General features: G+C 40.1%; 3 protein-coding genes across 3 annotated transcripts; all 3 read right to left on the bottom strand.

Moving 5' to 3' along the window:
- Positions 1-32,890: 32,890 nt before the first annotated feature.
- Positions 32,891-54,714, bottom strand: mlxipl (MLX interacting protein like; the record flags this gene model as incomplete). The annotated part of the gene is made up of 17 exons (XM_083910566.1): positions 32,891-33,075; positions 33,181-33,310; positions 35,064-35,187; positions 37,632-37,759; positions 37,949-38,071; positions 38,199-38,314; positions 39,390-39,678; positions 40,395-40,468; positions 41,190-41,784; positions 41,869-42,020; positions 43,854-43,934; positions 46,158-46,332; positions 50,667-50,708; positions 51,244-51,333; positions 51,433-51,512; positions 51,616-51,722; positions 54,371-54,714. 17 exons carry the CDS (start codon positions 54,712-54,714, stop codon positions 32,891-32,893), a joined length of 2,835 nt encoding a protein of 944 aa, XP_083766692.1.
- Positions 54,715-55,730: 1,016 nt separating this feature from the next.
- Positions 55,731-59,683, bottom strand: c1qbp (complement component 1, q subcomponent binding protein). The gene is made up of 6 exons (XM_083903670.1): positions 59,331-59,683; positions 58,337-58,487; positions 58,164-58,254; positions 57,922-58,017; positions 57,670-57,795; positions 55,731-56,484 (listed from the first exon to the last, which is right to left on the bottom strand). The coding sequence occupies exons 1-6, from the start codon at positions 59,584-59,586 to the stop codon at positions 56,335-56,337; spliced, it is 870 nt and encodes a 289-aa protein (XP_083759796.1). The 5' UTR covers positions 59,587-59,683; the 3' UTR covers positions 55,731-56,334.
- A 1,370-nt stretch (positions 59,684-61,053) lies between these two features.
- dhx33 (DEAH (Asp-Glu-Ala-His) box polypeptide 33) lies at positions 61,054-67,248 on the bottom strand (the record flags this gene model as incomplete). Its single annotated transcript, XM_083910646.1, has 12 exons — positions 61,054-62,665; positions 63,042-63,128; positions 63,398-63,601; positions 63,782-63,909; positions 64,206-64,294; positions 64,436-64,595; positions 64,683-64,794; positions 65,056-65,241; positions 65,447-65,617; positions 65,698-65,925; positions 66,029-66,189; positions 67,038-67,248. 12 exons carry the CDS (start codon positions 67,246-67,248, stop codon positions 62,357-62,359), a joined length of 2,046 nt encoding a protein of 681 aa, XP_083766772.1. The 3' UTR covers positions 61,054-62,356.
- Between the last annotated feature and the right edge of the window lie 4,841 nt (positions 67,249-72,089).

The raw sequence follows: 72,089 nt of genomic DNA, 5'->3' as shown, positions 1-72,089 counted from the left end.
ATATAAGGTTCTTTGGCTAAGGTTCTTTGGCTAAGGTTCTACCTGGAACCCTTTTGGAGGGTTCCACCAAGAACCCTTTTAAAAACCTTTATTCAGGAAAGGGGTTTTAAATGATTCTCTGGATCAAAATGGTTCTTACTGGAACCATTAGTGTTACCAAGAACCCTTGATAAACCCTTTCTTCTGTAAAGGGTTTTCCAGAAGCAAATCCAGTTCCAGGTAGAACCTCAGCCCTTGTAGAAGGACCCTTTTGGAACCCTTACTTCTCAGAGTGTACAGAAGTTTTTTTCTTTTTCAAGTATTATTTTTCTTGAAGGTATTTCAATGCATTTAAGAATTCATTTGTTCCAAAACCCTCCCATGTTCCACAAAAACACTTCTCTGAAGACGACGATCCAGATTATGTTTCCTAAAAGATAAATGAGCTCTTGCAGTTGAGCTGTATAAAAACACAATTTAGAGGAGACATTGTTGGGTGCCGACTAGACTAAGGACACACACGGGCCTTGAAAAATCAATAGCAATGACGAATCCCCCCAAAACTATTCCTCTTTTGTTATTCACCACTTTCATCGCAGCCCACCGTGAATAGATAAGTTCATTTCTCAAAAATGCAAGGGTTGCCGTTCCTGCGGCACCTCAGGTGAATTACAATAGCAGGCTTCTGCCTGAGTGCGTCTCCAAGGAAACCCTGACATTCCATCTCAAATTAATTTGGACAGTAGCACATCTATAAATTGAGCACACAGCAGAGGGAGGTTTCATTCTCTCCTCTGGGGGAGAAGAGACACAGGGCAAAATGTCAGTTCATTTAATAGTGCTCTGCAATCTGTGCCTCCTGGAATCATCAGGCAGTTGTTTGAATGTAACAGAAATAGTCATTTATATGATTGTGGCTCTTTTTTTTTTTGATGGTGAACGTGAAGATATACTCTTCCAGTAGCGGTGGTTATCTTCTCTATTTGCAGTAGACGGCGTCTGTGTGAATAAGCGTCTGTGCATCAGCCCGACTCTTATAATAGAGACGGGGTGAAATCTGTCCATTGAAATGCGGCAGGGAGGCGACCAGCTCGTTTCTTATGGCGCGAAGGTTTCTATTTCACAGTTGGCTGCTTGTTGGACGTGTTTATCTGCGAGAACAAACAGGAGGCGTCATATCCATGCGCGTGTTCCAGTTAGATACGTCAGCTGGTGATATCTACATCCATGTCCTGACATTGAGCAGAGAGAAATAGTGTCACAGTGGTGAGGGTGTGCCGTCACTGCGCCACTGTTTTTGTGTCCTATACAATATTAATACCACAATCATCGATTTCTACTGACACCAATATCTGTCCAATATCATCTTTTATCTATTTTCAACCTCTCAGTTGTTAATATAACATTTATCCTGTAGCAACAACCAGCCAACAATGCAATTAGTAAACGGTAAAGGCTCCAATTTAATGGTTTGGATTTTTTTTTTATTATTCTTTGTTCTACACCAGTTAAAAATGCAACACATGTTATGGATAATTTATATTTTAAGGTCTCATCCTTGCATTGGAGTAAAGTAGTTCATCTTTTGAAGTGGTGCGGGGATGATAAGTCACCGTTGTCAAGAGAAATGGATGAAAAAATTACTTTTCACACCTGAGCTGAATAATAGTATTTTTATGGACTTAGTCATCTTGCTCTCTACCTATCTCTGCTGAGAGTTTCTCACACACGTACTGATATCGTTTCAATATTCTCCGAATTGCAGCCCTAATATTTTCTAGTGGGCTCCATTACATCTAATACACTGCACATTGAACTGAAGCTTGACTATTGCAGTTGCAATATTTGTTAGAAAAATCACAATTTGACACGTTGCTGATATGTTATGAATCATCTAGACCCTGTGGTTCTCAAACTGTGGCACGTGTTCCATCAGTGGTACGTGAGCTTCCTCTGCTGGTACTTGGAGGAAAATCAGAAATACTGCATTACTGTATAGGGTATGTGATCGTAGTTGAGCTGAGTGAGTAGAAAATTAAACACCTTAAACACGTTATCTTTCGCTACATCTTTATCTAATTTCACTATACCAGTGTGTGACGTATATATGTGAGGAAGAGGAGGAGGATGAGAGAGCAAATTATCATATTGGGAATAAATCCGCCTCCTGTGAACAGTCCGGAGCTGAATTTTTGCGATGATTTTTGGTCTATTTACACCGGTGTATTTTAACATTGGTGATAATGCTGTTACTTCGAGAGCTCAATATTGGCTCGGTCGGTACTTGGTATAAAAAAGTTTGAGAACCACTGATCTAGATCCTTCAATTTGCCTGCGACAGGTCAATTTCCTGCCCCAAGAGTCAACATAAAACACCCAGGTTGGCTGCACCTCTAAATTAATACTGAATGGAAAACCAACGGCTTTCCTTTTTTGCAACAAACATTCATTAAATAACATAATTACCTTTTTTTTATACTGCATTATAGTTGTATTACTTATGTAGTATATGCCTTACTTTCAACAATAAAGCCAAGTCTTTCAAGTAGCCCTTTGAGGTTTTATATACCTTTTTATTCACAATCCCTTAAGAAATAGTAAAAGTATCTCATTTACTTTCCTTTTTTCGACTCTTGTTGTGTGTTTATTATTCTGTTCCACATCATTAGGGTGGTGCAGAAGAGAAAATACAAATAAAAAGCCCTCTGAAGTACAGAAAGCCATATTCACACACTCATACTGTACACCACTCCTACAGAGTATGTACATTATGGGTATAATTATTCAGAAACGAGACCTGTGATACAAACATGAAGGGGAAAAAATGTCATATACATTCATATATCTCACATAGGTCTCCCCCCTCTCTCTCTTTAATGCTGTCATGTAGTGAAGGGGGGGTTGTTGGTGTGTAATTTCCGCTGTAGCATCCACTGAGAATGCACCGCAGATTTGCTGACAGATCAGGAACAACAGTTTGATGCTGCACCGCATGAGAGTGATAAGAAAAGGGTTTCCTTTTTTTGGCCATTTTTCCTGAGATTTCTGGACAGTATTTTTTTTACTCCTCTCCTCGTCCCTCCCACATAATCACAGACAGGTCTGATGTCTGTCACGATAAAGTCGAATTGTCTTTGTAGCCAGGGGACACGTGGTGATTAACTCCGGTTAGAGGACACAGAGCTTCCTTTGCTAAATCAAGGTCATCCTGCAAAAAGCCCTGTTTTGACAGCTCCTGGTGAAAAAGGGAAAAGCTTTAAATTGGATGTGTTTGTGCAGAACTAACTCTGCAGACCTAACGCATGAGGACACAATTTGTCTTATTATTTCCTCAATTAATCAATATGTTGTGAGGCTCATTATATGTCAGAAAATGCTGAAAAACCGTTTCTTAAATGTGTGATGATGAATTTAAGAAGCTGGAAAATGAGAACTATGTTCAATCATTAACACTGAAACTGATTCATCAGTTATGTTAAGACTTCAAACTTATCTTTTTAGTCTTGTCTTCAACTCGCTGTGTTGTGTTTTATTTGCATTTTTAGTTTATTTTAAAGCTAAAACAGGGTTTTAACCTCTTGACTATAGTCTTTTCCTATTTCATTCCACCCTGTGTTGTATTTTACCGTTTTATTTGCATCTTTTATTTCAAAGTTAAAACAGGGTTTTTACTTTTTGACTGTTTTATTGTTGCATTTGCTTTTTAAATATTATTTTCATTCTATTGTGAAGCACTTTAAGCTGCAATCCTTGTGCTATACATCCATCCATCCGTCCATTTCCTCTTGCTTTATCCTCCACAGGAGGGTCACGGGGGGTTGTTGTGTCAATCTCAGCTATTAATATTAATATCATGAATTATCATTCAAGTTGACAATTAGGTATATAAGGGGGGAAAAGGATTTTGAAAAAGAACAGATGAACAGGTGACGATCAGAAGATGAGAACATAGTGACGGACATGTCACTGACAGTGACCATCTGTCATCAGCTCACACACGCACAGACACACCACATCAACCCTGCAGCTGCAGAGAGAGAGAGTTAAAAAGTATGTTTTGGGAGCTTCCACCGAATGGTCAAGGTGAGAACGGTCACTCCTCCCTCTTCCTTCCGCTGTGTTGTTCTTTCCCAATGTCTACGCTTTTATATCTCAATCTGCAGCTCTCTTTCTCTCTCATACCAGCAGTTGTGCGTGACGCACCTGGACCGTGGCAAAAAAAAAGAAGCAGATAACATGAGACAAACCATTATGCCACGATGGACATCCTACCTCTCTTCCTCCCTCCCCCTCCTCTCTGCCTGTTCAGATTTCACATCTCCTGTGGCCATCTGTCCAAAAGAACTATGCGCTATAGTGGGCTATGAAGCGGCAGATATTCATTCATTGCCCCTGGAGAAGATGCATGCATGAAAGTGTGAATACAGTAACGCTGCAATGCCTCTGGTATCTCATGAGAGTTGCATATTTGGAGGGGGGAGGGGGTTCAAAGAAATGTTGGCGGGATAATCAGTGTTGAAATGTGTTTACATGCCGCAAGGAAGGAGCTGATGTTGAATTAGATCTTCAAAAAAAAGCACAGGCTTCTAATCTACATGCCGGGAGCAGGATTAATGCACCTTCCAGAAGATTACGGCATCCTGCGATAATCCACAGCCTATATATGCATAATTCTTTTTACATTTATCGTGTTGGGAAGTAGGGCTGAACAAGAAATAGTTTTTAATGTAGTTCAACTTCTACCGTCTATAAAAATGTAACTCATGTTGGAAAGAGTTCATATCTTTAGGTTATCATCCTTGCAATAGTGTAATTAGTGCTGTGATGGTGATGCTCCGTCACGTATGATATATATATTACACACGCAGATCAGATAACAATTGCATATCCGTCAGAAAAATTGTCATTAGATATTTTCCTCAAACTGTCCAGCCTCATTAGGAAGTGGAAACAGTTGGATCAGCTCTGCACATGAACTAATCAGGGACGGCACAAATGACTACCTGTCTCCGAATGAATTATCCTTTACCACCACAAGAAGTCATTTAAAAGTCATTTGTAGATCATTAAAACTGTGCTTTTATAGATTTTTAAGAGCAGTGGGGTTAAAAAGTGGGCCAGGAAAACCATATAATGCATTTTAATTGGTCAGCGAGGAGCAAATTTAGCTAATTTCCTCATTTTTCCATCCCTGAGTTGTTAACAGGAGGGAGAATTGGCATTCCTCTAAGAGAGCACGCTGCTTGCTTTTATTACTGTTTTCATTTTATTTCTCCCATGGACGTGCAGTGACGCCTGTAGCTGGAGGTCATTTTTACCGATACTGTTTGACACCTCACCAATTAAAGCACCATACACATGTAAATGACGTCGTCCTTTCACTATGACGAGGTTAGGAATCAAGGTCGACCTAGATGAATATTATGTTGATGCCGATCTTTAGAAATTGGGAGAGCAGCCGATGGTGCATTTGTGATTTCTTTTTCCTCCGTCTGAAATGAAATGATAGAAATGAGAAATAATGCACAAATCGTCTTTCAGCTTCTACCTTCAGGGGTTGCCACAGCGGATCATCTGCCTCCATCTTCCCCTATCCACAAACTGTCCACATGTCCTCCTTCAATCAAATTCATGAAACTAATCTCAGTTTTAGTAGTTTATCAAACAAGAAAAAATGAGTATTGTGTGTTATGTTAAACCAACCTGCGTATAGGGACTACAAATGGAAAATAGCCAATGTGCTACAATCTGACAAACTAATCTTCATTCATGTGCATTTTCCTTATTTTCGACTGGGCAATATAACTTGTGAATAATATATAATATAATTTTGATAATAAAAGCTGCACACAGGTTTGTCTGGGCTCATGATAAGTTTTCTTCTCAAAAGGAGAGCGACAATACACTGTAAATACACTCAAATAAAATATGACTATTGTATGCCTGTATTACATGCTTTAAATACAATTTATTACCTTTCATTTCAGATAATACCTTGTTTATTTCTTTGGCTTTTTGATGTTAAATTAAGGATATTTACACATTAGAAATAATGAAATTGCAAATAAATATGGTCAAAACAATTAGATTTAAAATAAAAGTGTTATGAAGTGACCTTTTTTATGATCATTTTGTTGATTCCATGTATTTTTAACCAATATATATCACATATCTAATTTATAATAGTTAATATGCTTCACAAAGGTCAATGAAACAGCTTTGAAAAGCAGGAAAAGACATCACGGATACCTGAACCTGATATCCAAAATCGAAGATGATATCTTGTCTCGTGTCACGATATAGATATAATAATGATATATAGCCCAGCCCTAACACACACACACAGCCCAACAGAGTAAAGTCTCTGTCCTATTTGCAGTAATACTATCCATCTTCACTGTCTGGAAAGTCACGCTGCACTTTCTGCTCTCCTTTGCAAGCCTACACCTACAGGCAGTGTGTGGAGGCCACGCAGCTCCCCGAGGAGCCGAGGACAGCAGCACATCCAGCTCGTCAGCTCCAGACAGCGGTGCATAGTGGAGCCAGCAGACACAGAGAGGAGAGGAGTGGGCTTGAGGGTGCCGTGAAAACACTCAAAAAAGGTCAACCCGAGCTGGCTGCTGCTCATCCACTGGGCGGCCGCTTGGCGCCACAAAGGTTAGACAGACTCTCGGCACCAGAGGTGAGGAATATAAGAAATGTCACCAACACCAATACAGCTCCGGAAAAAGTCGATACTGACACAACCAGCAGCTGCTCAGAGAGCTACAGCTTTTGTGAGACCGCAATGTCATGCAGCAGGCGAGGTGGAGGCCAAAATGTCCGATCGACTGAGGCAAGGTTGGAATAATGAAGCCAGAAAGAGTAAATTCACCCATTTCGCTGCCCAAAAATAACCTCAATGTTTAACACCTGTGGTCTCAATCAGCTCTGCACTACATTATGTCGCCCTTTAAGTCATTTCATCGTAAGACACTTGTCAAACACATGTACCTGCAGGACCTCACATGATGCAAAAGATGCAGAGAGAAAAACCCTCAACCTACTTGAGGAGCAGCTTTTCTTTCCTTTTCACTACTTCTCAAGTTCAGGTCATCTGCTAGTGGCATTTGGAGCTGTATAGAGCATTTTATGAGTAAAACAGATCAAGAATTACAGTGATTTCAGACTTTATCTGTCTTTCACAGCAACAAACTCATGGAACAACAATAAAAACCCTTCAGTCTTTTTTCTAAAAGTTGAAATCCTCTTCACGTCGAGACAAGTCATCAATACATAAAGTTGACAGGGGAAGAAAAAGAAGAAAAATATGTTGTAGTAGTTGTAGAGTGTGAAAAGGTTGAAATAGCAGACTATATATTTCCCACCCTCGAACATCGAAGCCCTCAAAACACAAAAAACATGCACTGCCTGACAAATGCAAGAAGCTGAATGGAGAAAATAAAAGTTTCATTGATATCGATTAAATCGTATCCATCATAATGAACATAATAATGGAGGCAGGCAGGTAAATGAGCAAGCAAATAAATACAAATTCATTTTCATATATAACTGGCTACGAGGACATAGAAGATTTCAACAAATAACAGCAGTTAGCTTTTGGAAAAGTGATCATTTGCAGGCTCTAGCAGGCACATTGCCGTCATATAACATGTATTCACTGGACAGATAAATCCTCTGAGGCTGGAAGTTTGTGTAGGACTCTGTGCTGCACTGTGGAGCCAAGAATAGAACTTTTCGCGGACTTGTGGATACCGTGATACAACAATTCCAGGAACTTATTTATCACGGAGGTGAGAATTGTGTTACCTTTGTTTCAATGAACAAAAACAAAAAATGTTTTATATAACATTATAGCTATTATACCTTCACTTTCTTTTGCTTTTGCCGTTCAACATCTGGAACACTAAAAATGGTCCTCCAACATTCGAGAGTGAAAAGTGGGACTAAGTTATTCCCTAAGTGCTGCGTCTCTTCTGCAGCTGTCCATATGGGCAGCAGCCATGATGGCTTCAATAATCCCCTGAGAGGCAGGGGACAGAGGATGAGTGTGTCCAGGCTGTAATATCCTCTGGCCAATCACCACGTCTGTGCGTGCACACCCCTCCCTCTCGCCCCGCCCCCACTCCCTGCACAAATGCCATCTGTTTCCTGCCCAGCTCCCTGGCTTAAGTCCCTGCTGAGCTGCTCCTGCTTCAGCCAGGCCTGAGAACATCTTATGACAATGAAAACAACTTCTAAATGCATCATCCTAAGTATAAACTCGTCATTTTGGGCAAAATATTTAATTTCTGAGGTATTTCAAGATTTCAAGTGAAGTACAACTTATATGTTCTATGCCAGTTGACAAAACAAATAGTTAGATTAAATTGCAGCCTTTGCAATCTGTTATAAATTAAATTGCTGTTCTGATTTGAAATGATATGTTTTTCAGCCCTAGATTAAACAGTTTAGCAAATGTAATCACATATCTCAGTCACTGTGAAAAATATTTGTTTTTTCATGAGTAACTGTATTAAAAAGGCCGTTTTCTGGGTTTTTGGATTAAAAAAAAATCAAAATAGCTTTAATTTCTAGTGACTTGACTCTGTTGACTTGCTGTCACAAAGCTCCAAAAAATATTTTATGTATCATAACCTGTGAACACTATACAGCCATGTCATTCTTCTTTCTCTGTCCTGCCTGAAAATTTCCTGGGGCCCCTTTTTCTAATCCAGCACCACAGGGGGTCCACGCTGGTCAATTCAGAAACCTCAGACTGTGAAGCTGACACCTTACAGATCCTCTCATCTCGACTCAGCCCTCCTCTGCAGTGAAGAACGTGTTGCAGTAAATGATGTCTTTGCTCAAATCTGTCTCACTTGTGTTCTGGCTCTACAGCGGATCTGAGAAAAGACTAAAGAGAGAAAATCCCTGCTATGGAATTCAAAGTTCCATCAGTGACATAACACAGTGTTTATTTAGAGACTGACAGAGAAGACAAGTGACTTGAAGCAAATGTTTGGAACATGCTAATTCACTTTCTGTGGGGAGTTTGGTGACATTTATACCACTTTTATGACTGAACAGTCAACAGTCAGCAAATGTTAAAGGCTGGAGATGGAAGAACACTGACAACCACCTTCAAAACTTACTAATGTATGTTTGGGGTTTTTCGTCTTTTGGCTGCGCCCGCTCTCAGGGTCACCACGGACCAGATGATTTGCATATTTGACTTGGAAGCCATTGGTATGCTGGATAATGTTGTGGAAATTCTCTGCTGCTGGTGAAGAATGAAATAGAGACTTCTGCTGAGGTTTAATTTTCTTTGCAAAGAAAAGGTCAATCTACACGCATGTTCGTAGCTGAAGAAAGACCCAGAGAATGGAACATCCTTTTCAGATCTCTTTGTCTGGGAAGGGGTCTGCCTCTCCAGGCCGTGCTTTCACACCCCTTTGTCTACGGCAGGTATCAGGGCCGCTCCTCCACAGAGGTATCGTGCTGATGTTGTAGTTAGGTGCATGTTGAGTCGAGACATCTGACCTGATTTTGTGTTCGGAAAGGGGTGTTGGGCAGCTGTAACTCTGAGACAAAGAAATTACATTTGCCATTACAATGCCCTTCCCGACGCAACCCTCTCATTTATCCTGGCTTGGGACCAGCACAAGGAACACACCAGATGTGCTATAAAATTCAATTTTAGTAAAAGTTATTTAGTTAGTAATTTAACAAGGTTAGGGTTATTTCTTGTGTCCTGCAAAAAGGACAGGGGAACATAAATCTCAAATGAGTTGTTTTTAATTAAAGGCAAACCTTTACAAATTAAAGTGCTGACAAAATAATATATGTAAACACATAATGAATCAGTCAAAATGGATCATGGGTTTAACTTTCTCACTCACTTAGGGACCTTAATACGCGTCAGTTCACCTGTCCTCATCGTTCACCTGTGCTGTCATCATCACTGCCTAAGATTGGATTTAAAAAGTATGTAAATACTTTCCACCTCAGAATATAATATGTACTGTAAGTGTAAAATGATCATTTGCTGTTTTATGGGAGATTATATGCCAGACAACTTGTTGTCCATGCACAATAAATTCTTGAAATCTCCAGTGGTTGCCTCGCAACCACAACCCTCAAATGAAGAGCAAACGGTCATATTTACACTCTTGGTTTTTGTACATATTAAACAAACAAGATAACTGAATGTCACTGAGTGAGCTTTGCTGTGCAGATGAGGTTGATTTCATGGACAGATGTTGGGGGGAAGCTGACTTCCGGCTTCACATTAGTGCGGTAACTTTTTATCTGAATAATAATATCCATTTTAACTTAAAAACTAATTTAAGGGAGGGTCCTCTAATTGCAGTTTGCTCTCACATCCGTATTGAATGGTCCATCAGAATAAGAGGACATTGATTTAACTTTTTCCTGAGCACACAAATCAGTGATTTGAATATTTGTCATGTAATAATTGTTTGATTTTTGGAAAGTATCGACAGCCCTATTTCATATATAGAGTGATATTGACGTTCTCGGCCAGCTCTCCACTAAAAAAGACCAATAAGTGTATTCTAAGTTATTGACAGTTGCGCGTTACCACGACCTGTAACATGAATAAACTCAGCATCAGATTCTAAACACTTTACACTGCAGTTAACACGATCACGACTCCTACTTCACTCAGGCACTCTAATCATGTCCATCTCTCTCATTTCCCACTCACTGTCTGTAATCACACTCGCTGCCCCAGAATAAATCCTCAAGAAAAATCTCTTTAAACAAGTCCACAACAGCCAAATCTGGAGGCCTATGATCCAGCGCCTCGAACTGTGTACACATTATTCATCAGTGGGCTGCTGCCGTTGTGTTGAATACAGAACATCGAGTTGCTCTCTCTCTCTGTCTTTAGTGAAGTGTGTGCCCTTACACACATTCTCATTCATAATGTGAAAGAAAAGAACCTATAAGGTTCATCAACCACAACTTTTAGCTGCATGCCCCCAATGAGGTACATTCACCAGTTTTTCCCTAATGGAAAAGGCATTGGGCATGAAATTTCCCCTGACAGCTAAGCCTGTTAAATCCAGCAAAATATGTGCTCTAGACTTTTGGGGGTAAATCGATGAGGATGGAGGACTGAGGGCAGAATACAGATGAGAGTCACGATGTATGGAAGCTATTTCATCAAACAAAGCAAAAGTGTATCTCTGACGGAGCCCTGGAAAACGGAAAGATTCAAATATCTGTCAGTCTATCTACGGTCCGGTTTGGTAGAGTACGGAATGGTAAGGCCCTGGGTCAGGCTTGGGTTTCGACTAAGAACAGTATCTTGGTCCTTGGTAGGCGGGGTGTGGGCTGTGCCCGATGGCCGCGTACCAATGTGACAACAACGAACAATGATGTCAAGCTTTGTTTGAGAATAGACTGTGAGCGTTAAAGAAAGAGTGACGTTGTGGGTGGAGCTACCCTGACCGTACCTTTTTACTCTGGTACTCCAAGGGAAGGGTACCAAATAATGGGTACTATTTTGGTACTATTTCTAATGGAAACGCAAAAAAAAGAAGTATCGCAATGCGTACCGAAACACGGCTATAGACATTTAAAACTAACACAACTAAAACATGAAGGCCAGAATATATCGTATGTGAAAAGGGAGTGAAAACCATGAGGTAGAGCTATAGATAAATAAATATAATGAAATTAATATTAAATAATAAATTACTTTTGCAAGCTGGTCGAGATGATTGCATGCTGGAAAACATTTTTGGCTGACATTTATTAATACTGAACCATTTCTGCCAGTGAGATAGTTCTTGGCATAAAACTAACAGAGACGAATCCAGCTCGAAAATGAGTTATTAACAGATATTTAAATAACGCCTTTGTGAGAGAAGCATTTATTTGACTCTCTGATCTTCGGTGTGTTCTGAGGTGAGATTTATCCTCCCTGCTGCAAGACAATTATCAGGCAATAACAGCCCTGTGGAGTATCAAAGTCGACACCGCTGATGTAAGAGCGCTATAAAGCTTTGTCACGTTCCGACTGCAAAGAAGAAGCTGGTATTCACAGAAGCAGCCATTCTAAATGTAAGTTAACAAAAGCCCTTTTTTTTACGGCTCTTCCGAGCCTCCGAGATAGAAAGTCACATCTCAGTGTGTCTCTTTTATCAGATTGGTTAATATAAGTGGGTCCCTGTGGTACAGAGCAGCACTTTATTGTCAGCAACAAATGCTCTGATGAGAACACAATTGCAATAGTAAAATGTTCCACTTTATCTCCATCTTCTGACTGACGTCTGCCTGCTGTCACGGCTCACGCTTACTAACAAGCGTGTTACTGCAGGCACCTCGACATCAGCTCACCTCATACTTCTGCACCTGCCGCTGACAACACGGCAGCTTCTAAATCCACAGGAAGCAACGAAGCCCAACATTTTCCCCAAGCCTGGGTCTATAAATGCTCACTGGCTCGCTGCTGGAATCTCAAGTAGACTGGCTCATTACTATATGTTTTTTCCATTGCACTCTTTATGGAATTAGATTTGTGTCAATATTTCCAAACAACACTTTTTAATAAGCAAATAAAATATTGATTTAATAATTCAAAAATACTGCATTTTATTTTTGTGCCATTGTTTTGGGCGGGCTTTAGGAAGCTGCCTGCTGATTGGCTACAGAGTTTTGGAGCGACAACTCAATGGACCAGAAGTAGTCACAGGCTTGGCGTCATTTCAGCTTTTTCTTTGTTTACTTGGAGAAAATTCCGCTCCATCCAATCATTGATTTGCTCAATGCATCTACTCAGAGCTTATATTGGGCGATAGTCTCCTGGTGATATTGTTATGTAAATGTGTGTCGTCTGCGTAGCAATGGTAACATATTTTGTTGCTTTTCATGATCTGAGCGACATCAGTGGATGTTGAACAGAAGAGGCCCCAGAATGGAGCCTTGGGGAACTCCACATGTAATTTGTGCATGCTCAGATGTGCAATTACCTATAGACACAGGATTCAAACCATTTTAATGCTGTGCCAGAAAGTCCTACCCAGTTTTCCAGTGGGTCTACTAATATGTTACGATCGACTGCGCTGAAAACTTGGTGAACGAGTTCCAGGTTGACAGCTACTCCAAGCTTAGCCAATCAGCAGGCAGCTTCCTAAGGCCCGCCCATGGTCAGATTTGCAAACAATAAACCACAGCGCAACAAATCAGGGAACCCAAAGAACAACTGTATTTTCAAACAATAAAATATTGTATCTTTTAATGATTAAATAAAATATTGATTTTATCTTTCAAAAATCTTAAAAACTGTTGTTTGAAAATATTGACACAAATCTAATTCTATTAAGAGTGCTATGGAAAAAAAATATTGCGCTACCATTTTTAATATATTCAAACACAAGGCACTTTTTACTTTAGCTGTAAATACTGTACATTTAGTAGTTCAGATTTTCTAAATATTTATATTTTATGCACTTCATACGAAGCCAAACAAAATGCACGTATTGTGCATAAATAAAGAAGGATTGACCATCAAGACCCTTGAATTTACTGTAGATTAAATGTGTTCTACTTGAAAAATACAGATGGGATTTGTGTTGAGGAAACTGATTTCATCCATTTAAATCAGCCTCGTTAGCATATGGTCCTGGAAATTGCATGTTTATACTTCCGAATGAAGTTCTAAATCTACTAATTGCAGAAGTTGAGGCAGGGGGGACTTTGATCGTGGCAAAGTATTCAAAATAAAAGAGAGCCGCAGTATAACTGTTTGTGCAAGAGAAAAACAGTGTTGCACAATTACTGCAGGTGCAGACCAATTAAAACTAAGATCTTTTCTACAGATTAGCACACTCTCCGTTTTAGATGCACACCCAGCTGCTGGCAATTTTAATTTAACAGTGCGCAATTGCACAGAATAAAAAGCAAGGCTACACTCTGTCACTTAAAGTCTCAGCTGAAAGTAAACAGTCTTGTACAGACTGAATATTGAATGAAAGGGTAAACAATACACTAAGCTATTGTAGTATTTTATGTTTTCATAAGCTCCTTACTGTCTGTTATTACATGACATTATTAGTTAATAGTTGTTTTAAAAGATTGTGAATCTATTAAAGTGGTGAGCTGGAACAACACCATTCCTTCAATTTGAGTTGGAGTAAACTGAATAGATATTACACGCCCAGCAGCATCTGCACAGGTTCAATTAAAGCCATGGTGCAATTTTGGATTAAAGTAACGGACAAACATAGCTTTTTACAAATATGATTTGGATTTAAAACACAGATTTTAATGATGTGGAAGAAGAACGCCATTACCTCTCTGTATGTTCCCGTATAATTAATTGACAAATCAATATAAAATCCATACAGCACAATCGCTACTGAGTTTTGGTAGCTTAGTAACGACCGACACGGTCATGTGTATGAATATAAATGATGATGTATGCAGATGTTGATTACTTGTCATGCCCGAAATAAACGATTCATTCATTCATTCAAACCAGCAGATACTGGTATAATTAGTGTTTAACTAGTTTTACATTAAATATCACATACCTTTATGATATTCTTATTAGATAGTGTCCACTTTCATTACTTCCTGTATGAGGGTCAACATGTTGGAAATATTGGAATTAATCATAAAAAAAAAAAAGTAAAAAAAAAAAAAAAAAAGTATATTGTATAGTGCAATGATCATATTTCTGTACTGTAATGAATTGCCGTTTCTCATTACCTCAGACTGAGCATTTTATATTTATATCAGTTCGATGGAGGCCACCATATTTTTTTTTTAATAATAGCCCACAGTGGACAAACCTTGATGCTAACTGAAGGCTGCATAGGTTTTCTAACACACTAGGGAAGCGTGGGGTGACAAAAATGTGTCGACTTTTCACACACACTGCATGATATGAAAGAAAAATGTAATCGTTTTGAAACCTTGACTTCTTAATATCTTGGTTCACCTTGAACCTGGTTATTGACCGATGCCTACACTCAGCCAAATAAAATACCTCAGAATAACAAAGACCAATGCACTGATACCAGCGCTGCCAACGGCACCAAGCAATAATTTTCCTCTCAGAGAAGTTGATGAAGAGGCCTCCCATTCTGCCAGTGCTTTCATTCTGTATATTGGATACACTAAGTGTGAGTAATTGCTGGTGCAGTGCTTATCAAAGCAGTGACAGAGGTTTTTTGGAGACATAAAAGGAGGAGACTGCGTGAGATGTTAAGAGAACGTTGCTGTATTGACATCAATAATGTGTTACTTCGGCGTGCCTAAAGTGCCACTCAGCAGAAAAGATGCTGAAGCGCGTCTGCACAATACTCGCGCACTCATTAGCTTTAACCAACCGCACTGTGCCTGAATACAGTGTCTCTCACTCTCCATTTGCACCTAACCTCTATGACGGAAAGCAGACATTTAAGTTCGGGCACGATTCCCAATGAGACATTCATGCATCGCATTAACGCTGCTGAAAGGTTCCCGGAATAAAAGCATTTAACCGTAAAGCTGCATTATTTATTAAACAGAGTAGGATTCACAGTAAATACCTCTGTATGATTACCTCTTTGCAACATCAGAAATAAATCAGCACATGCGAATTTACACCAGTCTGTTCGTACTTGCTGATTTTACACAGAGCGCTTCTGTCAAGCAGCAGATAGAAGACTCCCCTCTTGCATATCAGTCCAATATCAGGTTTGAATTCTCAGTCCGGGGCTGTGGCTGACAGACACTGTCTGATAGCGCTCGTAAATAATTCACAGTCCACCATCCTTGCCCATTACCTGTATACTCTCTCACACACACTCTCTCTCTGAGGAGGACAGTTGCATTGAGCCACACAGACTCTACCGTTTGACAGGTGCCGCCATTTTAGTGCCTCGCTCAGTGTCCAACATGACAAGCAAGAGTCGTCACGTCTTCTTTGCGTCTGTCACGATCGAGCGGCGTTCATTAAACACGTTCATGCATTTTGGGAAACAACTAAACTGAGCCTATACCCTTCTCTCCCCTTGCCAGGCTGATGGGAGCTGTACTGATGTTTTTACTGCTGCTGAAGTATTTGGAGGACTAAATTAAATTCAGATGAGAAAAAAAAGTTGTTTTCTATGCAAATTGCAACCCACTATGTTTGAATAACAAAAGCTTCTGGATGTCAGTCACAGCAGAATCCAAGTATGAAGGTTCTATTGAAAAGAATTTCAAATGAAATACGAATGTGAAGCATTTCATTTTCACATGTATGAAATGAAAGCCATTTTAAGTGTGATCTGGCACACTGAGTGACCTCCTTTGTCCAATTTCATTTTTCTGCAGTTTGAATTTCCAAAGAAAGTTGGTGGTACAATCATTTAAATGTCCACAAAGAGCTGGACAAGCTTTTGGGAAAGAACAACAAAAAATCCATCCAACAAAGCATGTGCAATGACAACACCCACTCATTGTTCTTGGTCTTTTTTTATGGCAACTGTAGATAGACAATACCAGTATACCAAGAGCTCAGTGCATTTAATATGCATATTATATTAACGACATAAGTAACATTTAATGTCCTGGCCTGAAAATCTCTATGGTGCGTAACTCGTTCTACAAGAATCTAGATTCATACAGCGCTCGTTTGAAATAGCAAAAACATCTCATGGAAATTTCCAATTTCACCCTTTAAATGTTAATTACCAACTGAATAATTTATTCAGTGAAGTTTTCTGTTTAATATCAGCTGGTAGCAGCTACAGCTACAGATGACTTCATATTGGAGTTATAATACTGAGATGTAAAATAATAGATGGGAATATCTGTTCACTTTTTTTCATTTTATTAACACATAATTTCACTCTATGGTGAACAATGTGGTCTCTCAGCGACAGCCACTCAGCAAATACCTTTGGCATTTGCATACACTTCAGTTTCATTTATTCAGAATACAATATATGGAGAAATGTGAATAAAACGTAAACAAATAAAAAAGTACTTTTACTTTTATTCCTTCTATCAAACCAAAGAATAAACTTGTCAGGGGTAAAGGTCGTGTTTGACTAAGTACAGATGATGTGTGTCATCTCTTTATTAATTTAAGGAGAGTCTGTCTGTCTGTCCATCTGTCTGTAAATCACATAACTGTCCGACGGCGGTTTGCTTGACAGGCTGAAAACTTGGCAGGTGACTTATTAAGGGCACCGCTGTGTGCAGCGCCGACTTGCTCACAGTGTTTGGATTAGAAACGCAAGAGATATCGGTAGAAATGTGACAGACGTATCGCTAAAACGAGCCACTTCTGACAGTCTTGCCAACGCGGAGAGGACAGCGTGCCATGAACGAGATGGTGAGTCAGACGAAACGGCACTAGTTATGAATAATATTCAGTACAATGAAGTCATACATTACGATTTAGAAAATGATCATTTTTAAATTATATATGCTATTGATACTAATTTGCAAAGATTCCTGCAAGTGTGAAATCATATTCTGCACAGCTTCACTCCTGCTCCATTTTTGGGGCTATTCCTGTAGTCTTTATGTTTATTATTAATACTGTGCTTTTTTTGTTCATACAACATTTTACTAGGGGGTGTGCATATAACCGAGTGGATCGGTTCAGTTTGGTACAGTAAGTACTAAAATAACTGGCCCCAACTGTTCCATTTTTCGACTTCCCTTGGGGTGCCAGCGTAAAATGGTATGGTACGGTCAGAGTGGAGCAAAACGTCAATCCCTTGCAACCTGTGTTTATTCAACCTGCCGCAGTTTATTCTCATACAAAGTTAGGCGTCTTGTAGAGACAAATAGCCACAAACCGTGCAGCGAAAAAAGAGATACTGGAAGCTCTCTTCTTCCTGTGTCCCAGTGAATGTCGTCGTCCGTTGCTACACACTCACCGTAAAAGTATTGTTCTCAGTTGAAACGCAAGCCTGACCCAGGGCTGTACCATTCCAAACCAAACCATATCATGATGAAAACACAGCATATGTTTTTCTGTTGGTCTGAACTATCCTCTGCTATTCTTAAACCTTATAACTTCCAGGTCTTGTTAGGCAGTAAGTAACCCAAGTTCAAGAACAATTGAAGGGTGAAATAAAACTAAAGCAGCTGCAGAAATAGCTGTGAATGATGCACTCACTCACACTTGGCTCTCTCTATTAAACTGTATATTCATTATTTACAAGCACCCTTTACCCATAACTCCGATGACACTGAGCCATGAGACGGAGAGGCATTCATCACATGCACGTGCACTGACACAGTTTTACATAATCTGAGGGAGAACATGATTGATTCGCCCCCTCCCCCACAACAGCTGTGCGAATCTCTGACCGAGAGAAGTGAGGTGATGTGCTGATCTGAATGCACATCACTCTGTACAGCAAATAAAGCTACACCGAAAGACTGATATAACAGGATCACTTGTCATCATGCACAGGTATAGAGTTTACACTTGGGTGAAATCCATCCAAACACCAGGCCTGAACTGACAATAAAACAACAAACAAACTGTTATTTCAGGAATGGCTGAGTCTGAGACTGCAGCAAGCAGAGCTGAATGAATTCCCAGTATACACCACCACCAACAACAACAACAACAACAACAAAAAGATGATGGAAAAGGTCAGAGCCTGCATTCGTCTTCCAAGCACAGTTTTCACTCACAGCATCACCTTTTCCTGCTTTCTTCCCTCAGTGTTCTTGGCCTTTTTCCTCGTCTCCTGGGGAAACAGAATGGAACGGTGCCCTGCATGCAGCTCAGCACAGATGACATTTAGTCATCTGGCGGGTTTGACTCGCAGTGAAGCATTGTCAGTCATTTCACACAATCAACATCATTCCAGGGAATAATTAAAGCCATGTTTATTCATAAAACCGTACGTGATCCAAATAAATGGAACACAAGGTTCGGCTTGATTTTAAACGAATCGTAAAAACTGCAAGCTGGGGCTGGTGGGGGTTAAGATTAGTTTACTCTTATATAAATACTGTTAGTAATTCAGCCATACTGAGGCTGTATTTCATTTCCGTTCATTTACGTGAGAGCTACATCCTGAGTCATCACTCGATTCTCTCATCCACCTAAGCCGCGCTTTTTTTCTTATTACGACAGCTCTGGATGAACGACTCGGAAGCTCTCCTACTCATTGTTTTGATTTATCTATCGCAGATGTCACCACGGCGGGGCTTCTGAAACAATAACAATCACTTCCTGCACAACAATTATCTGCCTTCACTGAATGACCATTTGAAATACAGCACCATCTGCAATACAGCATTCTCTGTATGCGTTTGCTTGGAGGCTCCCTTTGATTGACGTCTAGAGGAGCTAATAGCTCCACTGCAGCTATGACAAGTTAACAACCCAGCCGACTCACTGTTGTGAAGGATATCGAGTCACCACCTTCACCTATATCTATGGCGTTAATTGGAGAACAAAGCTGAAACTGATGTTTTTATGCAAGAGGATGACGTGGAGTACATTTCTGGTGTAATGCCATCAATGTCTGAATATCTGTGGAGGAACCGGAGAAAAGCAGGCTCATCCCTTTAATAGGAGCAGGATTCAATTGACTTTCATTAGCTTTAGCCACAACTAAGAGAAGGTGAGATGACTGAGCTGAGTCTCTCCTGAACCAAAACACTGAAGAGCCAAAATACTAAGGTGCAAGTGCATGCGGGATGCAAGGGAAATGATGCAGACAATAGAGTACATCATCAAACAAGAGGATGGCATTGGTCCAGGAAGGAAAGGAAAAGAAAATGGTGAAGATGGAAGAGCTAAGAAGAATGCTCTGAGCAAGCCTGAGATTCCATTTCAGGACCACAAAACCTCCCGACAGCCAGATATCATGCTCTTAACAGCCACCATTACTCGGATTATTATTGTACTTGGATGGACTGTACCATGGGAAAAGAGAATAGACAAGACGCTGTCATGGACAGAAAAAACAAAAGTAAAAAGAGTTGGATGCAGAGGCAACACTGGGACCTCCATCCAGCAGTTTCTGAAGTCTCTTGAGCTCCGGGCTCCAAGATAAAGAAGCCTCTCAAAGATCTGGTGGAGGAGCTTCTGGCTCTAGTTCTTAGGAAAGGGCAAATGCAAAAGGGAACACAGGGATCCTAAGGCTGGCTGCAGGGGGCAGTAGAAACTGTTCCATAACCTTCAGATATTCCAGGAAGAAAAGGAGCCAAATATCAGTGAAGGGTGACTCTCAGCTGACAGCATCAGAGGAGCAGGAAGGATAATCCACCAGTGCACCCATTCACTTAGGGCTACATCATAATGCCAAATCAGTTGAGAATTAATATTTTTAGATAAGTTAAAGTCTTTTTGTAACAGTTTTTTGGGGGTCTAAGGGCACAAAATTACAATGTTTGCCATCCCAAGGAACCATGTTCCTTTGATAATGTTTACCAAGTGGCAACTGGAAGTAATTTCGAACCATAAGAGTCAATCACACTCCTATTTTCCTCGAAATGATAACTTAAGAAAAAGAAAAATAATCACATTAACCTGGCAGTTGAGAGCATTAACTCCTCAGGAAAATGTTTACTGATATAATAAATCGAGTGAGTATAGGCTCATTTTCCCATATTCCATTCAAACAGTAAAACCAGAAGAGTACATTCACTATTGTTTGTGGTGTATAATTTTTACACAGACAACTTGTTTTGATTGCAATTTATGCCTAAAGTAATTCTTCTGTCTGTATATGTGGTGTGCGTTTGCCAAAGAAAGAATGTGCGTTAGCACTCTGGAGTTGGGATAGCAGATGGTTTTTTTGTGTTGTGGGTGTGTTGGGTACAGCAGCAGCTGCTCTCACTGTGCCTCTCTTTCTATTCTTTTCACCCTCGCACACACACACACACACACAGAGACACACACACCAAAACATACACGGCACTCCGGAAAAGTACACCAGGATCACCTGATGGAACTAGACACTGATCCCCTCCATTATTCATCAGCTGACCGTGAGCAGCGACTCAACCACCTTAATATGCTATAAATTCCCGACACGCCGCTCTCTTGCCTTCAACCGCTCTCTCCCTCTTTCTCTCTGAGTTCACAAGTCGTGTTCACTTCAACAACACAGCCACCGTTTGTCATACAAAATAACACCGTGCAGACTACGACACCGTTCCAATATTATAAGGGGAAAGCAGCTCGACGATGAGCGGGAGTGAGTTTTTCCTGCGCTCCCTTCCCCCGCCTCTCTTTGTCTCCATCTATCCTCTCTCTCTCTCCCCCTCCTCCTCCTTCACCTCTCGTCTTTGGAGAAACTTCAAAGCAGCTCTGAAGTCAGTGGGATAGAGGAAGGGGATCCCTAGGGGACAGTATACCACACACATGCATGCGCAAAGCCCAACGATGGCTAACAAGCAGTCCGACACTGCCCTTTGAGCAGTAACTGAGTGACGACTTCAAAAGGCTTTCCACTCGAAAAACGCTGCGGATTCTCACGACAGTAACTGACTTCAGTTACGCACACATACATCTCACAGAAAGTCTGCTTGGTGGAAAAAAACGGTAGCGCTTTCAAATAATAATGTTTAATTTAACAAAAATAGATCTATGCGAAGCTAATAAATAAAAGATTATCTCATTCAGCTGGTATTATTGGGCAGAAGTCCATCAGAAACAAAATGTGGGATTTATTATTCCGTTTTCAGGCCTTAATCAAATTTTTATCTTGCGTTTTTTTTTTTTTTCCTTCTCTTGATGAGAATGAATCTGGGGCCACACAGCCTTTGATCAGGAGATGAAGCAGACGTGCTCTTGATCTTCCAAGTTGCTTAAATGTTTTACGCAACAGGAGGCTGATCTTGAACTTGATGTTACATTTCAGACGCACAGATCTCCTATGCAGGTCGTCGAGAGAAGAATTAAATCACCTCTCGATGACAGGTGTGATCTCAGGAGGGAAAAAAAGATGCACTCAGGCTTGGGGGCTGTCACTTTTGATCAGAAATTACGATATCCGAGAGTTCAATAGATGGAGTTGGAGGGCTAGACTGGTAATCTGGCATACCGAGCATTTTACTGGTTTGGCCCGACGCAAACACAGATCTTTGTTTCCTCCCCTTACTAGAATTAATCATACTCATAAACACAGAGTGGACTTAGCCTTCTTCTACCAAGGATGCAATGCAGAACTAATAATTTACAGAATAGCCACCAGGGGGCAACTCCACTGGTTCCAAATACTTTCAGTTTGATTGAAAGTCTGCGTATTTCTCACTTCTTTTACAATGTCAGTGAACATTTTAGATTTTAGAACCGGATTCAAGTCTTCAATAGAATATTATGTAAATTTTGTGAATTATAATCCCATTGAGAGCTAAATTGATGATAAAGCACAGCACATGAGTGCACAAAAGTGGGCCAGGTACAGGTGAACTTCCAGTTCCGAAACGTCAATTCTGGAGGCTTAAAAGTGGAATTTCGAATTCTTAAGGGAGACAACATAACTGGTTGCCACTTCACAGCATGGTTCTTCAATACCCTGCATGGTTTAGATGTTTCCCTGCTCCAACACTCCTGATTCAAACAGTCAGCTCATCAGCAAGCACTGCAGAAGCCTGATAACCTATTTGAATCCGGTGTGTTGGAGCAAGGACGATTCTTCAAATATGCAGGGCAGTGGGTCCCCAGGAACAGGATTGAGAATCCCTGATATACAGAACAGCCTCTACTTCAATATTTGTTGTGATTTAAATGCAAATGGTAAAAAACTGAATTAAGACTTGAAAATATAAAACAACAAAAAAGCTCTCTTAACACAAACACTGAAGGAAATTCAGTGTGTGTGTGTGTGTGTGCGCTTCAGGGTCGAGGATTAAAAATGGATGTGCTTTAACATGGGAAGAGTGGTGAGCTATTTTGTCTGCCCAAGCACTGAACTCAACTCCTGCTTTAAAACCACGCATTTAGGGTGGTGGGAGGATTACAGAGGACGGAACATCTCAGGTAACCTTAATGGAAGAGAGAGAGAGACATTCTGCCAGGGAGTGTGGCCACTGCAGGTTCCTGATGACGGCAACAACACACCACAACAATAGCAACAGCACAGAGCCCATAACAGCCTCTCAAGGATCAAAGCCAGAGGAGAATGTGCCGAGTATTGATCTCACTCTGTGTTTCAGGCCAGAGCCTCAGCAGCTGCCGATTCTTCAACGACAAGATGGTTGGAGGTAACAGCATCGGGATGTCTACTAACGCAGAATACTGAAAGGATTAGCGGGGAAGTTTAGAAGGAACTCAAATAAATAGCTGTAATTATTTCTGCCACGCAGGTTGTGTTTTCACTCTTTGTCAGCAGGATCACTGAAACTCACAATAATGTGAATATAAAGTCCATTAGCTTACAGCTAACTACAGAACCTTCAAAGACTAGTGTTGATATTACTTAGTTGGTATGATTTGGAGCAGAATAAAAAACTATTTCCCTTTTCGGTTATAAGAAATAACAGAAATGTACAGGATTGATGAACCCTTTTAAAAATGTATGAGCTCTAGGAGACAAACAACTGCAATGTTCCCGCCAATGTGATAAATAAACTTTATAATTCTCAAAAATCATCTAATTCCTGATACTTTTACATTAAATAGAGTACTTACTCACATGCAGTAGAGGTTTAACTTTAACTCATAATATTCTAATAGGTGTTTTTATCTAGTTCTTCATACATAACTTTGATTAGATTTAGTTTCTTATTAGCACTTATTAGCTGAAACAATTACCAGATTAATCAACATCTATTTTTATCATCGATTGAAGGTTTTTAAAGAAATAACACAAGCTTTCTGAGTTTTTTTTTTTAGCTTGTTAAAGCTGAATATTTTCCCACACAAAAATCATTAACACAAACTAAAACATATAAGATCAACATTTTCAGGTTTTTACAACATTTTCTGACATTTTATGGATCAAACGATTACTCAATTAATCAAGAATATAATCGAAAGATTAATGGATTCTGAAAATAATAGTTATTTACAGCCCTATCTCACATATCCTTGAAATAAATTGTGAAAGTTGCTGGTGATGACGCACAAGACATGGTTTGCTTCAAAAATTGCCAAACATTATTAAGTGTTCATCACTTCCACTTACCAAAATTACAGCAACAAAACTCTGTTCTTGGTTGAGATGGAAACAAAAAGTGACAAGCTTTTTAAATTTAAAAAACAAAATAAAAGGAGCCACCACTTACAGCGACAACACACAACCCAAGGATGCTGTGGCCCTGACTCTGCCTGAATGAGTGCAGTTTTCACAAAGTAACACCTCAGCCTGATTTCTTGAGTGCATTTGACTTCTTTGAAAAGCAGAGATGTCGCTGCTGCTGCTGCTGCTGCGCTCTAACACTGCAGCAATGTGAATGTTTCTTTTTTCCTCTTTCTTCTTCTTTTTAACACACAATCACACCACATCACGAGATGATGATGATGATGTCTGCCTAAGCTTTGAAACCTCGGGGGAATGGTACTCACTAAAGACCTCTAACCTTTCCATCCTCCTGGTGCAACTCCCCCCCCATTCAGCTCAGATTCACCGACATCAGCTTCACCCGTCATGAAGAGCTGAGGAAGTAGGACAGGAGGAGGAGGAGGAGGAGAAGTGTGTGTCTGCCAGCGGGATGAGAGGAGAGCACAGGGAGGTAGGGATTCTGACAGAGTCTGCATGTGGCGAGGAAGGACGGCAAGGAGAAGCAGTGAGATGCTGCAGAGCGGGGTGGGCGTTAGGTGGGCGAGGGGGGGATCACTGCTCGTCTAGAAACAACACGAATGTAGAGCAGGCAGAAGACAGATGCCTTGTGCAGGAAAACAGACGGCGGAGGTAGATAGAGCAAGAGTGACGGACGTTTGGCTCACACCTCTGCGAGCAGCAAACATCCTAATACAAGCTAATCCCTCTGTCAGCCTCTTACACCTCACCTGGGTCGACTATCGCACCGACAGCCACGCGCTGACAAAATGGAAGACTGATTTTGCTCAGATCTTGCACTGCAAGTATTTGACTTTGACCCAAACGGACACAGTTGGTGCCTTCAGTCCCATGGTCAACACAAACACACATTTGTGCAACAATCATCCTGAGGAAACTCAATAATGTATTCCCTGGCTCCTTAACCTTAACCATCACAACTAAATGCCTAAGCCCAACCTAAACCCAATTCTAAGCCTAACCCTAAAATCAGGTAGCCCTAAACACCTAAGCCTCAAAATTGACGTTTTTACCTATTTTAACCATTAAAAAGGGCAAGAAAGTGCTTTTGCCGATTTTAGCAGAACAACCTTTTATATCTGGCAGTTATTTACAATTTACTGCATGTAAAAATAGTGCATTAACAATTTAAAATGAAGAAAAACAAAGAAAAAAAACCCTGTTGTACATGAACACCAGATTTTGCGCATTCACTTTTAAATTTGAATATAAAACATATTGGAAATAACATTTTGTTTTCATTTTGTCTCAAAAAAATGGAAACTATGTTAATGTACAGGCTTTTCTCCAACTCTCTCCTCTATTGCGACAAAGATGCCTATTTGAGATTACCATAATAACCACATGTTGGCTTTGACGTGCAACTTCTCAGCTTTCACAAACAAGTGGAATTTTTTCCGACGGCACAAACCTAATTGCAGTAGTGTGTGTTAAAGCGTTAACCTGCAAAAAGCCATTTTAAGGGGAGATGATAGGAGAAGATGAGGATCAGGAAAAGTGTCCCCACTTTCCCAAAATGTCCTCACTCCCTATGGTTTATAAGTGTTTTAGTCCTCACACACACACACACACACACCTCCTGCTGACATTTCCCTTTTACCCTCAGTGTGTCATAAATTGAGCTCTGATTACTGATCCACACACTGTTCATAAAGACAGAGCCAGTCATGTTCCATGTTGATAGCAGACAGGGCTGCAATGATTCATCAATTAATTGATTAGTAAACTAATCTTCGACTACTATGATAATTAATTTTTTTAATTATTATTAAATGAAGTCTGACTTCTGAGCTTCTTAAATGTGAATATTCTCTTTTTCTTTTATCAAAAGATGAATCAATTATGAAAATAATAATTAGTTGCAGCCTTAATAGTAGACATTTGAATGTATATATACTTGGATTACCACACAACTGCATATCAAAGAGCAGAGTTTTTTTCCCCACCAGATTACCATACTGACACTGATAAAGTTACCAAAGAGCCACACACTGAATTATGTCAGCACATCAAATTTTAAATCTCCAAGGGGTCTGGAATTTAATCCATCTTTTTATACCGCATGTGTAAAAAGAAATACAAGTCTCTATCTCGAACAAAACACCCACATCTGAGATTAAATGCGGACCAAAATAGCACCTTTAACAAACAAACAAACAGTCACATGTACTACAAATATGTGGTGATAGACAGGAAGTAACCCTAATCTGAAGACTTTAATCTGAAGATACAGGATTGGGAGCTAAAACATTCAGTCTGCACGTGTGCAGTGATTTAACAAAGTGTCGCCTCGTCTGAGGCATAAGCTTTAATGTGCTCCCTTTTATTGATTTTTGGGGATGATTTTGTTTTCCTGTGAGGGCGTTGTGGGTTGGATGGAGCTGGTCCACCACGGGCCAGACCTGGCCCTGTGTGTGTTATTGAGTAATCTGACGGAGAATGAGGGATGGGTGAGTTTTTGGTTATTCGTCAGGGCTGCAGCTCGTGGTCATTTTCATTATTTATTGAGGAGGTGATTATTTTGTCAGTGGACCAATCACTCAGGCTTAGAAACTGTTTGAAAAGAATGAACTAAACAAGGTACCTCACACAACACGATACGACATACACGGTCCACGATACCAATATCACCAAACAACGATTCTGTGATCATCGATATATTGCAGGATTCCTCCATTTATTCACAACGAAGAGAACAAAGTGCATAAAATCTGCGTATTAAACGTGGACGGAGCATCTCTTAGCGTAGCTTTCCCACGCTATTATTTCTAGAGGGGAATATTTACTTTGGAGTTAGCAAATATCGATATTTTGACCCCACCCCTAATAAATATTGTCCTGGAAAATTAGTGAAACTATTGAAAACACATGAGAAAAGTGGCACATTTTCTTTGTCAGCAAATGGAATAATTCAGTTCTACTATCTTCATGTCCAAAGACTCATCACAAGTACTTCCTTATAGGGAGTAGTTTTTTTCTCCTCCTATTATTATTATTATTATTATTTCTACAAGCTCCAAATACAATATTGTGTTGTGTGTAAAAATTCCTTATATAGTGAGGTTTACAAAGCCTGGAAGAACTGAAGAAGTCATCACAACAAAAGTGCTAAATTAAGCTCACTCTAAACCATTAAAATACATACATACATATTTATGGTTTTATCTTCATAAAATAGATACAGAATATATCAGAGATGCAATTAAAAGTGAATATCAAATGTTTTCTTAATGTCTATTATGAATAAACTATTATTTATAATGTTTTCTGCCTCATCGTTGCAGCACTACATGGATTTGTCCCTTTTTCAAATGATCCAGATTCAGGCAGCAGCAAAACTCTGCAACAACATCAAGAACCATTTTCAGTCCGGCTGCTCACAAGACCAAAAGGCTTTAACCTGCCAGCGCTGGATGACAGGATTCAAACAATATTCATTATGTGATGCTCAGTGAAGCCTGTCAGACGCCTCGGTTAGAAAACACAAGATCAGACTCCAGCAAAGCGCCTGTGGACATCAGCTGATTTCAAAGAATTTTGTCTTTGTCAAAGAACGCAGCCACAAACCAAAGTCCAGTCTAATTTCTGCATATTTTAGAACCGATTTTAACATTTTACTGATCACTCCACACACTCACATACACCAGCTCTTAGCCTGACATGCTCAAGTTGGATCATTCAGTCAAGTTCCAAAGTGGAGGCTTATAAATCTGAAAGGTGATGATACTTTAACCGTTTGAGCCCCTCGACTTTGGAATGACCTACGTTACGTATGGAAGGTAAAGACTGGTGGACTCTGTAGATTGTGGATTGGTTGGTTTTCACTGCAGTTGATATCCATAATGTTGCATTGCTGCCTTCTTCTGGATTTAATCATCCATTACTTCTTATTTTTTCCCATTTCATTTTCTCTCAGTGTTCATCTTCCTTTACTTCTTGGGGTTCGAGAGCTCATTATTGGAGTTTTCTTTTTGAGGCCAGTTGGCATCTGTAACGCTGCAGTACTGTATTCATCCCTTTCCGTTGCCTCTCCTTCTTCTTCTAATGTCTTTAAAGTTAATAGTTGCATCTTTTTGTCCACTTATGCTTTTCTCTTGCATTGTAGTGCTTTTATGTTATGCACTTTTACGTTTGCGTGACATCTAGGGGCAATCATTTTATTTCAGAACCGATTCATTTGTCAATTATTTCCTCCATGAATCAAGTACTTGTTTCACTAAAAATGTTGATTCCAAATACTGGAGAAGATGATGTTCTCAAATGTCTTGTTTTAATGATTTCTTTATGACAAATGGAACAACGAAACCAGAAAATATTCACATTTAAGAAGCCGAAAAATCAATCAATCAATTATCAAAGTAGTTGAGTACTCAATTAATTGAATAATCATTGATGTGTACTTTTTATACTGTATTTTTTGTGTCTTTTTATTCTCTAAATACACATCAACCAGGTATTACTCCTATTTTGCTTTTATTCACACATGCCTGCTGTTCAGAATGTTGTGGCTTTGCCTTCAGATATAAGATATAATCCCCATGGATTTTTTTTTTTGTTAAATCAGGGATTAAAAGGCATCATAATATAGAATTGCACCAGTTTCAATTGAATTGGTCTTTGTTGCTCCTGTTTATGCATACCGTTGTATTACTGTATGTATTTTCTAATATATATATATATAATTTTTAGTAAAAAAGAGATTTATATCTCAAGGGACTGCATGATTTAATACATGTTTTTAAAGAAAAAGATTTTTGATTCATCTGTTAAACTGATTTCTCATTTCTTTCGTATTATTATTATGATTATTATTATAATAATAATATGCATCACTCATGTTAGGTGTATTATCTCATCCACCGCCCTGTTTGGTTTGTTAATCCAGAATCACCGTGTGTAAACTGAGTGAGGACTGTCTCTGTACATGTTTCACACCACAACAATGATCCAGCAGCAGCAGCGCTAATATGAGGCCAAATGTCCCAGAGCAGGGAGGCAAAGAAACGGCAGCTGGTGACTGTGAAGCTGCAGGAAAACGGACCAGTTATTAAAAACAACACCATCTGCAAAGCGAGGATGGAGAGGCTGTCCGACAAAACACGATCTCCCCGTCGTCAGGCTCTTTGTTTCCGAAGTGACCGTCTTCATCTCCCACGAACCGAAACACAGAACGAATCGAAGCGGAACAAACGTAAACAACGACTCGTACGGTGACTACGAACCAGGAAGGGAAGCAGAGATTGTTCGTCTTTCGTGATGATGAAACCCGGTATTATAAACACACATCAGCGTTGTTTTCACCAACTTAATCCCATCACGGCTTTTAAAGGAAACTCCTACCTTTCGTGCAGAGCTGTGTCTCGCTGCTGTGGCGGAAAATCTGCGGGAATCTGTGCCTATATTTCAGTGTTCGGGAGCGGGTTCGGTGCTGGTGCTGATGTTGTGCGCCGTGTTTCTCAGTCTCAGTCTTTTCCTCTTCCTCCGCTCTCTGCTAGTGGTGCTGAAGTGGACAGCTCACTGAGAAGCTGTGGAAAAAATAGAAAAAGAAAAATGAAATGAAAATGAAAAGCATAGCGCCCCCTACCGGAGCGGATGAACCTCTGCAGCATGGACGGAGCATGGAGTCAAAAGCACAGGCAGAGCGTCACCTAGCGTGGGCTTAAGCTTCTTTCTTTGCCACAGTGGAGCAATTCACGTCCCCTTCTCCGGACCAAAGAGCCCATTATCACCCTGTTGATAGGAAAGAGTTACCTGGCACAAGTGTAAATAATAATAAACGAAATGATAAATCATATTTGAGCCTTTGCGCGGCAGCCATTTTGACATGTTCAAGCAGGAAAAGCACAGGTGTTGTGAATGTCATCATAATTGCCGTGTTCAGTTCCTGTCACTCACGCGCCATGCAATCAGTCGTCATTAATTTAATTATTTACACCTGTGGTTTTACTCACGTGACCGGTGCAAATGAGCGCAGCAAAGCCAGCATCCACGAAAAACAGTGTATAGCTAGCTCTCCACTTTGTTTTGCGACATCTATATATAGTATACATTACGGTAAGAGTGTGCAATTTCAAAATAAAAGCGACAGATGTGGAATTTCAAAAATAAAAGCCTTCTGAAATAGCATAATTAAAAAATAGATTTCACCTAAATCCAGATTGGTTTTTTTTGTTTTTTTAAAGCAAAAGCCAATTCCAGGATTGTACAACACCCTCACAAAATATCATGCCATTCTAATGTGCAATTTCAAAATAAAAGCGACAGATGTGGAATTTCAAAAATAAAACCCCTCTGAAATAGCATAATTAAAAAATATATTTCACCTAAATCCAGATTGTTATAAAAAAAATAAAAAAAAAGCCAATTCCATGATGGTAGACAACCCTCACAAGATATCATGCCATTCTAATGTGCAATTTCAAAATGAAAGGCCTCTGAAATAGCAGAATTGACCTATTTAGACAATTATAAAAAGAAAACTACCTGTTTGCTTGTGGAAACAGGTAGTTTCCTCACGATATCAAAGTGAATTTAGCTGGGAAGTACATTAAAAAAGAAGAAGGAAAAGTATCCATATACTCACTCTATGCAACAATCTTTTTCAGTGCAAGTCTTCAGTCAGTGACCTTCTTCGAGGCATAAACAGGCAGCGAGGAGTTGCTGTATTATAGAGATTAATGGCGCCACACTTTGATTAGCCCCTGTGCAGAACACTTGGCTACAAATTAAAGGCACATTAATTGTGGAGACAGTGAACCAACACCAGCATACAGAATATACACAGTTTACAATGGGACTGCACAATATGAGGGAAAATAAAACTGGATATGTGATCATATTAGTGTTAGACTAATGCATAAATGAATTCCACTTACGGTCCTGAACGTGCTGTCACGCTTAATATTTGTTCAATAGTAGAAATTTAATATAAAAATACATTAGAATGAGTGAATTTGACCTCTGTATTTTAACACATCCTCATTTTACACACCAGGAGTGAACACAAACAAGTTGGACCCAGGGAACAAATGTATGTTGTGATGAGCAGGTTCTCATGTTGTTCATCCCTTCGTTTATAACCCTATTAAGTTATTCGCAGGGATGGACTGTGAGTTCTTCTCCTGTGTGATTTAGGTAGGTATCTGTAATTTTATTAATTTTCTGTACTTTACAACTATGTGGTTTTCTTTGTTACAGTCTCTTTATGCCATTATAGACTGAAATATTTCAAGCTAATGTTTGTTCAACTCCGTTCCTTTGAGAAATACATGCTTCCCCTTCCATTTATTATGAAAAAGCCATGTCCCTAAGGCAGAAAACAACAAACAACAAACACCGACAAGACAGACCGACACACCTGGCTGCCTTTTGGGATGATTGAATGGTTGAGTGGGTCAGTGACCTGTCAGGACAACGTCGCCTTCGAGGCAAAACACATGCAGACTGGAAGTCTATCCATAGTGATGTGGCTGATCTGGTGATCTAAGCAAGTGTATGTATGTATGTATGTATGTGTCAATTGAGTAATAGTAGGACATACTGCAGGTCAGAAACTGAAGGCAAAAAAAAAAAAAAGATAAAACATACATGTTAAAGGTCCAGTGAGTAACATTTAGGAGTGTTTGTTTGCGGAAAATAAACACATAACCAAAAAGTCTGTTTGAAAAACTATATAATTGCATTAAAAATAAAAATGGTTTGGTTTCTGAAGCCTTACAATAAGGCTTTCATATTGATATTTTTGGGAAGGATCTTGCTTTATGGCAGCACCATCAGCCAGAAGAAGCAGAAGTTTAAAATGCAAACAAGAGAATGACATCATTTCTAGTTTGCAAAGGCCACTGTCGTTTCCCTGATGCTAATGCACTTGGGAAATGGACGTTTGTTACAATGTGCAGTCTCACCAATAGATGTCACTATTTCTTGCACACTGGACCTTTAAAGCTCACATAGAGTGGTCCTGTTGCACATAAATGTTAGTTATGGAGGTCTTCTTACATACATTAACTTGTTTTTATGGTCAAAAACCTTCTAGTTGCTGTAAACGAGCCAATAGAAATCCTCTTTTCTGACGCTGTTGCCCAGCCGCGATATTTCAGACTCAACTCTCACACCCAGAAGACACAAAGGACGTTATTCTTCTTCTGCGGTTCAATGTACGCAACCGGATGTGCCCGGACTAGTGCCCGGAGCAGGACAATCTGCTTTTCCGGAGAATCTGTGTGGACGTAACCGGACCGGGTTTTTTCAGAGATCTCGCTGAGCCCGAGATTACAATAAAACACAGCGTTCTCAGTAGTGGCTGAACTGTTTGTTTAGAACCTTCAGGGCTTCTTAAACAAGGTAATGATGCAAATACACACTAAAAAACAGCGTTAATTGGAACTTCTGGTCTAGGTCCGCTTTAAAGCAATCGAAAATCGAACTGATGCTTCCAAAAAATGGATTCATTTTTGCCAGAGAAATAAAAAGGCAGAGAAATGATACCATAACAAACTTTAACAACTTTAATCTAATCAACAGCCACATTTAGATGGCATGATTTTTTTTCTCTGGGTGGGGGGGTGAACTGAAATACATTCTTTTAGCAGCTGGTGAGATGTATTGGATAATAATAATTATCAACAGTCTCAGGTCTTCAATGTCCCCTTGGTCTCCTGAGCATCATAGTAGTTTCCTGTTAAGTCTGTTCTCCAGAGTCACATGGGGTGCACATTGTCCCACGTGGTTGGCTGTAAGGAGTTGTCTGGTGCCGCTGCAGCAGAAGCAGCAGAAGCGCCTGGGTCTCCCTGTGTGACAGCGAGGGTGGCCTGCTCTGGCAGAAGTGCGGGGTCTGTCAGAATGGCGGTCGTGGTGCTCAGGAGACGGAGTGAACTCAGAACCACTGAGGAGGACATGCACAAGGACGTGATAAAGGCAAGTTCGTGACAGAACAACGGATGACATTTGTGGATAATCGATTAAAAAATATGGGTTGGAATGGACTCACTGGGTCTGAGGGCAGGCAGCGAACAGTGCTGGTCCAGCCAGGACAGAGTGGATCGACACAGGTCCTCCACACTGGCAGTGGACACCATTCCATTATAGGACTCAAAGAGTGGTTCAATGATGATACTGAACTGACACAGAGTTTAGGAAGGAAATCTGGCTCATTGAGATAGATAGATAGATAGATAGATAGATAGATAGATAGATAGATAGATAGATAGATAGATAGATAGATAGATAGATAGATAGATAGATAGATAGATAGATAGATAGATAGATAGATAGATAGATAGATAGATAGATAGATAGATAGATAGATAGATAGATGACGACTGACCGGAAAAAGACACCAGAGTCCAGGCACCGTTAACCAGTTAGCTCCTTTAGCTGCATTAGCTCCTTTAGTGTCGTTAGCGCCTACAGTCAAACTGGAGCGGTCTGTTTATTAAACGAAAAGCGCAGCGCTACAAATAACCAGCGTACCTGTGTGCGTGCGCCTCTGTTTTTAAAGTCTAGAATTACTTTAGAGACTCATTTTAACAATCCGGAGTCACGTAAACACGACGTCACGCTCGTCTTTTTCCGGTCAGTCGCCATGGAAACACGATGTGCGTAAACGTTGACGCCGTTAACCGCCGTTATCGCGTTAACGTGCCCTGCACTAATAGATAGATAGATAGAAAAGAAGTAAAGCATTCAGAAGTAAATTGTATGGGATAAACACTTCTTGTCCCCAACCGGTGGCTGCACAGCTGCTGTATACACACAAACACTCCCTCAGTCAGGTCTGATAGTTTTGCTTGACAGAGCCTGTTTTCCGAAAAAGGATGTGGCGTGCAAATCGCGCCACAAAAATCTCGGAACGTTTAAGACATTTTAAGCTCCGCAGCTTTCAGATAGACCTGACGTTCTAAAAGCAATCGATGTCAACAAGACTTTACAGTACATCGTACTACTGCATAAGTACAACAGATGCAGTAGTACATTTAAATGCTCACTAATTTCTGAGGTTATATTTAATCAGTTCGGAATAACTTCAGCATCAAAATGATACACATTTGCCCGAACACGAGCATTTATAGCAGCTGAGTTGTGTATGCGGTTGGACAATATCTAAAATACAATGCCCATGTACTGTATGTTCAAGGTAATGCACTATGACACAGTTTAATATATGGTATAATATTAGTATTTGGAATTGATGTAGGACTTAGTGTGGACAAATGCTGTATCGGCAAATGTCTACTATCTACTAGCCTGTATCTAAATAAAGAGAAATTATCCTCTTGGAAAGAAATAGTTTTAAATGAGATTATTTTAAGAGCAGTTTAAGATAAAAAGAACCACAGAAAACATCTTCATATTCATGGAGAGGGGGGAAAAACACCCTCAAGGTGTTTCTGTGTAAACACAAACATCTTGTCTTGCCAGTGAGATAATGGATTGGGCGATCATTAAGGGGGAGAGTTATGTATTAAATTTGCATAATCATTTTCGGCAACACACACACACATGGCCTAGATGACTAATGTGTTTTCTTCCTGACATAAAAATACCCTATTATACTGTACTTCCATACACAAAAGTTTGCTAATCATGAATTTACATGGCCCAAGGCTTCATTTCAGAGGATATTTTCCCTGACAAACTTTAAAACTATCCCTCTCAGTAATTGTCCACAATGGCATCATGCTTCGTATAATATGCTCATTTGGATTAAAGGATTAAGGTTGTAAGCGAACCAGAATTAATTTGAAATTAGTCCAAAGTCTGCCAAACACAGGGACAGAAGGATAGTACACAGCACTTGATCATATCCGTTTTATGCAGAGTTTGCGGAGTCAACGTTTTGTTTTTCATTAAACTTTCACTCAAAAAGGATACAATCCAAAACTTCCAGTTCTGCAGAGTCTGCACCCGGACGTACTCTCTGAACTTCTGCCTCATGTGGTCAAAGCGCTGCCGTGTGATGGGGACACCGGTGGCTGGAAGCTGCAGCTGACACGTGCTGCAGGGACAGACACACACACACACACTGAGTCAAATCACATCATACTTTAACTGATTGAGATTGTGCTTTTAAAATGACTTGATCCTCATCCCTTCAATGCAGTCTTTTGTTACACCACATGAATATAAAAACCTAAATTAGTGCTTCTAAACACACATTTAACCCAGTGTTCAATGCAATCTGCTGGAATCATAACATAATTAATATAACCACCAGTTCCGCAAAAATGAAGTTCTGCCTCATTAGGACCAGGTTTTGGTCTCATGAGGACACCTGGTCCTGATAAAGCCAGTGTTTATTCCAAAAAAAGGTCTTACAGCATGCTTTCGATAGCCCCTTATCCTAACCTTAACCATCACAACTAAATGCCTACCTCTAACCTCTAACCCTTAACCTAATCCTAATCTAATCCCAATTCTACCCATAACCCGAAAACCAAATCTTAACCCCCTAAAAAGTAATTTAACGTTGTGAGGACCAGACAAAAATGTCCTCACTCATTATAATTAATATTGTTTTTGGTTTTCACAAACAAACACCCATTTGTTTTTATATCTAAGTGAGGACACATCATAGATTAAGATAATTAAGTGCTTAACCCTAACCCAAAAACCAGGTCTTTACCCTGAAGTCGTCACAAGGTCAACATGTCCTCACAAAGATAGGTTTGTACGTTTTTTGGACCTCACAAAGCTATAAATACACACTTTGATCTCTGTGAGGACAGGATTGAAATAATGAATTCCTTAGCCCCTTACCCTCACCATCGTCATTATAACTACATTTATATTCCTAATCCTCATCTCTAAATTCCGATTCTGCGTGTGAACAAGGGATAAGGCTTTCGGAGATTTCCGACCAATCACGTTTGAGCAGGCTTTGGTTATTCTCAGGGAAACAAAGTCTGTGAAAGAGGCAGAACACATCCATGGAAAGGCTGTTTCATTTAACAGGAACGGGAATAAGCCAAAAACTCGACTCGAGACCTCACGCAGAGATGAAACGATAAATAATATCAGCACATCTTGCAATAAAAAGCGCTCGCAATAAGCTGATTGGGGGTGAATTCTCGTTATCAGGACGATTGGGGGGAAATTGGTGATTTGATAGTTCATGTGAATGACTTATGCTGTCTGACTCGCCAAGATACAGTGTTAGGGATTTATTGTGAAGTGCCACAACAGGGAGCCTTCACTTTTTTAGTCATTCCAGGACACGATGAAGTGGAGTGATTTTGATGTTGGTGCAGAGACGTTTTAGGAGATTAAAGCAGGTTTACTGCCGTTATGTGTGCGTTACGCTGCTCATATGACTGTGAATGGGAAACCCAGAAAATATGAGAGATCCAGGGCCTGGCAATAGAGCCTTATGACTGGGCCTATTCCAATTCCTATCTTAACCCTCAAGCTCAACCCTTATCTTAACTGGTCCTCAAAACCAAGTGTTGAGGGTTATTTTGTCACTTAGAAATGGGACACCCCTTAAATGCAGATACGTCTTCAGACTGTGGGGGTCAGAATAACGCGAAAGCTGCGTCCAGTCTGTCAACTCCAAAAAAGAAGAAGAAGAAGAACACATTTACGTCACGATTATTTATTACGATCTATTTGTCAGTCAAGTTAATAGGTTGGGAAAAAAATAATACCGTAATAACCTATCAGTTAGCTATAAGATGATACAAATACCACAACCACGGACATATTCAGCTGACAGTTACCACACACCACGGCTTATTGAAAAGTAAAGGATAGCAAACGATCGATTGTCCGCACCGGCCGGCAAAAGATCGTAAAAATAAAAAATAAATAAGTAATCCATAAAATGGGCCAAAACTAAGATAATACAATGGTTTTCACAATTTTTATATCTCTATTAACAAAGAAAATACTTAATTTGAAGCGTTCTTGTTTCGCTGCTTTCGGCGCCATCTTTGATATGTCAAAACACGCAATGCATTCTGGTTAGCCCTTGCTCCCAAGGGTGGTCTCGGAAAAAATCTCAATATTGAGGGCGATACAACCCTTAAACTTGGCCCTCAACTTAATTTTTCTGAGAATCGGGACAGCACTTGCACTAGAGGGAGCATTTTTGAGATTTAGGGTTAAGATTGAGGGTTAAGCAAGGAATTGGAATTCATCCCAAATCTAACCCTCTTAAACTCTTACAACTGTATGAAATGTCCATACTTTTCTCAAATATCCTCTTTATAAAGACGATTAGTCAAACTGGAACTCACAATGATAGAAGTACACACACACATAGGTTTGCACAGCTATTCCTTTCAGGGTACTGCATTTATCTGGACAGTCTACACAAAGCATTATCCTTAAACTCAAACTTAGCCCTTAATTTCACCAGGAATGAACTTCTGCCTCATTACGACCAGGTTCTGGTCTCCATGAAGGCCCTAAAGAGATATCAAATACAAGTATAGCTCTCACTTGATGGCAGAGTTGAGGAGCTGGATTTCCTCTCTGAGTCTTTGAGCCTCCTCGTGCAGCTGAGCTCTCTCCTGCTGCATCTTACTGATGTACTCGGCCGTCTTCTGCAGCGTGGTGGCTTTGCTGATCTGTGACAGCAGACGGAAGAAGTGGTCGGGTCAAACTGCCAAACTGCACTCGCGCACAAATGACTCCACATTTTCGAATAATAACGTGTTTTCATCTATATTCAGGGATCGTTTGGTTGTGCAGTTCGCGTGTTGTGTTCTCTGCCTCCACCTTTATGTGTGATGTGGCAGCTCGTCTTTAAACTGTACCTTTATGCTCGGCTGAGAGCTGAGCGTTGTCACGAGGTTGTGTAACGTGTCAAATCCCAGTTTGATGTTGAAACGCCTCTTTTGCTCCGCTGAGATGTGAGTGATCCTCCTGGTGTCGGTTTGCTGCAGACAACACGTCTTAGAAATGCACGCAACTTCCTTGTGCTTTTGATTTTCCCGCATATTGAACACTTTTTAAAGAAAACTTCTCAAGTTTAATATTTAGACGAAGTGACACATTATGTCCTACCTTACTTGATTCGGTTTTTCCATGTCCTGAGAAGCCTGACTGAGGGGACTCTGGGTTGGAGGATTTGTCCAAAAGGTTCGACGGTGATGTTCTTCCTGGATGTTCAGGGAAATTAACTAAAAAAAAAAAATATTACAAACACATTTTGACACAAATCATATGTAGAGCAATGTAAGTTCAGGGTTCGAGCCAGGATTATATTTTAGTGTAATGGTGACGCCGAGGGAGTGCAGGGGGATTGGTATGATTCTAAGGGTACCCAAAGGTTAACACTGTTTTTTTCACACCATATATTCTTGATAATTTTTATACCTTTGTATCTTGGCAGTGTGTAACCTTGACAAACAATATTTAAACTCAGAGACAACAAGGCAATCAGAGATGGCAGACTTCACCCCATTCACGCAACAAGCCTCTGGCGGCCTCTGTTGGGTCATATTGGCAAGTGCAAGTGCGGAAGCACAAACAAACACAGACACAGCCACCAAAAACAATACTTCACTCCCACTCTGTGGGTTGTGAAGTAACAAATGTTATGAGTTTTGTGGCTGAATGTCAATCTATGGCAAGATTTTCGATGTAAATGCTCGTAAAAATGTGAGGAATATTCTCGGAACAGTTTCGACTTGGAAACAAGTAAAAATCACACCGCACAGACGGGGCGGCTAGCTAAGTAAGATTCTCGTTTTTCACATTTTATCTGGCACTATTACAGTAAATACAAGTAAATAAAGTCAAAATAGCGTAAATTGAAAATTAGCGTAACTGTACTCAATTTTGCATGTCGGCCATTAATCATAGAGTAACAGGCCGATACGCTATCATGCGCTAGCTATAACCTATATAGTGTATATCTATATAGTTTATATAATGTGGCTATGCTGAATTCTAAAGTAAGCTTTATTTGACTCTGTGGAAAGAAAGAAATAATGTAGCTCCATAAGTCATGAAGAGGTAAATGAAATATAAAACCTTTAATTTACCAGGGACATTTGTAAGAAAAGCAAGGGAATAAAATAAGCTTTTTAATATTATTTAACAACAAAGGAGATTATATTTTAAACTTCAATCTATCTTTCTAAACCTAAAGTAACATTTTCATGACTACCAATTGGAAATGTCCTGCAGTATGTCTCGATAAGAGCGTTTGGAAAAAGTGTAGTGGAGTGTATTGGAGTGTTGAGCGTCTACCTGATAAGCTGCTCCTGTCTGTGCCGTAGAGCTGAACAGGAGACAGTTTCTCAGTCTTGGGAACGAGGAGGGTTGTGCTGGTGTGTGTGGAGCTGTGGGTGAGTAGGTTGGACGCTGCTAAGCCCCTGGAGGTGCCTGCATGGGCCGCTCTGCTGTGAGGAGTCGCCAGGCCGACACTCTGGCTGTGCAGAGGTGTCAACGCTGACATGCCCGCAGGCCAGCCAGCTCCATGCTGCGGCTGCAAAGGCGCTCCTCCGACATGTTTGCTGCCACCGCTGCTGCTGCTTAGCTGCAAAACAACACACAACCTTAACGTACACACACACCTGAGAGGTGCTGTCTTTTTACAGCATAACCGTAAATGTCTGGGGATGTAAATTATGATCCAAGTAGGAGATGGTGTGATTTTGGTAGTGATTCAAATACAGATCTGGAATAAGGATTTTGTATTTGCATGGCGGGAAAGTGAACCTGGATAAAAGTTCTCTGAGATCTATAGTTTAGTTTAGTTTTAGAAACTCTTTTTCATCATTAAGTGTGTAAGAATTAGTGAGAATTAGTGTAATTTCAGCTTATAATGGCAAATTTTTTATATAAATCGATCATGATACAAATCGAATCAATAATATCTCAATATGTTTAGGTTTAAGCTGCAAAAAGATTGTTTTTCTGGACTCCAGAAATGTGCTTCTCAAAGTAGCATGACAATACACTGTAAATACACTCTAAAATAAAATATCTACTGTTTATGATCTGTATTAGATGCTTAAAATGCACTTAATACCTTTCATTTCAGATAAAACCTGGTTTATTTCTTTAATGGTAAACAAAGGATAATTACATGCATTATAAACAATAAAATTGCCTATAATTATGATCAAATTCTGGTATATAACTATATTATTATATAACTAATAATGCGTTTTTTAATTTCACAAATGTATTTAATACAATAAATATTAAGATCATCAATGCAACAGATATCTTAACAAAAAAGGCTGGTACCGTAGAGCTGGGTGATGATGACCTCTGACCTTTGGTTGTCACCAGAGTAGTATCCAGTCCTAGTGCTGGCTTCCCTGTAAACACAAACACGTGATATATGTGAGAAATGTATTATTATGAGTCATGAAATGACTCCGTGAGATTGAGGAAACATGTTCAATTGGCTTAAATCATAACAATGGTACAGCCAGTATATTAAAAAATAGAGGTGAGGGGAACTGATGTGGTGAAAAATCGCAATATTTTGAGTAGCGACACCAAGTATCGATTTTGTAACTGGTTACAAATAATAGTAATTACATTACAGTCCACTAGATGGTGCCAAGTGCTCACTCTCAATAGAGCTGTTTTGTGCGTATATATTGCAATCTATGATTTTGCATTTTTTCTTTATTGCATGCCATGTGGTTCAATGTTTTGGTCTGTTGTACCGCCCACCCAACGACACAGCTCATAACACTTCATCACACAGCAGGCTGCAGCTATGGCTCAAAGATGCTCACCTAAAAACCGAACGTAAAAAGCCTCACTACCCCTCTTAAAAATATCTCAACCAGAGTAAAAGAAAAATTACCGTCAAGACCCTTTAAATTAAAATATGAATGGCTGATGCAGATGCTAATTTTCTTATGGACAAGATTAGCAATTTATTTTCTTTCTTCCCCCCGGTGACGATTTAACATAACATATGTTCGATTAAAGATTGCAGTAATCGTTTTAAACACTAAAGGTTGCTGTTTTGTAACTTACATATATCACCTTTATGGGACAGAGTGGAGGAGACAAGAGACTCACGTTCCCTCCCGCTGGAGCAGAGCAGTTTAGCCAGACAGCTAGTGGGTGTGGGGGCAGTGAACTGGGAGGCATGTGAAGCCACAGAGGGACACATAGCCCTCGCTCCGCCCGTCTTCTGCTTGTGCTTCCCTCTGACTCCTGTGACAGCCACCTGCTCGGGCACTGAGAAGCAGTGGGGCGCCGTGACGGAGGGCAGCGGTGCCCGGGCAGGGTCGGGCATGGCATCGGCGTAGCTGAGAGAGTGGCAGGCGGCCTGCGGGTACGTGTCCACTGTGTGCGTTAAACCGTGATGCGCAGAGGCCTGGGGCCCCATGGAGGAGGCAGTGTGGGTAATGACGGTGGAGGTCACGCTCGTCGTAGTGTAGTAGCCAAACTTGTGGCATGGCAGCGGGTGCAGAAAAGGAATGGTGGCAGAGACCGGCTCCTCGATGCTGGTGCTGAACGCTATTGAAACAGGTGCATTAGAGTACGACTGGGGTCCATATGTCATGGCTCCTGATTCGTGGTATTCACTGCAGTCCTGGACAGGCCTGCTTGTCTCCGGGTGGGTATTGGATGAGGAGGGTTGAGGTGAATTATCAGCTGACAGACTGGGCTGGAAAAAAAATGGGATTCAGTCATTTCCTTCCCCCCGACAAGACATTTCACAATCAGAAGGAGCAGTGAACAGCAGCAGTACCTGGGCCAGCTGGCTGTTGATAAGAAGCTGAGGAGCTGTTACGACAGGAGAGGGAACTGGAGCAAATGCGGTGTTGGATGAACTCTCAAAATAGCTACAGTCAGCAAACGCAGTCTGTTCAGTGGGCTGGCCTCTGTAGGTCATGAAGATATCTGGGGGAAAAAAACGTCACATATAGTTAGAAACTCAGAGCATTGATGCAGCTGACAGCAACAAAACTGCTGTAGAAATAATGCCTCACACTTCATGTACAAGTTTCAATAAACAGTTTTCTAATAATTAATGGTTCAAGTTCAAGTTCGTACTATTTTTTTACACACCTTGTAGGTTACAGTGTCTAAAAATTTATTAATTATTAATCCGTTTTTGGCTTGTAGCAATACTATCCAATAGCAATAAATCAGAATTGCAGCAACCTTGTATGTTGATAAGATCAAATTGTGTACACAGACACCTCAAACCACACATATTACCAGACAATGTACTTTCTCTTCTTCTTGTAAGCATTTTACATTATCATTGAGATGCAAGTGTTCTGGCATGAATGAAATGGACGATAAAAAGCAATGAAAACAACACAGTCAGGCCAAGAAAACAACCACAGTTTTTGTTGAGTGTATTGGCAAATTCAATTTCTTTATCTCAGAAGCTCGAGCCTTTTCTAACACAAGATACCAGGTCCTTTTGTGTATTGTGTATTGTATATTGTGTAATTACAATGTCTAGACTGAACTGGCACATTCCTACATCCGACATCCGCAGGGAGTCTGCTCCCCAATACCTACAGTAGACAAAGAGGTGTGAAAACACAGCCTGTGTCTTTCTCCACTAGGATCACTCATGTGAAGATTGACCTTTTCCTCGCAAAGAAAATAAAACCTTGTCGGCCGGCAGAAGTTTCTCTATTTCATTCTTCACCAGCAGCAGAGAATTTCCACAACATGAGCAAATCAATAAAGGTGTAACCCTGGTGTATTAAATATTAAATCCTTATCTAAGTAACACCAAAACAAACATAACTATTGTGGCCTTGAGCAAGTAACTAAAGCCCAATCTGCTTCCTCCCTTTTTGTTTCTTGCTGCAGGCGAGGTTTTTTGTTCTCAAGAGGCAAGCAGCCCGAGGCAGAAAATAAGACAACAAAAGTGGTGGATAAATATGAGCTCTTATTATAAAATTATAGGACGTAGTGTATAACAATATAAAAAAAAGCAACTTACAAAAAGCAACAACATTTCATCATGTTGCAAGTCACTTTTTCCCTCATTTACAAATGAATGATATCACATAAATGAGATTCTAACGTGAAGATAGGTGTGAGTTTGTTTGTTTTGTTTTTCTTAATGATTCATTTTAGTGACTCAAATTCACAAAACAAACAAACAAACAATGTCTGCACATTCTGTGTTTGAGATTGTTGCTCAACATTTTATCACAGATTTATTTTTTTTTGGTGGGCGTGTATTTACAATCAGCCTAATCTGCCTATTTATGGAGTTCTGGCTCCTGATGGGATGAAAGTGTTTGGCGGATACTCAATCTCACTGAACATACACTCCAGATCTGTGATCACTGTCAGAATATTACAGGTATTTATCGAAAAAACGAACCCAAAAAGACTAAAACATCAAGTCAGAACTCAAAATGATGCCAAGTTCCACCATCAACCAGCCCATCACTTTATTTATCCACTACTTATAGGTGCTGTCACAGCTGGGGATCATAGTTAAATGCATCCTCTTCCACTTCCTCTTTTTCACTGCTTTTAAATTCCTCTTAACTACAGAGTTCCAAGTAACAAAGTGCAGTTAAAGAAAGGAGTGCCATTCAAGATCTGATTTTTTTGTGGTGTGGTTTAATATTATCCTCTGCAAATTGTACTTCTCTGCACTAAATTAAGCTCTTAATCGCTGCTAATTATGAAAAGGGCAGGTGAAACAATGTGATTCTAAGATATCATGTGCCACAGAGAAATAGATAGTAGTACCTGGTATGTCCATGAAATCATCCATACTGGGCTGCAGTGGAGTTAGTCCCGGCTGGATTATATCAGCATTGGTGGTGTAGGCTGAGGATGAAGGAAAAACAACATGTAACTTAAAAAAGAAGAAGAAAACACTTGAGTGCATTTGTTTTTGTCTGTTTTGTTGTGTGTGCTCCTGCGGCAGCATTAAAGGAATATTCCAATGCTATTTCACTTTCTTGCTGAGATTCTATCCGCCCTTTCGATCTAGAGTGAACCCTGTGGCGGTTTCACACATAAACGAGTCATAAAAAGTGATTTGATTTCCATTTATTTCATCATTATGTATAAAGAAACACAAGGTTCTTAAGATATATACATGCCCAAGACTTATTAGACTGTAGAAAAGACCTGCACAACATTTTCAAACGTACACAGTTCAGTCTGGGGTGAATGTTTCAGCTTGTTTCAATGCACCTCTGTTGGGTTAAGGTCTACGGTGATTTTCTCAGCTTTAAAGGTGCCATATGTAAGAATGTGGCCAAAAACGGTTACTACATTCAAATCATTCAAATTCAAAATACAGAGGTCTTTTAAGTTTTGTTTTCTGACGAAACTGGCAACCCGTGGTTGCTCGGCAGCTGAGACTCTACTGGTTGCAATGATTGGTAGACGGCGGTAGGTGGCGCCACATGCCAAAACATGATTTCAAAACATAAACATGATTTGCAGTCTGCAAATATTTTGGCTGTACTGTTGTTGTTGGTGAGTTCAGTTTGTTATATGAACATTATTCCTGAGTCTCTGTGACATATTAGGAGGATTTTACGGCCAGTTGCTTTAATGCACCTTTAACCACTGTCTATAATACATTTACCTCAGAGTTTAAGGCAGTGTCTTGCTGCATCACTCACTCTGTGCTGATCTTCAGCTCAAACTGTAACAAACCATGCAATCTCCCCGTCGCCCATACGTGATCAGTGGACTCAGCCACTCCCTGTGCGCCGTCACCATAACCATAACAAATAATCAAGGTGTAAAAACGAACACAACGACCTGATCATCGGGGATAAACGACTCCTAAAATCCTCTCCTCAGTGATGTTAAAACCATTCAGGCTCAGAAACAGCAGAGCGGCGACTAATCACGATGCTCCTTCTGTCCTTCTTCAAGGTTGAGTATGTTTTATAGTGTGTGACATGTTCATCCCTGGCAATTTAACGTCACTTTCACAAAGTGATAAACATCTCCCAGAGGAGTTTACGGAAATTTGAAACAGGTGCAGTGGAGGAGCAGCTGTCTCTGTGTTGTCGTGTGACTGTTTTCCACCAGCTCTCATCACTATTTTAGAAGTTATTAGATGAGCACCCATTTCTTGAAGGAGGAGTCACAGAGCTGAAATGGCATCATTATTAGACATTTTGTCCATAAAATGAAATGTGGACGAATGAATTTCTAATACACATCGACCGTTCTTGACTGAATTAAAATTCAACAAAACAACACCAAAGTTTCACTTTCTCTCGCCCTTCTTGCTGTACTACACTCTTAGAAATAAAAGTGCTAAGTAGGAACATATAAGGTTCTTTGGCTTGTCCTCATAGGAGAAAGGGTTAAAGTGTTTAAAACCCTTTTTGAGGGTTCCACCCAGAACCCCTTCAAAACCCCTTATTCAGGAAAGGGGTTTTAAAGGGTTCTCTGGATCAAAATGGTCCTACTTGAACCATTAGTGTTACCAAGAACCCTTGAAAAACCTTTTGCTCGGGAAAGGGTTTTTCAAAAGCAAATGGTTCCAGGTAGAACCTCAGACCTTGTAGTGGGACTCTTTTGGAACCCTTATTTCTAAGAGTGTATGAGAACCCTTTTTGGCTCCAGGTAGAACCATTTATAAATCCTTTTGGAGGGTTCCACCAAGAACCCTTTTAAACCCATTATTCGGGAAAGGGGTTTTAAAGGGTTCTCTGGATCAAAATGATTCTTACTGGAACCATTAGTGTTACCAAGAACCCTTTTGGAACCCTTTCTTTCTAAGAGTGTACTATACAAGTCCAGCATGTATAAACATGGGTCAGTTATGGATAAATAGTCCGGTTTGACTCAGCAGAGAATAATACAAAAATAATATTGTCCTTAAACTGAAGACGAAGATCAGAAAGTTCCTCTAAGTCTATTGGATATTCTTCTCTACATATCCACATGTATCTTTACTGAACCAAAAACTGAAGAAGGACCTCAGGTGAAAATATCCAAGAATATAAATTATCGGCCCAGGTGATTTGAGAGCACAGGGTATGAAACTTGACATAACGGGGGGACTATTTTACTCACTGTTGTGTCCGTCACTGGCCCAGGGACACGGCTTCTGCGTCATGGTGAACAGCGTGTCAGAGATGTCCGACAGGAGGCAGTCCAGGTCAAACATGTGAGCCTCCACTGGAGCGGCTTCAGCCTCCTGGTACATCTGACTGGACCATTTGTCCAGTTTGGCCTGGCAGATCTGACTCTGCAAACACACGAGCCAAAAAATTAAAATCACAGACTAACAAGGAGGTGACAATCCCCAGTCTGTCCATTAGAGGGCTCCCTACGAGTGTGTCTTAAATGCAGAGTGGTGCATTGATGGCATTTGACAAAATGTGTACATTTAGTATGAACTGCAAAGTCAACTTCACTTTAAAAAAAACATTAACACAGTAAGATAGTAAGTCGAAAAGGCAGTAAACACAACTCACAGAATACAAAGCTCTGGTTCGGGGGTTCTTCTCCCTCTGTTTGAGATGCATCTGCACTTTGAAGTCAGAGACCCACATTTATAGGGAAGCACAGTCTAGCCGGAAACTGTTTTGATTACGTCTGAGCACACGACATACCCAGTAGAAATTTATTTATTTTCCTGCTCAATTTGTGGGATAATATGAGTGAAAGCAAGTAGAAAATGAGGTGAGATTGTTTTGTGCATGTGTGTGTGTGTGTGTGTGTGTACGAGCATGGATAAAAAAATAAAAAAAAGCACTTTATGCATATTGTTCAAAAACACGAGCCCCTTGCTGGTTATCATCATGCTGCCTTTGTTCATTTCTTGATTTCCATGTCTCACCGTTTCAGTAAAAGCAGCAGGCTTTTGTCCCTGACCTAATTCTGGCAGCTCTTCGTACATTCACGTGCAGACAAATAGGAAGACCTGAAGCCCCAAACAAAACAAATTGCTTGTTGCCTTGGCGACGGGAAAACAAAATAAACATGCATATGAGCGCGCCACCGAACGCCTCACTTCCGTTGGTCATTTATTGAGGGCTTTCCTGAAACCAGGTGGTTCAGTGGACTCTCCACGTACATCGTCATCGGGTGAAACTCAATTATAGATATTCAATTATCAGAATTTGTTATTTTTGACCCCCCCAAAAGATAATTAAACCATCATTGTGATGTTGATAATGAACCCAAGTTCCAAAATGAAGTCAAATAACAGGCAGAGATTAAATTAGAGATTGTGTGAGTGAATGGCAAAACTGAAGAACACAGCCTATACTGCGACTTTCAAATTTCATATTTGTGTGTCAAAATATTATATTAGATTCATTACACTGGTCAACATCAAAGTTTTTTAGCTGATTTAGGAACATTCTGATGTGCAGAATCCAAAAATCACATTGGTTTTGCTCAATCAGGTCAACTTTTGGAAAAAAGCTACATATTTGTTTTCACGTCATAAGACTGAAAACTCTTTTATATTTCTTGCAAATAACAAATTCTGAAGATTTTGCATGTGCCAACTTATGACTATTTGTTTTTATTTTACATTACAAGTGGATGAAATGGCTTCGACTAGAAGATCTTGCAAAAATAAACCTGATGTATTCTGCTCTATCTGCTGTGAATACACCATTGTTCCTAACAGGAATCCGTCACAAAATTAAACATTTTTTCCCCTAAAACCTTTTTTGGATGAGAAATATTAACGAAAATCAACTGATAATGTCACAAAAATTTAATCAATTTAGTCAGAATATCGGATTTTTCTAAATAAAATTAGCATAAAAACCATGACCTGAAAAATCGATGTCATTTTTGGATTCAGCGGTGCCAAATGGTCCTAATTCAGTTGAAAAGACAGAAAACTTATATTTATTATCTTGACCTATGCACATCTTATTCTACAAACTGAGGAGAACGTCTTTGTTGGTCACAGATCTGCACAAATATCGCACAAATCCTCTGATATCGCCAATCACATATCGCAATTGCAATTCCTGTCAAAATAATCGCAGCTACAGACCTTTTACCACTACAGTTTACACAATTGAACACTTCAAACATCACCAATAACATGAAACTCATAGTGTGCCTAATAAAGTGGAGACAAATAGGAAGTATTATTCATTATGAAAGTACAAACTTCACTTTAGGTGCACACTCCCCTCTTTATGCTGCAGCAACCTTTATTCATAAATGACTTGGCGACCTGACAGGACTTTGTTTCCCTCTCAAAAATGATTGACCGAGTCGCGGCACGAGGGCCGACTGTGCGCTAATGTCATAATTTGGAGCCTCTAATGGATTGACATTGCCTCATGTGATAAAGTCAACAAAGGTTTGCTTAAATCCTAACGTTAAATATTTTATAAGAACAAGCCTAGGCGCTCAAATTATTTCGCCAGTTCAGTTTCAAATTAAGCGTTGTAAAAGACGGCTGTTAAGTTGTTAAGTATGTGACATAAACACGGGTTATAATAACAACGCCTACAATAATGACATGGTGCTGACTCTATGTGTGTGAGTATCAACCAAGTGAGGACATTTTTGGTTCGTCCTCACATCTTTAAAGGGCTTTTTCAGAGTTAAGAACTGCTTTTAGGGTTAGTGTTAGAATTGGGGTTCAGGTTATGGTCAGGGTTAAGACTTAGGCACTAAGTGGGAATGTCTTATGTTAATGCTGTGTCCTCACTAAGACATAAAAACAAGTGTGTGTGCGTGTGCTTTTTTTCAGCCTAATCTGTTGAAACAAAAGCCTGATAAGTCTTTGGTAACGTGGAGCATAAAAAAGCTGCAGCAGTGATCTTTGACCTGTCAGATATGCATCGACACTGACGCTGCTATCATAACATCGGTTCTAATTCAGTACGTTTTGGGTTGTGCTGAACAAAGCGACTCTATATTGCACATTCTTATAGCCTCTGTATACATGTTTGAACATAGTAATATACCAAACTTAGATTAATTGATTAATTCAGCCCTAGAGGTCACCCAGGTTCAAAAAAGTCAACGTTTACCCACTTATTTCAGTGTGGAAGAGACTAACGTTGCTGGTTTTTTCTGGTCATATAGACCCTGAATGTAAAATATTTTCATTAACAGTGAAAATAAGAATGAAAGAAGGAATAGTGGGTCAGCTGCGGCTTGCGAGGCCACATCTCTCTGACACAGTGAAAAACTTTGACAAATGAGGTGATTCCCCAAAGTCCCCTTTCTTTCCCTCCTCATCTTTTGTTTGTTTCTGCCGCTGTGACGTCACCGTCACTGGCCCTCCACTGCTTTACAAAGCCCCCACTCCAAGTAGGTCAGATTTGATTAAAAGACATTAAATTCTGCAGCTTTTTTCCCACTTGAATAAAGATGAAGCCTAAAGTCAAGGTGTTGGAGATGTATTGTCAGTATGCGTCAGTGGTGTACGAATGTTGTTTTGCACGTTTCTGTCTCTTTTTGTCTCTGGTTAATCAGGAGATTCTAAAAATAGCAGCTCGAGTTGTTGATTTAACAGTATGTTGAAGTGCATTTGAAAGCAAACAATTTAGAAGGTCGCCAACACACACACACAGGTTTGCACAGTGATTCTTTGATGCGGTCTTTCCATCATGATACGGTTTGATACAGTGCTCTTAGAAATAAAAGTCCTAAGTAGAACCATATAAGGTTTATTTTAACCTTTTTATAAAGGTTCCACCAAGAACCCTTTTAAAACCCTTTATTCAGGAAAGGGGTTTCAAGGGTTCTCTGGGATCAAAATGGTTCTTACCGGAATCATCAGTGTTACCAAGAACCCTTGAAAAACCCCTTCTTCGGGAAAGGGTTCCTCAGAAGCAAATGGTTCCAGTTAGAACCTCAGTCCCTATAGAATGACCCTTTTGGAACCCTGATTAATAAGAGTGTACAAGGGCTGAGGTTTGACCTGGAACCATTTGCTTCTGAAAACCCCTTTCCTGAATAAGGGGTTTTGAAAGGGTTCTCGGTGGAATCTTGATAAAAAGGTTCCACCTGGAGCCAAAAAAGGGTTCTCCTATGAGGACAAGCCGGAGAAAGAACCTTATATGGTTCTACTTTTATTTCTAAGAGTGTAAAAGGACCCTTTTGGAGCCCTTATTTCTAAGAGTGCACGGTACAGTTTGGAATGGTAAGGCCATGGGTCAGGCTTGCATTTTGGCTGAGAACAGTACCTTTACTTGGTAGGTGGGGGTCCAATGGCCACATAGTGCGACGTTGTGGTGTCCGGAACGATGACAACGGACACAACAAAGCTGACAACAACACAACGGACAACAACAAAGCAAAAAAATATGTACCGTACTGTCCCAGACCGAACCGTTCTTTAATGACTCTCATTGACTTCCATTCATTTTGGACAGCATAAACTAAGCGTTATCCTTAACCACAACCAGACTAATCCTAACTTTATCCTAGCCTTAACCAATTCCTTAGAAATGAGGTTCTGCCTAATTCTCACCAGGTTTTTGTCTCCATAAGGACGAATGGTCCTGACAAGGTCAGTGTTGCTAGAAAAGGCCCTAAAGTCAGACAGATCATACGACCACGCTAAAAGCAGGGGCCAGTCTGTCGTCATACCTCTTGTAGCATTGAAAGAATATCATCCTTCTTTTCCTGGAGCTGCAAAGGAAAAGAAGAGAAACTATTTGAGTGGTCTGAAAATGGAGGAAACGTAACATTGACCACACCTTTCAGCTGGTAACAATGTTTGTGTCCATGTTTGCTTTTGGTGACCATGAACGTCTCAAACTACTTTTAAGCCAATAGAACCAATTTCAGTTTGGGCCCCAAGCTTTTATCTTATGTATTTACCGACCTAAATCAAAAATCTGTTGACCGGCTTTAAAAAGGACAGAACGCAATGACCAGGTTTTTAACGACAATAATAAGGTTGTTTGAGCTTCTTTACACTGGCGTCTAATATGTTTTAGGACTGATTTATTGTTATTAATCTGACTCCTCAGATAAGTGCCAATCCTTTTTCACCCGGAAAACCACTCTTACTCTCTGAGATCCCTGGAGGAGATACGGCAGTGGTCATGATTATGTCTCTGTGTCATAGGTTAGTTAGTATTTTTAATGTTGCATTTGCGTGGGTTAATTAAAACAGAGATGAAACGCTGTGTTCCATAGAAAAATTAGACCTCAATCTCACCCTCTTTTTGTAGTAAATCCTCCACTTGTGATACTCCTTGATGACCACCTCAATCCTCCGCTTCCAGTAGCTGCCCTCCAGCACGATCGCCTGTTGACGTGAAGCAGAGTAGGTGAAGTAAAACTGCACACACACGGAGTCACTATGACCATTCGTTTTCAAACGCCTAAAGCACAAATTGCTGCTCACTTCGGGCTTTCGATTGGCATCGGCCTCAGAGCCCTCAAGCGGAGTGACGAAGCCACACACCGAGCTCTTCCTTTCGACATCTAAGCACGGTAGATAACGAAAAAACCAATTTTTACGAGTTCTGTTTGTGTTTTGCAGTGATGTCATTGTTAATGAGTGAACGAGAAGAGTGGTGGGCCTCACACTGAAGGAACCAAGCTCTCCAGATGGCATTGTTCAGCCGGATCTTGTCCCTCCACAGCAGCCGCAGGCCTTTGAAGGACTTCCACTTTGGTGACACTATCTTACCACTGCAAAAGAAAAAAAACTGTTTTTAAAATGTAAAATATACTCTTAAAAATAAAAAAGTGTTCTTCTACAAGGGCTGAGGTTCTACCTGGAACCGGAAATTTGTTTTTCAAGGGTTCTTGGTCACACTAATGGTTCCAGGTGGAATATTTATAAAAGGGGTCTTCGGGTTCACGACCTGGCGTTTCTGAGATTCCATGTTCTCTCCGTGTGTGCCGGGGTTTTCTCCGGGTTCTCCCACAATCCAGAAACATGCAGATTTGAGTATGAGGCAAATTTGACTGTACACTCTTAGAAATAAAAGTGCTAAGTAGAACCATATACGGTTTTTCCGCTTGTCCTCATAGGAGAACCCTTTTGGCTCCAGGTAGAACCTTTTTATAAAGGTTCCAACCGGAACCCTTTTGGAGGGTTCCACCAAGAACCCTTTTAAAACCCTTCTAGGGGTTCTCTGGATCAAAATGGTTCTTACTGGAACCATTAGTGTTACCAAGAACCCTTGAAAACCCGTTTCTTCGGGAAAGGGCTTTTCAGAAGCAAATGGTTCCAGATAGAACATCAGTCCTTGTATAAGGACTCTTTTGGAACCCCTTGTTTTGTTTGTCTCTATGAAGATGAGTGACTCCAAATATCTACCGATATCAGTCTGAAATAGACTTAAAACTAATTTCTTTTACCGACTAGTTACAAGCAACCAATTCAAAAACTGTGTGAAAGACTTTTGCTGCTTTTCCATGTACATCATATGGCTTCATCCCAAGACGGCACCGTTTAGCAGAAAAAAAAGGACACGGTGGAAAAACAGTGTCCTCGCGACCAAATCCATTAGAAACCTGTCCAGATTTTGACTAATAATGTTCTCCCAGCTAATTCATCAGTCTCCAGTGTCCCTCAGCACAGGGGCTCCATCGTGTGAGACGGTGGGGGAAGTTGCTAGGAAGCCACGGAGAGCGGTTTTAATCAGGCGGTTAATGGAGTGACACCGCAGCATGTTACACACACAAGACCTACGAGGCCGCATTAAGCTGTCACAACAAGACGTAATTAACGCCAATGTAGTGACAAATAACTGTTTGTCCGAAAGGTAAGTGTTAGATGTGTGGTCTAACTTTAATGCATCACTTGTGGTAAAGCAGAGATGATCTTTTTTGGCACTTTTCTGGTGCTTTTGAAGTGTTACTGTTTGCTCTAAATTGTAGGGACTTACAGAAAAACACACATTGGCAATAAGTGTGGCGTTAGGCCAGGCATCATAACAGGATCTTCTCTCCTTTGTCTCAGTTACACCATAATCTGTCCCGGGCTGCCAACTAGAATCAAAGTCCAGCTTACGGTGAAGATTTTCCAAGCTGTTGCACAAGAGACTGCAAAAAAAAATCACTTGTTCCAGCTCCAGCTCATCCACTCACTGTGCGACCAAACGCTTCAATTTAACACAAGACTTTAAGAAGGGAAATAGGCCGAGATAAAGTCCTGCAAGGTTTAAAGTGAATCTCACTGAAGTGTCTGTGTATTTTTTATTTTTTTTTTTAAATAAACACATGTACAGAGGAGGATCACTGCAGGGGGAAAGTACATGTTCTTATCACTGATATTGTGCAGACTCGTTCGTTGAAAATATGTTGTTGCTGTTAGGTGCAAAACAAGGCGTAAAATTAAAAGGTCCTCTCCAAATAGGACGGATGAGGAATAAAATAGGCATTGCCTGTCTCAATTATCTGTATTACTACTACAATATTACTTTGATACCTATAATATACCACTTTTTCCATGTATATATCATACCAATATCAGTTTGACAAACTCATTTTAGACCTTTTAAACTATGAAGCTGTTAATAACAGTTTTTGTGCTGGCCATTTGTGGAACAAATACTCCTGTACAGAAGAAATAAACAGTCTGTGCATAGTGAAGCAAGTGATATGTAGGATTTTTGGATTTACGTTTCTATCTGATCCAGTATCGGACCGATACCAAGTTTAAGTATCGTATCAGCTTATACCTCCATATCAGATGTTTGAACATAAACAGGTAGTCTTCTACTACCTGACGAACTGAGCATTAATTTTGGCATTACCGGCAATAAGTGTTTGAAAATGCAACATTACAATAAAACATTTATCCCTTTTTACAAAAAACTAAATGCCATAAATAGTTATAGTTAAAACTTTAACCCTTTAAGTTACTACTCAACCATTTGGTCGACCACACTTTAAGTCACTTTATCTCATTGAAAACTGCATCAAGCTGAACTCACTCACACTAAATTAATCTGACTTGTTCTGAATGTTGTACTTTATGAATTATGCAAACCAGGTTTATTATGAACAGACGTCTCAACCTTTTGGTAGAGGCCTGTATCTGAAATACTGTAGGGTCTAATTAACAAAATAATAATAAAAAATTGATTTCCGTTATAGTTATAAGTAAATAAAATAATAAAACATTCAAAGAAATCATGCAGGCTCCCCTTCAAACAAACGAATCACTAGGACTGTATGTTGGCAAGCGAAGAATTCACCATTAGCACAATAAAAATTCACAACAACTGAAAGAATAAAGTCCTTCTTAATGCAATATGCAATAAAATCTTATATTACTAAAAGTTTTTGTTTTCTATACTTGACATTAGCCCACATTGAGACTTTACCTGTAGGCCAGAGACATGCACTCGAACAGGCGGGTCAGAGTGGGGTCGATGCTCAGGCTGCCGGAGCTCAGCCGGTAAGTTTGACACCACGTCCTGTTCACGGTGTCGAAGTCGTATCGCAGAGAACCGCCGCTCTTCCTCCGGCGCGACGCCGAGTCGCTGTGCGGGGAAGACACCATGAAGTGGCCGCTGTGGATGACCTGGGTGCGGGGGAAGGCGGCGGCGGCGGCGGCGAACGGCCCGCCGCAGCTCGTGGCCACCCGAGCGGGCTCCACCTCCGGCTCGGAGTCGGACTCTGAAGAGTCGTGGAGTTGCTTTGGAACTCTTTCTCCTTTAGTCGCCATTCTGTGTCTTTTACCCTGTTTCGGCTTGTTTTGCCAACAGTAACCTTTCTCCTCAGGTGACCCTCCTCCTCCTCCTCCTCCTCGTCCACCTCCCTCTGATTTCTTGGTATATTCCAGAGTTGCTTCAAACAGCTGCTGCTGCAAACATCTGTCAGCAGAGACAGGAGTGTGTGACCAGACTGCAGCTCCTTCACTCTGAGTGGACTGTTGTGCAACAGCAAACTATCATCGTCAACTTCCTCTGAGGGGCTAATTATTAATAGACCAAACTCAATATAGGATTTCTTCCCTCAAAATGAACAATAACAATCCATTACTTTAATACACTGCCATATTTGAGGTTGAGCCTATTCCCACTGATGTTCCAAGACACGTTGGGGCCCCGAGTAAAAGGGACTGGGGGGCCTTACATGGAACTTACACTTGGACATAACTCATGCAGATGTATTTTCTGCACATTTTGTTAGAGCTTTATATCAAAAACAACACATTTACTATTGGAGATACACGTGACTGTAGGACAACAGTGTCGCAGGCGATCTAGACGGACAAGGCACTTTTGTTGCTCAATTTTCTTGGTTGTGAAACTGAAATCTGCTCAGTCCAAGGAAGTGAAGTGACAGTCAAAAAGAACAAAGAAGCAAGCCACAAACAGCTGGAGTGTGTGGGGGGAGGGGTCTTCTCCTACCTGCTTCCACATCATTAACATGTGTTTTAACAAGTGTATTGATGAGAAATAATAGTAGTTTAAAGGGCAAAGAATGATCACAGCAATTACAAGTAAAGCTCTTCGTGGCATAAGGATTGAAAACGCTACAGAATAGAGGATACAGCTGATGACGACACAGCAGATTACCATCTTACCTGGAAGCATACTGAAGTTTTAGGACTCGCTGTGAATTTATCTCAATCAATAATTGGCTAAATTTGGATAAATGTCATATGACAACAGTATCCGCAACAACCAATGGTCTGATTTTGACTTAAAAAGAAAAAAAAAAACATGACGTCAACCATTCATATCAAATCGTTTTAATCGCCAAACTTTCCCTTCTGTCAACACACTTACAGAAACCAACCAAATTCAGCTCTGGTCACACAGAGTCGTATTAATATGATGATCATCACATGGACTTCTGTACAAAGTTGGCGAGATGTCAAGCTCTCAAGCATTTAGACAAGGAGTGATTTTGTAAACTGTTTAATTTCTGATGGTTTTGATCTTCATCTTCCCAATGACTGGCTTTAGGGAAGTTGAACTTTCAAAAAGATTTGGACCATATCGAACCACAGCATCTAAGACAGGAATTAAGCTATTTCTTAATGAGGGTTCTTACATGTCCTACATCGTTGATGGTGTTCATATATTTATTTATTAATTAACATACCTAACCTGTTTAACTTACAGAAAAATAAAGTCACATTTTAACGAAGGGAACACTTTTGCAGCGTGGTCTTTGTGATGAGACTTACAGTCACAAACTATCATCAGTCTCTTTAGCGGTGACCAAATCAATCATTCAGTGCTGCAACATTTGCTCGACTCGCAATGAATCAGTTGGAGTTCAACTTTTCCAGGACGTGTATTAAATACGAGTGACATTTAGCTAATACCTAACTCTATTTACATTTGACAAAGCCTTGGAGGTCTTGCAGGAATCTGATGTACTCTTGATGCTCGATGGCCGTGCTCAGCTCCGTCAGTTCGTCAGCGAAGGTGTTGTCGATCCCGCGATCGGCCAGGAAGTCCATCAAATGGTCATAAAGGGCCTAAAGATCAACAAAGCCAGGAAATCAGTCGCCATCCAAATGTTTCTTCCAGGGTCCAGTGTGTAACATTTATTAAGGTTTCTTTAGGCAGAAATTGAATATAGTAGTACATCTGCAGAATTCCTGTACAAGTGTAAAATAAACCTTTTGTTGAACTCCGGTATATGTTTTTTTGCCGGAGTAACTTGAAAAGTCGCGGCCGGATTTGGATGAAATTTCCAGTAAATGTCCGCAATGGGACCAGGAACAAGTGATTCAATTTTGGGCGTGATCCGTGGTGGGGAGGCTGAGCTGCCTTGGAGAGGTCTGCACTCTCCGAGTGCTTTTCTAGTTTTGTTATGTATTGATATACAGTAAACAATAAGACCAATATGAATTAGAAATATAACAAAACAGACAAAAATAAGCTAGGAACATTTTTTTAAATGTTATTGAAAGCTATTTTTTATTGCCTCGTGCAAAAGGTTTATACAGGAAGTGGTTGTAGCCAAAGCCAGTGGCTCTTATTTTGAAGGCCAGGGTATATTTCTTTGTCCCCACACCCCTGCTGCTGTCCCCCCTGTGTTTTAAATATGCAGCACAGATTGCTGGGGAGGATGAGCGACGGTGCGTTACCCGCGCTGATATTTCAGCTTGACTTTTGCGTTTTGAGAAGCATTCAACTCATCATTTTCCCAAGTTTGCCGTGCGTTTGTGCTCAAAAACGAGATACAGAACAGAAAATAGGAGAGACATGATGAAGAAACACGCTGAAGGCACACAATTACCTGAGATGAAAGAAACAATGAATGCTTGTTGATATTAATAACCGTGGTTAAGTTAAGAAGCAACACAAGGTGCACAAGCTTAAGAAAAGGTGGTGTGAGTGTATTTTACAATATTAAGGTGGCAGCTGACCATTATTTTCATAAGCGATATACCAGTCGATTATTTTATCAATTACTTGAGGACTGGTCCATAAAAAGTAAAAAAAATGTTGATCGGTGTTTACCAAATCCTGAAAAATCTGAAATTTAATTATTGAAAAAAATCACTCAAACCAATTAATTGATTATCATAAAAGTTGACGACTCATTCAATAAATCAATTAACCGTTGCAGCCCTATTAGATATCACTAATGCTTACACACTGGGCCTTATTATCATAATGTATATTATTGTTAGTGCATTCGTTTACTGGCTTACCCAGTCCAGTGAGTCAGTGTTGAGAGTATAGCTGGTCTCCTTCCACTCTACATCTCCCTCAGGCTGGAAACTGACCTCACGAATGGCAAAGATGTCGCTCTCATCCTCTCCTTCACCATGACTCATCTACAAATACAAGTTAAGCTTATTTGTTGTTGTTTTTTTATTCCACAACTTGGCTATTTCAAGAAAATTAACAGAGATCAGACATGTTGCTGACATGATTCATCTCACATGTCCACCTGTGCTTACCTCATCTTCAGGAAAATGGCAGTCAAACACCAGGGAATGTTTTGCAGCCTGTTTTGTTACTTCAATGACAAAATTGGGTGACGATACAATTTCCGGCTATAAAGAGAAAGACGTACAATTATTTCAGTTTGAAAGTCAACACTTTTAATAAAACAATTATTTAATGCTCTTCACAATGGCAGTTATATTTCAACATTTGCATGTCTGACTTCAATAGTCTGGTCTGTTGTAATGTAACTCACCTCTTCCTCTCCTGATTTCTGCTGTCCTTGTTCTGCCTCCTCCTCAAAGTTAGGAGGAATGCTGTTGTTGATGTTAAATGTAACAGAGATTCTGTGTGAAAGCAGATGCACCATTAGGTCACTCAATCATTGGACAATAGTGGGTGCCATCATCACCAACTGCTGCTGCTTACCTTTCTCCAGAGACATTTCTTATGAGCTTTGCCTCTGTGCCATTCATCTCCAGCTCCCATCCTCCAGACATCTTAGGAAGAGTTTTGTTTTTCTGGATCTTCACCTCTTCTTTGATTTCATCAGACAGGAAATCACCAAATGCCTTGTCACCTGTTCAGAGGTTAAACACGAGTTTAACTCCACCATTGTTGCCATTAGTCTCCCATGATGGGAGTCTGTAAAGTGGTAATGTTTTTCATTTGTTTTTAGTCCCAGCCCAGAGTGAAATTGGGTCAATCAGATGTGCGTGTGTTGTGTATGTATAAACACCCTGGCTACTCGAGGTGGAATCGCGAAGTAACTTGGGACTCTCAGCCAATATCTGTCAAACTGAAACATGAAATATCAGAAAAGAAAATTGCAGGACTTTGAGGAGGTATGAGAAGCCAGGACGCAGGGATGCAAGTTGAGCCAAAGTGACTTTTTAACCTCCTCCACTCTCTACCAGTGACACCTGCAGACAATGAGGAGGAACTGATACTGATGCCTGTCTCTGGCTGGCTACTTTTCCCCTCTACCTTGCTACTCCATATCCATATATTGCAGAAAATGTCTCACCATTGGAACAATCGACATGTTATTTTCAATAGGACTGAAACACTTACTCAATTAATCAGTTACTAAAGTAATCATCCACTAGTTTCCTCCATATAAGTATGAAGGAATCAGAAACTGGATTTTTTTTTTTAAGACATGGGATCATCACATCATCATCACCTCCAGGTATGAGAAACGGTAGAATGCTATACTTGCTAAAGTGTGACAGACAAAGAACTAGTAACTTGGTCAATAAAGTTGATTGTTTACATTTAACACTATTCTTTTTACTGTTGACGTTTCGCTTTTCTGTACAAATATTAACTTTCTTGCTCTCTTAAGTCTTGAAGAACTGCCCCATACGAGCTAGCTTAGCTTAAGTTAGCATACTAAATCTTCCAGACTATTCTTTCGTACCTTCTGTGTGCAGTCCTCCACATCCACACGACACCGAGGGCTGAAGCACTTTGGAGCTGAATAGTTTCGGCCTGTATCCCGACGAGGCTCCGTTGCTGCTGTTAAGCATCCACAGAGACCGGGTGAAGGGCCGAGCTGTGGCCGACGTCGGAGAGCACAGAGTCGGGCAGCTGAGCGGCAGAGCTCGCGTTGTGGACGCGGTGGCTGATGAAATGCGGACAGCGGTTCCGACCGCTCTGACAACCGACTTCAGCATGACTGCGGGGATATTAAAGCGTGTAACGGCTTAACGAGTAAAAAATAGTTTGACTCTCCTTCACCACCACTGTGCTAGTGCCTGTGAGTGTGATGTATGACAGGGACACACGTGTGGAAGGGCACATTGACCTATCCAAACTACAACCTTTGCACCGGAAGTAGTACTCTGAAAAAGCGTAAAGTTAATTTAAAATTGCTGTAGGAATCTTTTTTTACAACACGTATTCATTCTCGAGTATGACATTTAAATTGTACGTGATATATGATATAGAAAAATAAAATATTCAAAAGGGTATTTATCGTGGATTACTCCAAACAAGCTAAATAATAACGCCCCCCTGTGGTCAAATTAAAGGATTTCACCTGAAGAGTGGAGCGTTGACCTCAGTTCCATTTAGAAGGTTACAGCTTTTTTTTCCCAGTCTGCCATCATCTGAATTCAGTAAAAACATACTGTATATTCATTGTTATGGGGGAAATATTTTGCTATTTACATTTTAAGTAATGTATATTTATTTGGAAACATAGGACTTCTCAGTTTTAACCATATTTAATTTTATAATACAGATAAGCAGTATTTTGTTTTATCTGTTAATGCTGTGCTCCTCTTTCCAATTGACAAATCTGCAAAAAAGAGGTAGAGCTTACAAACGTACCCCATGCCACAACAACTTAATTGAGGACAATGTTTTGATCAACTCATTATATATTATTTTTATTTGCATATGTTTGTGGTATGGAATAAATGTGAACTGCAGGCTCTTCACTTAGCGTTTTTGCTGGCCTTGATCATTTAAAGTAAAAAGCGTGCACATGATCTATCGACAATTTACAAATCTGGGCACCACATGATGACATCACACGTCTATGATCCCTATATTTAATAGAAACCCCCCACAAATAAGTCTAGATAAGTTCATCATCATAATAACGATGGTATCTATAACTCAGTGTCTTTACTGATAAATCTAGGACATTAATCTATTTCTGCAGAGGACTCTGAGTTGAGTTCTCTTACATCATTCAAGTGCGTTTCAAAGCAGTTGCATCATTTAGACTTAATCGCCCTGCTGCCAGAAGATGGAGCTGTTTTATGTCAAGTCAGGGCTCCACATTTCACTGCAACCACTGGATGGTTGGCCACACACTACCTGCCTCCAGGTGCCTTTATACACATTACAGCGTATGTTTAAGGTGTTGGTTTTTAATCCCCCTCTCCTGGCTATGCATCATCACTTCTCATGTGCAACATGTTCTGTATGGAATTCACTGAACCAAACATACAACCTGTATACAACCTTCTGGTGATGAAATGACTGCAATTCCAGGTTCATTTGGAGTTTGAAAAATTAGCAAGTGTTTGTCATTTTTATTTAGGTACAATCCTGAGTTGAGTGTATACAAAAACAAAAACAAAAAGACAGGAGTAGCATATATCCCATTCTTCAACTTCAACATGGTGTCATTTACATTCTACAAAATGTACACAAGACCTGAGTCAGATCGCTAACTACAATCTCCATGCATTGCATCGTTGCCAACATACCTCTATGTTTAGTCTGTCTTGTCTGTGCAGGGAGTTAGTAATGGATCTGTGCAACATAGAACCTGGATAAAGACAATAGAATAGAATAGAGCCTGGAGAATAAAACATGCTGCTTCTCCTGACGTGCATGTATTTGTGGCGATAATTGTTGTCAATGTGAAAAACTGGCATGCACAAGCACCTTATATGTGAATTCTAACTTTGGCGTTTAGACAAAACTATTGTACTCCAAAAAACATCAGACCTCTTTGTATAAAAGTGGGAAAAGTAAGTTCTTCTCCTGTATCTCGCAGGCAGAAATTAGACAGCTGTTCAAACAGCTACCTTGACGGGAAGGTAGATTATTCATGACATTTAAAGCTGCAGTGCGTAACTTTTGTTGATTTTGTTGTTGATGATGGTATTCAATTATTCTGCTTTTGTCTGATCTTTGCGAAGGACGTAACATGATTTGTATGCTGCATCCTTCATCTGAAATCAGCCTGATTACATTTTGAATGAGGCATATAAATAGATGTACAGTCAAATTCGGCCAAACATTGCCATAGACTTCTTAAAAAAGGTGAACTGGTTTTTGGTCAAATGTCTGAAGGGGTATGGGACTGGACAAGGACTTTTGAGCAGTCAAATTCACTCAAACTCAATGTGAGTCTTGCTTTACTAGCGCAGTATTGCCGTTGCTTCCGACAGACACAGAGAGAGTCATTTGGGGCTGGAAGGGTAAATTCAAAAGCACTGATCCCAATTGACAATGGTTGGAATGTAACAGCCATTTGTTTACATTCAAAAGTTATGCAATAAAGCTTTAAGATTTGGTAAACTTAATTTGATCTTGAGGACAAAATTAACCGATATATCAGGTTGAGGTTATCCATGCTGTTAAAATGCATGCAAACATAATAACTAAAGCACGAAAAAAAGAAGAGTCTCTTCTTTTAAATGTTGAACATGTGGCCTAAAGGCAAGTTAATTTCAGGCAACAGCAAGGAAACGGTTTACAAAATCTGAATTACAGTCTGGAGGAGGTCAAAGTAGTTGTGAGGCCTCAGTTTGCAGGTTTCTGCTGCAGTGACACGAGCCAGATGCTTGTCAACTGCGAGGTAGTGAAATCCAGAGAATAGGAAATGCTGTCTGCTGATTTGCAATAAGCGTCTTTATCCAAATTTGACTTTGTAAAAAGAGAATCAAGTGCTACAGTCGCCTGATCCCGTTTCTCTGTTGGTTAGCTCTTGGTGAGGTGAAGCTTGCGACCAAAGTAATCTGGTGCTGCGTCCAGCAGCCAGTCAGCGTCCACTAGGCACAGGTCTCTCATGTAGCAGCGGGACGTGTGCAGCAGCTCATTGAACACCACGTAGGCTGGCTTGCCCTGGAAAAGGACAGAGGAAGGATGGATGGCCACAGGCTGGTGGGTGTCCAGAGCCAAGTAGCTGCCGTCGGGTTGTAGCTCTGCAGCATTGACGAACATCCCGTGGGCAAGGCAGCGGCGAACGTTCCCCGTCTCTGCCCCGCACGACATCAGCTTCAAATTCAGCTGGTAAAAACAAGAAGATTTGTTATCACAAAGTTGTAATTTGTAACTTTTAAATATAAAGGAAAATCTTTCAGATAAGGGACACGGCTTCACACAGCAGCACTATGGCTGAAAACACCAAGAAGCTCCCATGAGGCATTACAGGTGGATTTTAGAGCTAAAATTAAACCTGGATGTTCAGTAGGAACTCGCAATCATATTTTTAACACAAATTTAGCCTCTCACAAATGTAATTAACTGATATTGAGAATGAGCTGCGCCAACAGCTCCCCCTCTAAACAACTGCATGACTGTACACATGTGAAAAGACAGATAAACAACACATAACATCAAAGCTCTGTAGAAAACTTCACAGACCAGATTTATGAGTATGTACCTTTAGGCAGATGTCTTTGAGCTGAGCCTGGACATCTTTCACCAGACCCATGTTCCTGCTGTTGACAAAGTTCTCTCGACACCACTCCTGTAACAGCAGACACACACTGGATTATGCACTGATAAGGCAAAACAAATAAAGCTCAGGTATTTGTCTTGTAACAGAATTAAGGACAAAACTGTAGAATACAAATTCTCTTGCTTCTATTTCCCTCTTTGATACTGCTGTTCATGTGGATTATATAGGGGAGGAATAATTAAACCTTTAGGCTATTGGTTTTTGTATAGTGATTGTGTTGGAATATATCACGTGAAAAGGATATGTGTAAATATAAACACTCATCCAGATGTTCTCACCTTATTACCACTGACTTTCTTAAACGCTCTGTAGATGTTGAGGAGGGTGATGTGGTCTCCTTCGCTGGAGCTGAACTTCTTGCGTGCTGCGAGCACCTCTTCCCGTCGCGCTGGAGGGTTGTACAGCACAGTGTCCACTGACAGCAGAGACACGATACTCAACACCTCCTCAGAACAGGAGTAATCCGGAGACAACAGGATGGTCTGTGAGACAGAGCAGACAAGGCAGGAAGTGTTAGACCAAAATGTGCATGTTGAATAACGTGGCTCTGTGGTCAACGGTCTGCCAATTCATGTCGTCTTTTATTAAAAAGAAAACGAGCAGAATCTGTGAAGACAGCATCCGTTTGTGTTAGGGTTTTTTTTTTTTTGTTTTTTTTTTACCTTGGCATATCTTGGCTCCAGAGGGAAGCTTGCCATCTTCTTTCCCAGAGCAGTGAGGATAACCTGCCCCTCCTTCCTCTCCACAGCTCCCAGGAGCTCTAAATGCTCCACAGCAGAACGAACAGCCTCTGGGATTCAACACAACTGTTAGTATGACCATATTCAGACCTGGTGTTATCTATCCTGAGTGATCCAATCACAAGTGAACAGTCCACTATGACCAGTACGATTTACAAAGTGTGACATTTCTTGTCTGAACAGTCTTCTTTAATGGCTAAAATCTCTTTTTCCTTGCGTCCCTGTATTTTCAGTGACAACAAGTCTAAGTGTCTCAGACTGGTTCTTGTGTACAGTGAGTACAGTCGATGCTGACAATGTGTCAGTGCCTTATAATACTGCTCTCCTACGACCTGCAGCTTCTTACCTGGAGATGGCTTGGACATGAAATCAAAATTCATCACATCTGGAATCCCAAGGGCCATTAACTGCAGCATCACACTAGCCAAGTTACACCTGCAGCGCACACACACGCACACACACACACACACACACACACGAAACAGGCCATTAAATCACACTGACCTAAATGTGTCAACAAATAATAGAGTCTCCTGCAGCCCAGCACAAACTGTACAGAGGATTATAGCTTCCTACCTCTGGATTTCAGGCACAGTCATAGGGATGAGGTTGTCAAATTCTTGCTCGGTGTAGAGACGATAGCAGAAGCCCGAGTCCTCCCTGCCCGCCCGGCCCGCTCTCTGCCACGCCTGAGCCTTAGAAACACGCTGCACCGCCAGCACCTCCAGACCGCTGTCTTCAGAGTTACACAAGAGACACAGTATATACAAGATGGAAACGTGTGTTATTCAGCATTGAATGTGTATAGACGCAATTATCTTACCAGGATTGAAACGTTTTGCCTTCACCATCCCTGTGTCGATGACATATTTGATCCCCGAGATTGTAACAGACGTCTCGGCGATGTTGGTTGAGAGGATGACTTTCCTACAACCCTGGACAAAGGTAAAGACAGCAAACATTAGGTACTAATATACTTGTGCCATGTATTTTGGACCATGTGCTATAGAATTATGGCCCAATGCCTTGTTTATCACATAATATCCATCCGTCCTCTACCACTTTATCCTCCACATGGCACATCCTGGATAGTTCGCCAGTCCATCACAGAGCCACAAACAGAATATAACAAAACATTTGTCCCTCAAACATTTACTTTTGTCTTCACTAATCTAATCCTACATGTTTATCGTTACCTTGGGAGCCGACTGAAAAACCCTGAGCTGCAGCGCTGGCGGCAGCGCCGCGTACAAGGGAACCACTACCATTGGACCACAGCCGTCCGGTAGGTGCTTCGCGATGTCCCGACACGTCCTTGCCAGAGCCTCGATTTCCTCCTGACCAGTCATGAAAACTAAGATATCATGGGACGGAGGCGCCTCCTGGATGCACACAAGGAGAACACATTTTTGTTCATGGACATGCAGCCAACGAAATGCTCAGTTCAGTTTGCTTTCTTAAAACAAAAGGACATACTGGTTCTTGGCTTACAGTAGAAATGCAACTACTACAAGTGAGTGATTTAGACCAATTTCTATACAAAAGACTATGTCCACTTCTTTTATACAGTCTATGGTTGAAGAGTACCTGATGTATCTGGAAAATTGAGACAAGTGCAGCCTGCAGGTAGTCTGACTGTGACTGCTTGGTGTAGTAGATCTGAATGGGATGCTGCCTCCCTTCCAGGTAAAGGACAGGCGACTTGTTGAAGTACTCGGAGAACAAATCTACATCCATTGTTGCCGACATCACTATGACCTGTGCAAGTTAGAGACATTAATGAAAAGGAGAAAAAAAGATAGCAAGATCTTTTATTTGAGCAGGAACATCACTCCTACCTTCAGGGGTATCTTGTTCAGCTCTTTGCGTCTGCGTTGGGCAGTCTTAACCACACCAAACAGCACGTCAGTGTGCACTGTGCGCTCATGAGCTTCATCCAAGACCACCACAGTGTAGCGCAGCAGTAAGGGGTCTCCGATGGCCTCACGCAGGAGCATGCCGTCGGTCATGAACTTCAGCTTCGTCTCCGACGAGGTGACGTCCTCAAAACGCACCGTGTAACCAACCTGAGAAGTTTGATTCAAGCACAAACATGTATGCCTTTATTGATGACTGTCCATCCAACAGTGATGAGGAGTCATGTGTAAGAAACCTGACTCCAGTACGTACCAGCTTGCCAAGCTGAGTCCTTTTCTCCTCCGCCACCCTTCCTGCCAGTGAGATGGCAGCAACACGACGAGGTTGAGTGATGGCGATAAGGCCCTGTCGCCCGATGCCGGCTTCATACAGGTACTGTGGGATCTGAGTGGTTTTCCCAGAGCCTGTCTCGCCTGGTGTATGTATGAGACAGGATCAGTATGATTAGGTACTTTTCAAATACATTCAATAGTACATTTTAAATCCAACTCATAAATGATTTAGGCTATAAGATGTAGTATAGATCTGTCACAGTCACAGATACAGTAATGTTATGAAATATTGGTTTTATATAAACCAAAATACCATAAATAACCAGTGAAGTGAAGTGTTGTAATTATCAGAAAATAAGACTAGTATTTTTGTTGTGTAAGTTATTCTCTCAGCAGATATACTTTCCAAATAGCTTTCCTTTATCCTCTACATTTTATGATAAGATGTAACAATGCAACAATGACACAAAGTTGTTCAACCTAAATAAACATTTGTTATACAACTCTTGTGCCGTGCACTCATGTATTTTAAATTTAAATAATGAATATACTGAACTACTATATTATGCAAGATACATGAAAATCATCATCAAAACATTATACTTTGCTAAATAATTTTTTGAATCAAGTCTTAAACGGTTTAGTGCTCAGATCAGCAGCTGTAGAGGTCCAGTGGAAAAAAGGTGTATCAGCCTACGTAAATAAAACCAATATTCTTTTATAAATAAATAATAAGCAAAGAATACTTATGATTTAAACATGTCAAAAATCAACTACATAAGCAGCCTCTATAATCTACTCGGGTCCTAAATGGAAAACAAATAAATATAGCCGAGGCATATGGGAAGTTTCAATATTTAAGCTAGTTCTAAGCTAGTAGTTTAGAGTGAAATGACCCTTTATCTTGGCTAACGCATTAGAGTGAAATGACCCTTTATCTTGGCTAACGCATTAGCAGTGTTAGCTAACAGTAGCTGAGAGCACTTTACCTATGAGAACAGCATTGTGCAGCTGCCTCAGCTGGTTCAGCAGCTGAGGTTTCGCCTGGTAGATTGGAAGTTGTTTCCTCTGGACTTCTATCGGAGTTGTTCCATTGCCCTTTCTGGGAAGCAGCATTCCAGGTTTATTCTTATCGATACGGAAGAAAACTGACCCCGGCTTGAATTTTTTAGCCGGAGGAGGGTCGGGGTCGTGGGGCATGGTCTAGAAAAGGTGACCCTGTTGATAAAAGCCGCACGGCGTTTTCTTTGGGTTAATTTAAAAGTAAAAGAGAATGAAAAAAGTTCTTCTTCGTGCTCGCTGACAGACACACAAGCCTCACTGCGGATGTTTTGCTGCCTCTGCAAAAAAAACGTCACCACGTGGGTCGAAGTCGGCGCACGCGTATGACGTCAGCACTCCAGGGTACAACTTTTACCCGAGTAGTGACTGTCAGGTACCGTGTTATTTAATCCACTGCTGTATTTTTCGATTACGTTCTCAATAAACACACCCACAATCACATGTGCACGTGAGATTAAATGTTAAAAAGGTTGTATAGTAAATGTTTATTGACGTATCATTCAAATGTAAAAGCTACTATATGCAAGTGTGGAGTACTCAGTGCAACCCTTTCATTACTTGTGTAGGGATTTTATTGGTCATGCATAAGGGCAAAATAAAATAACAAAATAATAATAAAATTGAAAATAGAATTCATCAACTGACCCAACAACGACATCAGGATTTTGGAAAGACCCAATTAACTGACATAACTTTGTTAATATTTACTGCTTCAAATGTACAACTTTTTATATTTTGACATTTTACAGCAAAGGAAAAAAATTATATTAAAAGGTTCATTATGTAATAAATCTAAAGCAACTGGCCATAAAATCCTCCTAATATGTCACAGAGACTCAGGAATAATGTTCATATAACAAACTGAACTCGCCAACAACAACAGCAGTACAGACAAAATATTTGCATTAAAAAAAATATTTTGCAGACTGCAAATCATGTTTGTGTTTTGAAATCATGTTTTGTCATGTGGCGCCACCTACCGCCGTCTACCAATCATTGCAGTCAGGTGAGTCTCAGCTGCCAAGCAACCACGCGTTGCCAGTTACGTCAGAAAACAAAAATTTTGAATTTGAATGTAGTAACTGTTTTTGGCCACATTCTTACATATGGCACCTTTAAAGAGTCTATTAATAATAATACTGTAATTATAGGGTGTAACAGTTCTCAGTGAGTCTGAAGACAGTGAGAATACAGGCATCATCCTGCGATGATTCTTCTGTGTTTATTTGCATCATTCTTATCTTCTCCAGAACATCATGTCTTCTCAATAAGGAAATCCTGAATGTTGAGTCTCAGGCCTCCGTGTTGTCAGGAAAGTGCTCCACCATTCACAGCTCCACGTAGCCACAATAAGAAAAGGAAAAAAAAAGGAAAAGTGACGGTTGATTTTGTAACTACTGCAGGTTGTTACACAACTGTGTTCCCTCACAGGTGCATTCCAATGTCAGACAGTTGAGAAATAGTAGTGGAATTAGTCAAGTAATAACAAGTAAGTTAAAAACAACTGGTAACACGTTTGCTCATGTGGCCACTGACTCATTGTTGCTGTAAAAGTAAAAGAGGGAATATGATAAATATTTTACAGTAATTTTATTGTAATACACTATAATCTGTCTGTGCAAAATAAATAAATTAAATCAAGGTAATGTATTAGCTTCAAAAACCAATCAAATATTATGAATTATTATTATTAAGTACATTAACAATCACAATAGGTGAAATTTCAAGTCAAGGAGATGTGATTTTCCATCACAAAGCCCATGTTTAAATTATTCAAAAATACTATATTGGTAAAAAAATACTATTTATTTAAGGCTTTTAAACTCTACAGAATAAAACCCCCAAATGTGCCCTGACAGCGAAAGATGTTATCATGTTCCTCTTTAATTAATACCAATTAGACCAATATTATTATGCCTCTCTCTTGCCTCCAGTCAGTGTGTCTGTCAACAGCTCTGATTTCTATCAACAGCATTTAACTCTGGACCCATGGGGGAATAAAGTGTCCTCAAATAGCTCACCATAAAGTGAGCATTCACAAATTACTCTTCTCTAATTACATGTATATCTACCCCTAATCATTCTATATTAAAATGGTCATATAAACACATTTTCTCTGACATTTTCTTTATAAAACCACATACCACATCTGGGCTGTAAGGTGTGATGATATTAGTATATTCCACACATCCATGATAAGACCCTGTATATACTATAGCTTTATAGTGTACTTTATATTTCAAGTGACCTTTTACAGGACTAAAAGAGGGTGAGTTTTTAATCTACGCATCATTTATGCAACTCAGAAACGAAGGACGAGGAGCTCGTCATCAATTCATCAATTTCCAACTCTATACATATGCACTGTTTGTAATGACCGTTCTTATACATTTAGTTTTTGTTCCTTTAATGATACACGGTAAAATCCAGCTTAAAAGCATGCAAAGCAATTGCCTTAAAAAGGCAATTATTGAATAATAACAAGTGTAGATTACTTGCACTTGAATTATAACCACCGTGTTAAGAATATTAGATAGTTTACTTTACCTGTACTAGAATTACTAAGTTTAATGCACTGTGGGTACATTTTTGGCAGGAATAATGAACGGATGTGTACTGTAACATCATTGAAGAAGGGAGATTTGGCATCTGGAACACTCCACAAAACCCCAGATGAGAAGTCTTATTGCTCCTGATGTGCTCCTGGACTTTGACCACAGTGATCTGATGTGGTGTAACAGGGAGATGGATGCCGGTACGGCTGCTGTGAGGTGGAATAGTGACACCGAAGAGACTTCTGTAGTGCTTTGGCAACAGAAGTACCCTTTGATGTTTCCTCAAGATGCCACCACAACAACAGAGTAATGATTGACATCTCCTTGCCCTGCCTCTCCAATGACCTATCAACTGCCACTCCCCCCAAACAAGACACAACAAGAATCCGTGCAACTGTGATGGATAATCTTACAAGTGTGACCATCCTGAAAGACTGTGGAATTCAAAAATTCAAGTGGATCAAAGCAACCACCCTGTGGAACACCATTAAAGACAAAAAAGATGTACTGCGCCAGAAAACTAAAGGTAAAATATCACAACATTTAACTCTACATTGATCAGTGATGTGAAAAGCTTTGGTAAGCGTTAAAAGCAGAGGTCTAACTAGTTTACCGTCATCCACATTAACCATTATAACCAGTCATTATGCACATGAACTATTGTTTGTTCTCCTGCACTGGTTTCCACTTCATTATGTTGTTTTCAAATGACTTTATCTCTTTTTTCAATCTCGTTGCACCCCCCACTCTTGATATGTATCTTGGGTAAATTATGAACTGGTCTTTAAGCTTTTCTACCTGTCTGACAACTCCGTCTGGTCTCCATCCATCAATTCATTATCTATAGTGCTGATAGCACTATAGATAACGGAGACTCTGAAATTGCATGTACGGGCCATTTAGCATCTCCAATTATCCTCACCCCAAATTGCATGTCTTTGGATTGTGGAGGGAAACCAGAGAAGCTGCAGAAAACCCTCACAAACACAGGGAGAACATGCAAACGTATCACAGAAAGGTCCTGGAAACAGTAAAGCATACACTTATAAAATGATTTGTTTTAAATAAATGCCACATATTTATCAATTTTACAGAACATTTCCAGACAAATTAATGAAATGTGTTGTGAACAATAAGGACATTGATGTTGTTTAGTCCGGAATGTAACTGCTAATTTGCCTCTACAATAATAACAATACAAAAAGATGCTATAATTATGATATAATTAGATAAAATTAGCCTTTTTAATCATTTAATATTGACAGGGACTTGCTAGGTAATTCTTCATATTATTTAAACAGGGTTTAGTTCTGAAGAATTGACATTTCTGGATTAAAATTTGCAGCCTCATCACGTTTATTTGTTGTTCTAAATCAGAAATCTGTGCAGAAATAAGTTTGGCTTGTAACTCATATTCCAGTATCTCATGGAATGAAGGGATTTAAAGGAAATTATTACTTGACCATGGTTGTCTCTCATTCTGAGATACATCACAGACCTGGCATCCATTTAGTCCAGTAGTGCATCAAATAATATCCATCAAAAATAATACAAAATGTACATAAATAAAACTGGTACAACACAAAACTAAGACTGACTGAAGTTTTATATGTGGTTTTTAGCACGTTTGACCTGATTAAGGGTTAAATCAGCACTCCTTCGAGGGGCAGGAAGAACCAGCCAACAACAAGGCCAAGTGGCCCTGACGGCTGCAAAGGATGTAGCCTTGACACAACTACAGTCACACACACACACACACACTGAAACCATTTTCCTACCCAAACATAATGATCCAGGGTCATAACACCTCTCCGCCAAAGACACAACATTTCCCCCCTGAAAATGAAACGTTTGATTTACTTCAACAAAATGAGTGAGCAAATTGAATCAACACCTGGAGGAACAGTATATTATATTAACCGTGAGCCACTTTCACTGACTGACATCATTCTGATATTGGTGTAATTGTATCTCGTGCATCAGCCCATCATCGGCCAAATATTTCAAACTTGAATGCTGCAGATAGTGATGACATACAATGGTAAATTGCCATGGGAATAATACACAACTCCTTATATGGACATCCTGGGGGTGTGTGTTTATAGGTCACATATTATTATTAAAAATGTTTTCGTCTTCTTATGTGTTGTTGAGTCAAAGTTATGATCCATTTTATATTGCATTTTAAGTCGTGATATAAAGTAACAATAATTGTAGAACTTTGAAGTGTGACGGATGTCCAAATTTGACAAATTAAATCCAATTTTAAAGGTGCATTATGTAATAAATCTAAAGCAACTGGCCATAAAATCCTCCTAATATGTCACAGAGACTCAGGAATAAGTTCATATAACAAACTGAACTCACCAACAACAACAGTACAGCCAAAATATTTGCATTAAAAAAAATATTTTGCAGACTGCA

Source organism: Microchirus variegatus, assembly GCF_963457635.1.
Source record: "Microchirus variegatus genome assembly, chromosome: 2".
NCBI classification, from domain to species: domain Eukaryota; kingdom Metazoa; phylum Chordata; class Actinopteri; order Pleuronectiformes; family Soleidae; genus Microchirus; species Microchirus variegatus.
This window is presented reverse-complemented; position numbering and strand designations above follow the sequence as displayed.

Coding starts and splice junctions, on each gene's coding strand:
- c1qbp (XM_083903670.1), bottom strand. CDS start 59,586: ATGCTGAAGTCGGTTGTCAGAGCGGTCGGAACCGCTGTCCGCATTTCA. Junction 58,255..58,336: donor AGAAATGTCTCTGGAGAAAG/GTAAGCAGCAGC, acceptor GCTTTCACACAG/AATCTCTGTTACATTTAACA. Junction 57,796..57,921: donor GCCATTTTCCTGAAGATGAG/GTAAGCACAGGT, acceptor TTGTATTTGTAG/ATGAGTCATGGTGAAGGAGA.